Below are 72,089 nucleotides of genomic sequence, written 5' to 3'. Positions count from 1 at the left end.
CGATTTAACATGTTCACAAAACCGCCGATGTTTCTCTTGCACTTCAGCTATCGCCTTTTCAGCAGCCTCTGCATTCTTTGCTAGAAGGTATTTCTCAATCTGAACAAACCACTCCCCCAATGTCATATTCTCCAATCTGTGTCTTCCTTTGCTCTCCCCCACATGGCCTCTCTCACCACTGGTACCAGTAGCTTCCCTCTTGTCATTCTTTGACCCAGGTGACACTTTTTCCCTCAATTCCTGATCTAATTCAGTTTCCCCTCCCTTGCTCAAATTCTTCACCTCCTCTTCTTCCACACCACCATTGTCAGCAGGAGCATGCTGAGCATTGACCCTCCCCTCTATTGCCCTCTCTGTCAATGTCGCATCCTCCTCCACATCCACCATCTTCTCATCCTCCACGGATGCCTTTGAGTTTCCATCCAACTTGTCATCCTCTTCAGAACAATCATTCACAGCCAACACCCTCAATGGACTCCCCACTCGTTCTCTGCCATCAGCCATATCCTTTTCTTCTTGCTCATTTTCATCGTTCTCAACAATTGCATCCTCAGCCTGCTTCTTTGTACTTGCCCTCGTAGCCCTTCCGCGGCCTCGGCCTCGGCCTCCTCTGCCCCTCTTTGCTCGTCCTCTCCCAGCCGCCGGCACCACCTCACCCTTGCCCTCGGCAGCTGTCCCTTCCTGATCTCTGGCCACAGCTACGTCACCCTCCTCTTCCTCCTCCTCGGGAGTAACACCCGTACCATTCCTTGCGCTTGCCCTTGGAACCCGTCCTCGCCCCCTTCCGGTCCTCACCACTTCCCCCTCGTCGTTTTCGCACCCCAACACCTCACCTCTTCTTGCAGCAGCTCTCGCTGACCTAGTGTTTTGCGGGTGTGGCGGAAGGACGAACGTCACTGCAGCCTTCCTTGACCTGCCACGGCTCGGTATTGCCGCTTCCTCCTCTTCATCTTCCGCTTCCGTCTCCACTCCAGCGGGCTCAACGGCCTTCTTCAGCCCGCCTCGGCGAGACGGGAGTGCGGCTTCCTCCTCCACTTCATTCCCAGCTTCGGGGGCTTCCGCCGCACCGGCCTTCTTCCGCCCGCCTCGGCGCGTCGGGAGTGCAGCTTCCTCCTCCACTTCATTCCCAGCTTCGAAGGCTTCCGCCGCACCAGCCTTCTTCCGCCCGCCTCGGCGAGTCGGGAGTGCAGCTTCCTCCTCCACTTCATTCCCAGCTTCAGGGGCTTCCGCCGCACCGGCCTTCCTCCGTCCGGCCCTGCGAGAAACCGCGGGGCCCTGTTCCTCCGCCTCCGCCGCCGCCGCCGCCGCCAAGTTGCGCGCGGAACGCCTAGTCGCGGCGGGGCCCGGTCCCGGGCCTGCATCGGTCGATATCGAGACGGCGAGCACGGTGGTCTCCCCGATCTTGATGAGGTCCCCGTCGGAGAGCGGAGCGGGGATAGTGGCCACGAGAGGCGTAACGTTGAGGAGGGTGCCGTTGGAGGAGCCTAGATCGGTGACGGCCCACCGGGCCGCAGGCGGCGGGAGGAACTCGACGGAGAGATGCCTCTGCGACGCGCCCGCGTCGCCCACGGAGAGGTGGTTGCCCTTGGCAACGCGGCCGACACGGAGCGGCGCGGCGCCGGCGCGGCGCTGCAGGGTCTTCCCCTCGCAGGGGCCCTTCTTCACTAGGAGCGTGAGCACAGGCGGCGGATCCGCCATCGAGGGGGCTCGGGGGTCGGAGCTCGGTGAAGAGGGAAGCGAAAAGGATTTCAAATTTTTGGGCAGAGTTGGGGGGGAGACTGCCGGCCGCATCTGTGGAGTCGGGGGCTCGGGGTAGTCTTCTTGTACGTCTCGCGTCCGCGCGGTACGGCCGTGCGGCAGCCGAACCGCTTCGATTTTTTTTGTTATCGGCCGAGCCGAGAGCCTGGGTGTAAATAAATAATATGAATGTTGGTTATAAAAAAAAATATGAATGTTTATTGACTGAATATCTGATTAAAGGAATTTAAATTCACAACCTTTATATTTTATCTAAACACATTTGACATTATTTATAGTCAAATTCGTTCAAAAAAAAATACTAAAGTACTTATGTTCGTAAGAAAAAAAGTCTACTTTGCCTCCCTAAATTATCACAAAAGTCAGTTTTTCTTCTTGAACTAGAAAAATCAGACATAACTCCTCCGCATCTTTTCAAACCGGACATATGACCTCTCTGTCTGTTTCTCTAGGTGGTTTTCTCTTTTTCTTTTATATTTATTTCTGCCAAATCTTTGAAAATCATAGTAAATTATAGAAAAATTATAAAATAGAAAATATAATTTTTTGGACTCCACATGAGTAGATCAACATAGTAAACATATGATATGGTATGTTTTAGTATAAATTTTTTTTTTCTCTAGCTTTAGATCTATGCTTTTCTATGATTAATTCATAGTTGTAGTTTTTGTGGTCCTATTGTGGTGAAATTTTTATGGCGAACTAATCATTGTATATTTGAGATGAAGTAAAAAATTTCATACTCGTTGGATCATGTATGACTGAGTTATAGATTTATTCAGGTTTATGCTTATTAACTAGTTAAAAGTGTGTAAACATAGAAAATGTGTTCTCTATGTAATATTACTATTGTTATATCGTATGAACACTTAACATAATCATGTCGTTATCGAATAAATTACATAGAGAACATACATTTTCTATTTTTACACACTTTCAATTGTTTTAAACTATTTAATAAACATAAACCTGAATAAGTCTATAACTCAGTCATGCATGTTCCAATGAGCATGAAATTTTTACTACATCTCAAGCATATAATGGTTAGTCCACCATAAAAATTTCACCACGAATAGGACCATAGAAACTGCAACTATGAATTAATCACAGAAAAGCATATATCTAAAGCTAGAGCAAAAATTTTGTACTAAAGCATACCATGTCATATGTTTAGTGTGTAGATGTAAACATGTGGAGTCCAACAAAATTGGAATTTACATTTTATGATTTTTATATAATTTACTATGATTTTTTAAAATATTTAGGCAAAATAAATATAAATATATAAAAGAAAAAAGAAAAACCACCTAGAGAAACAGGGAGGTTATATGTGCGGTTTGAAAAGATAAGGAGGAGTTATGTCCGATTTTTTAGACTTTTATGATAGTTGAGGGAGATAAAGTAGACTTTTTCCTATATGTAATGTTTTGTTCTTATATCTAGTCCGTTTATGGACGTCCGAGCCGGAGAGTCGTTGATTCGGCATTGAAAAAGTCTATTTTATCTCCCTGAACTATCCTTAAAGTTTAGTTTTCCCCCATGAACATGGAAACCATATAAACCATCTCCCTCAACTTTTGAAACCGTTCATTTTACCTCCATAGTCCGGTCATAGGTGTTTTTTAAAGGTGGTTTTGTCTTTTTCTTTTTATTTGTTTTAGCTAAATTTTTGAAAAAAACATAGTAAATCACAGACAAACCATAAAATATAAAATCTAATTTTTTTAGACTCCACATGAGTAGATCTACACAGTGAATATATAATATGGTATGTTTAGTATAAAGTTTTTGTTGTATTTTTAGATCTATGTTTTTTCTATAATTAATTCAAAGCTGTTATTTCTATGGTCGAATTGTAGTAAAATTTTTATGGTGGACTAATTATTATATTATCGAACTATAGTAAAAATTTCATACTCATTAGATAATGTATAACTGAGTTATAGATTTATTTAGTTTTATGCTTGTTAAATAGTTTTAAAATAGTTAAAAGTGTGAAAAAACATAAAAGAGTATGAAATTTTTACTATTGTTAAATGATACAATAATCAGGCCATAAAAAATTCATCACAATTGGACAATAGAAACTGCAGCTATGAATTAATTATAGAGAAGCATAGATCTAAAGCTACAATAAAAACTTTGTACTAAAGCATATCATATTATATATTTACCGTGTAGATATACTCATGTGGAGTCCAAATAGATTTTTTATTTTATGATTTTTCTACCAAAATAAATAAAAAAGAAAAAACAAAACCGCCTTTGAAAACCAACGATAACCGAGTCAGGGAGGTAAGATGAATGGTTTTAAAAATTAAGACAGGTGGTTTATCTGGTGTCGGGTTCATAAACACAGGGTCCCTAATGGACATGCTTCCTAGCAAAAGCTCGGTCTAGCAGACGACGTTGTGAATGACACGCAACCCTTGGGCCAACCTAGATACCTAATGACAGGCTGGAAGAGCGATCTAGTCTCCGACCAGAAGGCCTGGCCAAGGAGGGACGACGCTCGCTTCCGACTTCGACCCGCCTCTCTAACCGGAAGGCCTGGCCAAGGATAGGGTGACGTTCGCTTCCGACTCCGACCCGCTTCTCTGATCGTAAGGCCTGACCAAGGAGGAACGACGCTCGCTTCCGACTCTGATCTGCCTCTCCGACCGAAAGGCCTGGTCGAAGATAGGACGATGCTAGCTTTCGACTCTAACCCGCTTCTCCGACCGTGAGTACACCGAATCTCTGCTTACAGCTCTTCTCCGACCGGCGTGGTCGGAGCCGACTGGGAGACAACCAAACGGGGACACCCGCTCGGTAAGGACCCAAAGAATCAGGCGGAGCAAGTAAGGCAGGGCGCTTAAGTCAACTGCAATACCGAGGACCGTACCCTGCACACCTGTAGGACAGTATTGTTAGGTCATGTCAGAATGGTGCTCTGCAACCTTCCAAACGTGTCAGAGCACAAACAGTGTTATGGGCATCGATATTTGTCCTACAGTATGGTAGGTGCCGACATTGGCCATACCAGAAGAATACGGTGGAGCCTACCACATGTATCGGGGCATCAACAATATTATGGGCGTCGATAAACCACTTTGTACCCGACGATGTGGGCAACAAGACTAGGTAGCACACATATTCTCTTTCTCTCACACTCTCTTATAAAGCCGTCCCCTTCATCTATAAAAGGGGATGCGCTCTCTCCAAAAGGAGGGAGATTCCAACGAATAACAGACAAGTCACTCCGATTCTCTCTGCTTGGCTCTAGAACTCTAAAGCCAAACAAAGCATACGTTCAAACACCTAGCGCATGTCGGAGCTTCCGTCACTCTTGGCCCTTTAGTTCAGAGTTCGACCGGACCTCTGATACCCCCCATCTTACTCCCTCTCGTCTGTAACCCCACAACAAACTTTGAGCATCTAGGCTCAGGAATAAAGTCACCGACCGACTCCAACTAGACGTAGGGCATGTTGCCTTAACCAGTATAAACCCTGTGTCATTGAGTGCTAGGCCACATCCAATCATAATGTACGACAAAACTACAAATATTTATGTGTTAGTCACTTTTCGCACCGACAGTTGGCGTCGTCTGTGGGGAGGATGTCGTACATTCACGCTTTTGGTCATCGGATGGCCCCCCTTTCCGCCGTCTTTGGCATAGCGGGCTCAAGCGATATGACTCGCTTTGGTTCGTTGGAATTTCCTGCACTCCCACCTATTGGGATGTGGGTTCCTCCTATCTTCGAGCCATCCTAGCCTTTCCTCTTCGAAAGCCTAGACTTCGTCACCGACTGGCTCAGCGTGCTTCACCTCTGTGAGGAGGCACTTGTCCCGATGCCCATCAGAGGAGGAGCGCCTTCGTCGGCACTGGGCCACCAGGCGACCTCAGCGACGAGACACCTGCGCTTCGCTCTGAGCCTACGCTGGGCTCAAACGCCACTATGAGTAACGTACATACTATTCTTTACTCGCTTTTTTATATTTTCCACCGACTGTCTGGAGGGACCCCGTTGTCTCTACCGCAACTGTCATGCCATCTGTTCCCCTATGGCCTTGCGTCCCCCATGGACGCATATGCACGGGGGCTTTGAAAGATGCTGGCGCCGCCCCCTCTCATATCCAAATTCATGGGGGATGGTGGGCTATGCTCCCGCCTCTTTTCATGACCTCATGGATGACGATGTTGAGAGCGACGGCTCCAGCATCGGTGATGTTGTGGCACCTAGCCACTCTTTGTCCTAGGAGTGCGCTATGGCAGACGTCCTAGGACAACCGCCGGTGGTAGCGAAGTCTCTACAGACCCACACCCCTTTGGACCCTCACACGTAGGCCCTCGTGTGTGTGTAGGAGCACGGCGATGAGCTATGACAAAGGCAGCAGAAATCAACTGCTACCTACGCCGGTGCGCTCGGCGCAGCACGCTGCGTCGCGCACGCGTAACCTGGCGAGCGGCGTCTGGGGTCGCGCTCGCTAGGTCCAGCACGACATCATTGATGGGGGGAATGATCCCCCACAATTCGCTTGGGCTAGCAAAAACATCATTGTTGTGGCGATGCTTCTACGTGGCATTCCAGAGCCTGTTGACCCCTAGGAGCGGGCAATCCACTAGAACCTCCAAGCGCTGGTGGAAACCACCGTCGTTTAACAGGCGGAGCGCTCTACGTCGTGACACCGACTCGTGGCCTCTCTCCCCACCGGGGGAGCGGGGACGCACCAGATGAATCGCTCCATTCGCTCACCACAACATTCGTAGGGCATGGAACAGGAGGCCACAGCTACACAACCTGACCCAGCACCCGCTCCACATTGACCCCCTATGCATGAGCGGCTCAAGCCGAACCGAGATGCTCGTAGCGTCATCAACAACCGGCGTCAAGCCTGGCATGATGATGACGTCCATTAAGGGGTAGTAAGAGCAGGCGACATAGGCCCTAGCTGGACCATCAAGGGGAGTAGTGAAACACACCCCAGGCATGGTCATCGACCCGACGACCGAAGTCCCAGCCCAAATGGCTCGAGACCCAGAAGCTCCTGCACTACTTCACCGACCATGAAGTCTTGGTCGTCACTTCATACCCGCTCGAAGACATCATCTGGAACCGTGATGCTGCGAGATGAATCTCTAAGTGGGCACTCGAGCTAATGGGCCATGTCATCAAGTATATCCTCCATACCGCTATTAAGTCTCAGACTCTCATGGACTTTGTCGCTGAATGGACAGAGGTCTAGCTCCTGACCCCAGACGTCACCTATGAGTACTGGACGATGTACTTCTATGGGTCCGTAATGGCACCCGGCTCAGGTGCTGGAGTGGTTCTGATCTCTCCGGACGAGAGTAGGCTCTGCTATACAATCTACCTCCACTTTTTGGCCTCAAACAACACCATAGAATATAAGGCCCTCATCAACGGACTGTGCATCACCATCAAGCTCGGTGCTACACGGCTCTACGTCCACGGTGACTCGGAGCTAGTCATCGACCAGGTCATGAAGGAGTCCTCTTGTAAAAGCCCCCTCATGACAGCATACTACTAGGACGTGCACAAGCTCAAGGACAAATTCTAGGGGATCGAGCTACACCATGTCCCACGAAAAGGACAACGATGCCGTCGACTCTCTCAAAATTGGCTGCTAGGCCGGTTCCATCTCTGGACAGGGTGTTCATCAACGACCTTCATGAACCGTTAGCCAGCATCCTAGAAGGTCTGATCTAGACACACCTCAATGCCAACCCAATGCTCGAGGCTCCAACCCTAGTGCCCCCATGATGACGCCACCCACCGATGTCGTTGTGGTAGCACTCGATCAAGCTGACTGGTGAGCGCCGCTACTCGCCTACCTCCTTGAGGAGGTTCTCCCACCCGAAAGGACTAAAGCACGATGGATTGCTTGACGCACCAAGACATTCGTAGCGATCGGTAACGAACTCTACAAACAAAGTCCATCGGGAGTACTCATGAAGTGTGTCCCTATCGACCAAGGCAAGCAGCTCCTTCTTGAGGTCCATGCTAGAATCTATGGACATCACACGATCCCGAGGTCGCTGGTCAGAAAAGCCTTTCGCCAAGGTTTTTACTGGCCCACCGTGCTATGAGATGCAGAGGAGGTCGTCCACAGGTGTGAGGGATGCTAGTTCTATGTTCGGTAAACTCATTTGCCAGCATAGGAGCTCCAAACCATCCCTACTACCTGGGCGTTCATGGTTTGGGGACTCAACATGGTATGCCCCTCAAAAAGGGCTCAAGCGGCTTCACTCACCTACCCATAGCAGATGACAAATTCACCAAGTGGATAGAGGCAAAGCCCATCACCAACATTCATTTAGAAGATAATGGGAACGGGGATTCGATCTTTCGTCAGGAGTGATAACTATCATTGTGGCAGAGAATAACACACCGATCTGCCTTCAGATCGAAAGATCAAACCCTACAATCTTAGCACCACAACTCCTCTGGTTATCAACCGAGACATGGATCCAGTTGACCTCACCAAGAAGGCTAATCTCTGCCTATGCAACAAAGAACACAAGCAAGAATAAGAAAGAAAGCAACCAAATTGCAGATGATTGATTAATCTCATGAAGTTGGGGTCTCATAAACTGATGAATGGCAAAACTGTTCTTGATAGATTAATCCAAGCAAATCCCAAAACCTAATGATGGTGGCGGCGTATGATTATAAAGGTCTTAGGGTCGTCACCTACCCTAGACACGCCCCCTAATGGGCCCAAACATGATACACGGTCCATCGGACCAAAAGACGGTGTCACAGCACCCTGGCAGATTTTGGACGCTAAATTGTTTCGACGATTCCCATTGATTTTGGTGGCCTTTTGATGTGAGACTACTTGGATTGGCTTCCTTATCAAATTAGCTTTCCAACCACATGTGGATCGTTGAAAATGAAGTCTAAATGCGTCCTGGGTGACCAGTTTAAGGTAGACTGGTCCTGGAGGCCGAGGCAGACTCGAATTCATGTTGGACTGGGCCTCTGGTTTCTGTTGGATGTCCACTTGTTTTGAAGATTCCTGTTGACTCTAATTGAATTTTAAGGTGGGACCAGTGCCATTGGAAGCTCCATGAAATTATCTTTCCATCCATATAAAGAACGCTCAAAATGGACACCGTATGTGACTTGGGCGTCATTTTTTGTACGTGCTGCTCCTAGACCCCGAGACGGGCTCGAACTTGAGTTGCTTTGGGCCTCCACCTCAGGGACTCGAACCGAATTAGCCTCGGGCCTCCTTCTTGACTTGGACACCATTGCTGGCCTCCTAACCCTCCATACCATGCACCAAATATGGTCGTATGCATGGGTGTCATGTCCTCATCATCCTCCCCTTCTTGACGAAAAGCCATCCTCGGCATCAATTGTGCTTGAAACTGATCCTACACAACATAAAGGAGAATAGGGTTGCGAGAACAAAGGAAACTAAAATAATTGTGAGAAGGAATATGACCATGTTTCCAAGTTTCTAGCATGTCATCTCGTATAAAAATTTCAGCAAGCATGTAGACTCCATGATCCGAATGCACAAGATGTATGCCAACACTATCCTACAAATGATTAGAACTAACCAAAGATAATGCAGGAATAGATGGTCTAGCAGACATAGGTAGCAACCAACAATGCTCCCCTTCTTAGAAGTAAACTTGTTTCTTTGAGGAATATGAGAAAATGTTTGTATTGTTATGGCTGTCCTCTAAATGATCATAATCTTGTACAATAAAAGGAGAATTCATATTACTATGAACATATACTTGATGTATCATATATTATCCTTTATTGTTATATTTGCCAATAACATGATATGTGTGTTTAGAAAACCAAGGCAAATCAGCATATTTAAAAAGGCTCTCCTCCAAACAATCTAGGTTATACAAAACATCCAATTCAATGTAACCCAAAGTATGTAAAGAAGACAATAGTTTGAGCTCATCAGTTTTAGTAGCAATATGAATAACATGTGTATTTTTAGCACAAGTGACTAGTTCCAAAACATGTAAAACTGAAGCATCATCAATCAATTCATCTTTATCACAAGGAACATCAAGCAAATTATCATGGGACAAAGATAAATCAAGAGAGGGTTCCACTAACAATTGCTCTATGATAGCATGGTTTGTGGAAAAATTTAGTACATTAAGACAATTTTCACCTTCTGTGAGTGTAGCACCATAGGCATTACCTGTGTTCCCAGCAGGAGTAATAGGTGCATTGTGAAGTGATGGTTCTAAATTTGCATATGAGGTTGTGAGCTCCTCATTTTCTTTCGTATCATCCTCTCGCTTATGTACATTATCCTGCAGAAGGTTAGTCATAGCAAGAGGAATAACAACAGACTCTTTCTCTAAATGGTGCACCTTAGCATATGAAGTCAAATCAGGAGGTGGATTAACAAAGGTTTCTCGCATAAAGAGTTTCATATCATTCCAAGTTTGAGGTTTATCAGAAGGATCTAAAGACTCCCACCAAGATAAAGCAGAATATCGCAAAGCACTAGCTGCATTTTTTACCTTCCTCCTTGGACATATAAAGCGAGTAGCAAATATGTTATCTATGGCAATTTCCCACTCCATGTACTCATCAGCACCTATACCATCATAAGTCGGTGGATACAAACAACCTATCATTGTTAGAAGACAACAAAAATAAAAGGTCCTAATATGGCTGGAGGGGGGGGTGAATAGCCTATTTAAAATCTATAAATTAACTAGAGCAATTTAATTAGTATGACAAATAGCGAAATGCAAACTTGCTCTAGCTCTACAAGGGTTACAAGCTACCTATCCAATAATTCTAGTTGCAATGATTACTATGCATACAACTTGCAAAGTTACTACTCATTAAGAGCTCTCAATCTTGCTACTCTAAAGAGCTCCACTAGATGAACTTAAAATAACAAAGCAAGCTCTCAATTCTAATTACACTAAAGAGCTTGCCACAACTAGTTTGCAAGAATATAACTGAGTGAGTAGGGTGATTATACCGCCGTGTAGGGGAGTAAACCAATCACAAGATGAATACTAAATCAATCACCGGGAGAATACCAAAGGGCAAGAGACAATCAATTTTTCTCCCGAGGTTCACGTACTTGCCAGCACGCTAGTCCCCATTATGTCGACCAACACTTGGTGGTTCGGCGGCTGAGAGGTGTTGCACGAACCTCGTCCACACAATCGGACACCGCAAGAACCTACCCACAAGTGAGGTAACTCAATGACATGAGCAATCCACTAGAGTTACCTTTCGGCTCTCCGCCGGAAAAGGCACAAGACCCCTCACAATCACCACGATCGGAGCCAGAGACAATCACCAACCTTCGCTCAACGATCCTCGCTGCTCCAAGCCATCTAGGTGGTGGCAACCACCAAGACTAACAAGTGAATCCCACAGCGGAACACGAATGCCAAATGCCACTAGATGCAATCACTCAAGCAATGCACTTAGATTCTCTCCCAATCTCACAATGATGACGAAACAATGGTGGAGATGAGTGGGAGGGCTTTGGCTAAGCTCACAAGGTTGCTATGTCAATGCAAATGGCCAAGAGAGTGAGCTTGAGCCGGCCATGGGGCTTAAATAGAAGCCCCCATAAAATAGAGCCATTGTACCCCTTCACTGGGCACAACACAGGGTGACCGGATGCTCTGGTCAGATCGACCGGACGTAGGACCCCAGCGTTCGGTCGCTCGATGCTTTCCATGTGTCATCGGCTTCAAACGCCGATCACCCGATCTCAACGGTCAAGTGATGACCGGACGCGTTAGTTAGAAAGTGACCGGACACATGACTCTAGTGTTCGGTCGTTTCCAGTAAGGCTCCAAACGTGAAATTTTACGACGGGACACGTCCGGTCATGCTTGACCGGACTCACCTGGTGTCCGGTCACTCAATGTTTCCTCTGTGTGCCTCACGTCAGCATACGTCAGCACTGACCGGACGCACCCTGCTAACGTCCAATCACTCTTCGCGCCAGCGTCCGGTCATAAGACCGAGATGCGTGCTCACTACTGCTACTGACTGGACTTGGAACCCAGTGTTCGGTCACTACACCACCTACGTCCGGGTACTCTATGAACCTCTATCTTTTCTGTCTAGAGAACCGGTGGCACCAGCGGAGTGTCCGCACTCTATGGGTGGACACTCCGCCGGTGAAGTTTCTAACCCTTGCTCAAATGTGCCAACCACCAAGTGTATCACCTTGTGCACATGTGTTAGCATATTTTCATAAGCATTTTTAAGGGTGTTAGCACTCCACAAGATCCTAAATGCATATGCAACAAGTTAGAGCATCTAGTGGTACTTTGATAACCGCATTTCAATACGAGTTTCACCCCTCTTAATAGTACGGCTATCTAACCTAAATGTGATCACACTCGCTAAGTGTCTTGATCACTGAAACAAAATGGCTCCTACTATTTTATACCTTTGCCTTGAGCCTTTTGTTTTTCTCTTTCTTCTTTTCAAGTTCAAGCATTTGATCATCACCATGCCATCATCATCGTCATGATCTTTGCCATTGCTTCATCACTTGGAGTAGTGCTACCTATCTCATAATCACTTTGATAAACTAGGTTAGCACTTAAGGTTTCATCAATTAACCAAAACCAAACTAGAGCTTTCAATCTTCCTCTTTTTGGTAATTGATGACAACCCTTTCACAAAGATATGAGTTGAAATTTAATTGAATCCATATTGCTTGCCCAAGCATATTTACCATGTGTAAAGGATATGGACAAGTTTCATGAATCCCAAATGGTAGCAATTGCTCCCCCTACATATGTGCTAAGAGTTTGGATTGTAGCTTGCACATATGCTTAGATAGGAAATATAGGGGATAATTTCTACCATACGATACTAAGGTATAAGAGATGGACCTTTGAAGCGTGATACCAATCGGAGTGCACCAATATACCATCCTTAGCACCATTAGTAACTATACATACACAAAAACTAGAATACCCCATGAGATCAACATTACAAGTAAGGGTCTAGTTTCTATAAAATGAACATAAGTCTAGTTACTTTAGCCTATGCATGCTAGTTTCTCATTTCATTATTCAAGCCTATAACTAGCATACACCACACAAGCATGGATATTGAAATTTAAAACTTATGCCATGCAAGCAAATATATGAAATGTACATTCAAATACAACATACAAGTTTATGAGCTTGCTCCCCCTACTTGTGTGCATTATTTATTAATCCCCTTACAATGTTATTTCATTTGTTTTCATTTGTTTGCTCCTCCTATCTTACTATCTTTATGAATTTCTCTCCCCCTTTATCAACGATTAGCACAAAAGGTGAGCTCAAATTATAGATAGGTTGAGGTGAAACCATATGAAATAAGGATCATTTTCCTAATTTGGTTCAATCTAGATCACTTGCAAAAGCTATTTAACTCGGTTTGATCGAAGGACAAGCTTCTTCACACCTTCCAATAAGGGTTATCTTGTACCATGTTGAGTTAAACATTTGTAGCTTATTTTCTAGATCAAACACTAGGTTTATAAGCCCACAAACATGTCATATGCTACCACTAGATCATTTCAAACATACAAGCAATAGTGGTACCATACAAGCATCAAATTCATTTGATTTTAATGAATGAGCCTAGGACATGATAGGAATGACTAGATGCACTAAACAAGTCCTTAGCAATGGATGGATGACATGTCAATCAACTTTACCTTGCTTTGCTCGAAGGAGAGGCATGTCATATAATGGGGGTGCATCAACACATATTTGAGAAATCAAGTATGTTCAATTCATTCCTTAGCTTGTAAAATCTCTTCTCATCAAGTGGCTTGGTGAAGATATCGGCAAGTTGATCTTCAGTTCCCACACTCTCAATACAAATGTCCCCTTTTTGTTAGTGATCTCTTATGAAATGATGACGGACATCAATATGCTTTGTTCTTAAATATTGAACCGGGTTATTGGTGAGCTTTACGGCACTCTTATTGCCACATAGCAATGGCACTTGCTTGAATTTAATTCCAAAGTCACTCAAAGTAGCCTTCATCCAAAGTAATTGAGCACAACAACTACCGGCCGAAATGTACTCTGCTTTTGTAACACCCTAAAATTGGAATTCTTTTTAAATAGTAAATTTGATTTAAATATGCAGTTATATGTGCATTTCAAATTTAGGAAATAATATTTCTTTTATAAAATTAAAAGAAAATGCAAGAATAGAAACATGTTGATGCATTCATGCTATTGCATATTTATTTCTGTGACGGGTGTTTTGTTCAAATGCTAAAAGATTCTAAAAACCTTTTGAAAATGAGTTTGAAAATTTTATTTATAAAAAGAAAAAGGAAATTTCCTTCCATTCCCTCCCTTCCTCACATTCGGCCCGCTGGCCCCTCTCCTTTTTCTTCCCGCGGCCCAGCACCAGCCCTAGCCCAGCTCGCCTCCCCCTTTTTCCCGCTCGGTCCAGCTACGCGCCAGCCCAGCCGCGCGCTCCGTGCTGGCCCAGCAACTGCCGCGCCCAGCCCAGCAGCCGCGCGCCTCGGCGTCGCCCGCACCAGGCAACTGCCGCGCCCAGCCGCTGACGCCCGGGCCCCACCTGTCGGAGCCGCCCCCTTCCTCCCGCGCGTCCCGCAACCGCAGCGGCGGTCATGCAGCAACCGCCCGCGCTCCACTCGCGCATCGTGGGCGCGCCCCCCCGCTCCCCGGCCGCTACAAAAAGGCAGCCGAGCCCCCCCTCGCGCGCTCCCTGCTGCCCCCGCTCCATTTTCGCCTTATTCCCAGCCGCAACTGCCGCACAGAGGAGCTCTGAGGGTTGCCGTTCGTCGTCCGCGTCGCCGTCGTCCCCGAGCCGTCCCCGCCTCCATCCTTCCCCGCTGTGAGCTTCACCGTGGTCCCCTCTCTCTCCCCATGCGTTTCATTTTGCGTTTCGTGGTTTGTAGCGCCCAATCCACGAGTGCCGTGAGCTCCATGCCGTCGGCCATGGCGCCCGCGCCCCGGCTTTCCCCTCCGGCCGTCTTCTCGGCATGGCCGCGAACCCCCTTACCCCCCTGATCTCACGGGTGTCCTCGGTGGTCATTTTGGTGGACCGTAGGCCCCTTACCGCGCGCTCCGGCGAGGCCACTGCCGCCGGCCATGGCGCCTGGCCGCCGGCGACACTGTTCCGGCTGGCCAACCCCCCCCCCCCCATGTCTAATCCTAGCCGCCCATCGCGCGATCAACGGCCTAAAAAAGAAGATACCCCTTCGGGGGTAAATTTGCTAAAGAGCCCCTGGACTTTTCTAAGTCCTAACCTGCCGTCCTTAGCGTATTTCCCCGAATACGCAATCCCGTTTGGAAAGCGTAAACTTCACTGTTTAAATCAAAAGTACGCTTTCAGTATTTACAGAAATGCCATTCGAACTGTTTCGCTTATAAAATTGTCGTTTTAACTCCGAATTGATCCATTCAAATCACGTTAGCTTCGTAATTTCATAAGCTACATGTTGAAGCTACTGTTAGTCAAGTTTGGAACTTTTTAATTTCATGATTAGAATTAATTAAATATAGGGCTATAGGAAAACCCGTTTTAATCATAACTTTCGTATTTTAGCTCCGTTTTTCGTGAACTTCGCGTTGACGTGATCGTAGCGAAACGTAGATAAGTTTTACAAACATTTTATCTTGATTTCAATACTATTGGTGTACTATTCTAATGATAGGAATGTTTGCTTTGCATGAATGCTTTTGGAATGTTGTATGTTGCCGTGTTGGTCGCGTTCAGGCGGTGAGGAAAACGTTGGAGACCAAGAACTCTTCGACGACCAGCAGGACCAGCATGAGTTTGTGAACCAAGGCAAGTATAACATGGGCCTTCCTTGATGTCCTATTTCACTTTAATCAATTACTCATTTGCATGTGTCTAATTTTGATACCCATAAGGACATCCTAGTGATTGTTATCATGTTCCTTGTCTCCTATGGGTTAAATGCATATGGGTAGATGGCTAGTGCTCTAACTGAACATGATATACATATTGATGAATGATACTATGGAACAAAGTGAGTAACATGAATTATAACAACTGTTCCATAGGGCGAAAGAGCAAATGACCTTTGTTCATGTTGCTCCCGGCCCTCCATAAGGACTTATCTATCGGCAAAAGCTGGGACTGACAGTGCAACCAGGAGAGTCATATGACTCTGACTTTAGCTCAGTAATAGGATCTTTCCTAACTAGTTAGAGGTTACCTTTTTGGCGCAAATGGGGCTTGCCACTTTGGGTATAGGGCTGCCTCTGTTCCTATGAGTATAGCCGCGATGGATTTGTGCCATAGGAAAGGGGGGTCCCTACATCTGCCTGCCAAGGAAACCTAGCAGCCCTAACTTGTTAGGGAAACCTATGAAATGGCTTCATAGTGTACCCTGCCCGCTCACCTTGGTAGTGACATGGGAGTAATTAACCCGGGCACATAGGGATCACGACTCGCGGTGAATGTGCACCACCTCTGCAGAGGGTAACAAACTGTTATAACAGCCGTGCTCACGGTTACGAGCGGCCTAGAAAACTCACAGAATAACTGGTTAATTGTTGATGAACATTTAAAGTTGTTCAATGATGATATATGGTACACTTGACCCCGATATTTGTTCTTATGGGTTTAAATGGGAGCTTAAGCATAACTTGATAATACTTGAGAATAAAAGTTTGACCTATTAAAAAATGCTAACTGCAGTAAACCAGAGTCTATCCTTTTTGAGCTTCATAACCCCATGTTAGCTTGCTAAGTACGGAATGTACTTACACTTGTTTATTTTCTTTACTTAGATAAAAATCCCGGATGGGTAACAGATGACAACGGGTATGAGGATTTCCTAGAGGATTATTAGGCTTGTGGTCAACCAGTTGACCTTCCCTGTGATGATGGCCACGAGAGTTCATTCTATTTTTATTATTCCGCTGTGATGTATGAGACTAAGTTCTATTATAACTCTGATGTATGAGACACTGTGATGATACTATTGTAATTTGTCAGCTTGTGTGTGTGATTGATTCCTGGGCACACACGAGTTTAGTGCATTCAATTTTATCCTTAAAATTGGGTGTGACAAATTGGTATTAGAGCCATGTTGACTGTAGGACGCAAGCCTAGTTAGAAAATGGTCGTTTTAGCAGCTTTGCTCCTCTGGTTTCTTGCTTACTGACTTATTCTTGTTATTTTATTAAAACATTTATGCTTTTCATACCTTAATCTATTATTTAAAATTGTTGATTCTAATTTCTATCTCACTTTAAATCTATAGATGTCTCATAATCCGAAGACTGCTCGACTCAGCACCACCGGTTATCGTGCCATGTTCACCCCGCGTGCCCCACCGGCGGAGAGGGAGATTGTGATCATCTCCGACGACGAGGAGATGGCTACACCGATGTCTACACCTACTCCTACACCAGTCGCTGTGCCCGTCTACCCTGTGGTAGCTACACCTAAGGAGTCGACGACTACTTCCCCTACACCTGCACCCTCCCCAGCTGCCCCCGTGGAGGATGATGAGATTGGCTAGAAGTGCAAGTACTACTTCAAGCCAGCTCCAGAGATAGCCTACTACCACACTCTCCTCACCCACGTGCTGGACGACTACTTCCCCAACTTGCACGCTTCCATCAGCTACCACTGCGCCGAGTACAAGCACCCACTGGAGGCTACCTTCTGGAAGGTAGAGCTGGTGGTCACTGCATGGAATGATATCATCAATGGACATGAGGTGGAGACTGTCCACAGTGCCCCTGCCAGGAGAGCCCATGCTTTGGATGGCATGGAGGATGCAGCACAGAATGCCTACATCCACTACCATGGTCGTCGCTTTGAGGCCATGAGGGAGGATCATTTCAGGTTTCTTCCTCGAAATGATCATGAGGGTGTTTGGCAGGTTTTGGCTCCACCAGAGAATGACCCAACTCTGGAGGCAACGGTGCAGCATGTCCACGCTATGCAGGGAGTGGATGATGAGGTCAAAGGAGAACTGCGTGCATCTCAGAGGGCGCAGAGACGTCTTCAGAAACAAGTGGATGAACTTCGAGTACAGCTGGGACAGCCTTCCATCTACAAGAAGAAGCGCCGTTCCTTCACCATGATTGACACCGCTCCATAGGTGTTAGGTGCCTTGATCTAGATTATCACGTTGTTAGTTCGTATCCTTATTTAGTCTTGTTGGTCTTGTGAACTTGGTTGATTAGATGTTTGATTTGTGAACTTGGTTGATTTGGTATTTTGCTTGGTTGCTGGAAGTTTGTGGGCATGTCCACAACTTCCTTAGATTGGAACTTTAAATTTAGAATGAAATCTTAATGTAGAAGTATCGTTTTATCTTATCTCTGCTGTACTGATTTCTGGAGCAGCCTGTGTTCTTTATCTGGTAAATCTAAATCTGGGATGATAAAAATTCTGAAATTTTTGTGGAGATAACTAGACCTCTGTATCTTTCAAGTGTCTTTGGAATCACGTCAATAGCTATTCAGGTTTGGGAGATCTAATTGGCACAAGTTGATGTTCCTGCGCTGTCTGGAACTCAGAACAGTTTCGGTTTAGCTCTATTTTTGACTATGTGTGAGTTCGAATCTGTAAAAGTGGTCTAAATGAAAGTTGTAGCTGATGTCCTAAGCTTTCTAACGAATCTTGGTGCACCTCTGTTGGATCTCTGAAACTCGAGTTATAACAGTTTTACTGAACTGCTGAATTTGAGTCTTGCCCAGAAAATTTTCAGCATTGTTTCTTATCTCTTGTAAGCTCTCTATAATTGGAAAAATCTCTAAATTTTGCACATTTGTTGGAAAACAGATGGCCGCAAGAGGAGGAAGAGGCAGAGGCCGTGGTCGTGGGCGTGATGCTCTTATGAATCCACCACCGCCACCTGTGACCATGGAGCAGATTTTGGGAATGCAAGCGTAGCTGATGCAAGCTATGATGCAGCGCTTGGACAATGAACCTGCAAGAGGTCCACCGCCTGTCCAGGTTAGAGATAAGCGTGGAGAGTTTATGAAAGGTCGTCCACCAGTGTTCACACATGCCATAGACCCTATGGAGGCCGATGACTGGTTGCGTGCTGTGGAAAAACAACTGAACATAGCACAATGCAACGACCTGGAGAAAGTGTTGTATGCTTCCGGGCAACTCCAAGGAGCTGCTCAGGATTGGTGGGAATCATTCCAGTTTGGACGTCCCAACAATGCTCCTGATATCACTTGGCAGGAATTTAAGGACAGTTTCCAATCATACCATATTCCTGATGGACTAGTGAAACTGAAGCAGGAAGAATTCAGATCTCTCAAGCAAGGATCAATGACTGTGGCGGAATATCGGGACAAGTTCGCACAACTATCTCGCTACGCTCCTAATGATGTGGCAAATGACAAGGATAAGCAACGCTGTTTCCTCAAGGGACTCTATGATGGACTGCAGCTCCAGCTGATGTCTAATACTTATCCTAACTTCCAGTCTTTGGTGAATCGCGCAATCATGATTGATGATAAGCGCAAGGAGATGGAAGCTAAGAAGAGAAGGCTCCAAGGGCAAGCTTCTGGAAGCAACACTCGCCCACGTGCTTATCCCCAGCAAGGTTTCTAGCAGAGGAATCAAGGACCAACTCATCAGGGAAACCGTGGTCAGTATCCTCAGCGGAACCAGTTCCAACAACGCCCTTAGTATCAGCAACAGTTTGGAAATCAGCGTCCCCCGCAACAGACTAGCAATCCTGCAACACGCCAGGGAGTGACTAACAATGCTCCTGTGAAGAGTGGCGCACCCAACAATCCCAATGCCTGTTACCGATGTGGAGAAGTAGGTCACTATGCTCATCAGTGTCCTAAGAAGCAGAACCAGCAAGCACCTCAGAACCAGGCCAACAATCAGAAGTTCAACGCCCGACCACCTCTCACAGCGAAGGTGAACTATGTGTCATCTAATGCAGCTCAGGAGACGCCTGAGGTCATGTTGGGTACGTTCAATGTCAACTCTATTTCTGCTACCGTACTTTTTGATTCTGGTGCTTCGCATTCTTTTATCTCCCAAGCTTTTGTTAGAATGCATAGCATACCTTTGTGTGCCATGAAAAACCCAATACTAGTGAATTCCCCGGGAGGTAGTATGCCCGCTTCTTATTGGAGCCCCTCAACTAGCATTTCCTTAAGGGGGGTAGACTTCAAGGTGAAGCCTATTGTGTTGAGAACAGCGGGAATTGACCTTATCCTAGGAATGGATTGGATGAAACAACATCGGGCAGTGATACAGTGTCAGGAGAAATCTGTGGTTGTGACATCACTCAATAGGGATAGAATCTGTGTAGAAGTAGTAGTGCAAGCTCAACCTGCAGCCACAGTGAATCAGCTAGATGGTGAAATCAATGAACAAGATCGTGTCGTGGAGGAATTTCTGGATGTCTTCCCCGATGACTTGCCAGGTATGCCACCTGACCGAGACATTGAATTCATTATTGAATTATTACCTGGAACTGCACCAATAGCTAAACGTCCATATAGAATGGGAGTTAATGAATTAGAAGAGCTTAAGAAACAACTAAAAGAGTTGCAAGAAAAAGGTTTCATACGCCCCAGTTCTTCTCCGTGGGGGCACCTGTGATCTTTGTGGATAAGAAGGATGGTAGTCAACGGATGTGTGTGGATTACCGCTCACTTAATGAGGTTACCATCAAGAATAAATACCCTTTGCCTAGGATAGATGATTTGTTTGATCAGTTGAGAGGAGCTCATGTGTTCTCCAAGATTGATCTCCGATCTGGTTATCATCAGCTTAAGATTCAGAACTCGGATATACCCAAGACAGCATTCACTACACGGTATGGATTATATGAGTACACCGTTATGTCTTTTGGATTGACCAATGCACCGGCATTCTTCATGTATTTGATGAATAAGGTGTTCATGGAGTTTTTGGATAAATTTGTGGTAGTATTCATAGATGACATACTAATATTCTCCAAGACTGAAGAAGAACATGCGGAACACATAAGGATGGTCTTGCAAAAGCTTAGAGAACATAAGTTGTACGCTAAGCGGAGCAAGTGCGAGTTTTGGTTAAAGGAAGTCTCTTTTCTAGGTCATGTTGTCTCCAATGGTGGAATAACAGTGGATCCAGGCAAAGTGCAAGATGTACTGAATTGGAAACCACCAACTACTGTAAGTGAGATTCGTAGCTTTTTGGGACTGGCTGGTTATTACCGAAGGTTCATTGAAGGTTTTTCCAAGCTAACCAAGCCTATGACAGCTTTGTTGGAAAAGAATGCTAAGTATGTATGGTTGGATAAATGCCAGGCAAACTTTGAAGAGCTAAAGAAGAGATTGACTACAACTCCAGTATTAATTTTGCCCGATTTAAACAAGAACTTCTCTATATATTGTGATGCATCCCGTTTGGGTCTTGGATGTGTGCTTATGCAAGAAGGAAGAGTGGTTGCATATGCATCCAGACAACTAAGGAAGCATGAGTTGAATTATCCTACTCATGACTTGGAATTGGCAGCTATGGTTCATGCTTTGAAGATCTGGAGACATTATCTGATTGGACATAAGAGTGATATCTATACTGATCATAAGAGTTTGAAGTATATCTTCACCCAATCAGATCTGAATTTAAGACAACGTCGTTGGTTGGAATTGATCAAAGACTATGATTTGGAAGTGCATTATCACCCGGGAAAGGCAAACGTCGTAGCTGATGCACTTAGCAGAAAGAGCTATGCCAATGGAATTCAGACAACATCTATGTCAGCAGAGTTTGTGTGCTGAAATGGAGTATCTCAACTTGAGCCTGGTCACTAATACAATGGAATTGGTAATAGAGCCTACACTGGAGCAGGAGATACGCAAAGGTCAATTGGAGGATGAAAAACTTAAAGAGATAGCAGAGAATGTAGTGCTTGGAAAGGCACCCGGATTCAGAATGGATGAGAATGGAACTCTTTGGTTCGGGAAACGGATATGTGTACCGGAAGTGAAAGCTATCCGTGATGCAATTCTGCAAGAGGCCCATGAGTCTGCTTATTCTATACATCCCGGAAGTACCAAGATATACTTGGATCTCAAAGAAAAGTATTGGTGGTATGGTTTGAAGAGAGATGTGGTAGAATATGTGGCTTTGTGTGACACTTGTCAAAGAGTGAAAGCTGAGCATCAAAGACCTGCAGGGTTACTACAACCAATGAAGATCCCTGAATGGAAATGGGAAGAAGTTGGCATGGATTTTATTGTAGGATTACCCCGCACTCAAAGAGGTTATGATTCAATATGGGTAATAGTGGATCGACTCACTAAGGTCGCTCACTTTTTACCAGTCAAGACTACATATAATGGTGCAAGATTAGCAGAGTTATACATGGAACGAATAGTGTGCTTACATGGTGTTCCCAAGAAAATTGTGTCGGATAGAGGCACCCAATTTACATCGCAATTCTGGCATAAAGTACATAGATCTTTGGGAACAAAGTTGAATTTCAGTTCTGCTTACCACCCGCAAACTGATGGACAGACTGAAAGGATCAACCAGATTTTGGAAGATATGTTGAGAGCCTGTGCACTTCAGTATGGTGATAGTTGGGATAAGAGCCTGCCTTACGCAGAGTTCTCATACAACAACAGTTATCAAAAGAGCCTCAAGATGGCACCTTTCGAGGCATTGTATGGACGTAAGTGTAGAACGCCTTTGTTCTAGAATCAGACTGGAGAAACCCAAGTGTTTGGTCCCGATGTCCTTAGAGACGCGGAAGAACAAGTAAGAATGATTAGAGACAATTTGAGAGTAGCTCAGTCTCGACAGAAGAGTTACGCTGATACTCGCAGAAGAGAGCTGACTTTCAAGATTGATGATTATGTGTACCTAAAAGTGTCACCAATGAGAAGTGTGAGAAGATTTAATATGAAGGGAAAGTTAGCACCAAGGTATATAGGACCTTTTAAGATCCTAGAGAGACGTGGAGAAGTAGCCTATCAGATGGAACTGCCTAAGAGCTTGTCCGGTGTGCATGATGTGTTCCATGTTTCCCAGTTGAAAAAGTGTCTGAGGGTACCAGAAGAACAAATTCCTTTGGAAGAACTTGTTGTCAAGGAAGATCTTACTTATGAGGAGTATCCGATAAAGATCTTGGAAACTGCCGAAAGAGTTATGAGAAGCTGAACAGTAAAGATGTGCAAGGTGCAGTGGAATCGTTATACAGAGGATGAGGCTACTTGGAAAAGAGAAGAGGATCTGAGAAAGACTTATCCCCAACTGTTTGAGTAAGCAATCACCCGAATCTCAAGGACGAGATTCATCTTAAGGGGGGTAGAATTGTAACACCCTAAAATTGGAATTCTTTTTAAATAGTAAATTTGATTTAAATATGCAGTTATATGTGCATTTCAAATTTAGGAAATAATATTTCTTTTATAAAATTAAAAGAAAATGCAAGAATAGAAACATGTTGATGCATTCATGCTATTGCATATTTATTTCTGTGACGGGTGTTTTGTTCAAATGCTAAAAGATTCTAAAAACCTTTTGAAAATGAGTTTGAAAATTTTATTTATAAAAAGAAAAAGGAAATTTCCTTCCATTCCCTCCCTTCCTCACATTCGGCCCGCTGGCCCCTCTCCTTTTTCTTCCCGCGGCCCAGCACCAGCCCCAGCCTAGCTCGCCTCCCCCTTTTTCCCGCTCGGCCCAGCTACGCGCCAGCCCAGCCGCGCGCTCTGCGCCGGCCCAGCAACTACCACGCCCAGCCCAGCAGCCGCGCGCCTCGACGTCGCCCGCACTAGGCAACTGCCGTGCCCAGCCGCTGACGCCCGGGCCCCACCTGTCGGAGCCGCCCCCTTTCTCCCGCGCGTCCCGCAATCGCAGCGGCAGTCATGCAGCAACCGCCTGCGCTCCACTCGCGCATCGTGGGCGCGCCCCCCCGCTCCCCGGCCGCTACAAAAAGGTAGCCGAGCCCCCCCTCGCGCGCTCCCTGCTGCCCCCGCTCCATTTTCGCCTCATTCCCGACCGCAACTGCCGCACGGAGGAGCTCCGAGGGTTGCCGTTCGCCGTCCGCGTCGCCGTCGTCCCCGAGCCGTCCCCGCCTCCATCCTTCCCCGCTGTGAGCTTCACCGTGGTCCCCTCTATCTCCCCATGCGTTTCATTTTGCGTTTCGTGGTTTGTAGCGCCCAATCCGCGAGCGCCGTGAGCTCCATGCCGCCGGCCATGGCGCCCGTGCCCCGGCTTTCCCCTCCGGCCGTCTTCTCGGCATGGCCGCGAACCCCCTTACCCCCCCGATCTCACGGGTGTCCTCGGTGGTCATTTTGGTGGACCGTAGGCCCCTTACCACGCGCTCCGACGAGGCCACTGCCGCCGGCCATGGCGCCTGGCCGCCGGCGACCCTGTTCCGGCCGGCCAACCCCCCCACGTCTAATCCTAGCCACCCATCGCGCGATCAACGGCCTGAAAAAGAAGATACCCCTTCGGGGGTAAATTTGCTAAAGAGCCCCTGGACTTTTCTAAGTCCTAACCCGCCGTCCTTAGCGTATTTCCCCGAATACGCAATCCCGTTTGGAAAGCGTAAACTTCACTGTTCAAATCAAAAGTACGCTTTCAGTATTTACAGAAATGCCATTCGAACTGTTTCGCTTATAAAATTGTCGTTTTAACTCCGAATTGATCCATTCAAATCGCGTTAGCTTCGTAATTTCATAAGCTACATGTTGGAGCTACTGTTAGTCAAGTTTGGAACTTTTTAATTTCATGATTAGAATTAATTAAATATAGGGCTATAGGAAAACCCGTTTTAATCATAACTTTCGCATTTTAGCTCCGTTTTTTGTGAACTTCGCGTTGACGTGATCGTAGCGAAACGTAGATAAGTTTTACAAACATTTTATCTTGATTTCAATACTCTTGGTGTACTATTCTAATGATAGGAATGTTTGCTTTGCATGAATGCTTTTGGAATGTTGTATGTTGCCGTGTTGGTCGCGTTCAGGCGGTGAGGAAAACGTTGGAGACCAAGAACTCTTCGACGACCAGCAGGACCAGCACGAGTTTGTGAACCAAGGCAAGTATAACATGGGCCTTCCTTGATGTCCTATTTCACTTTAATCAATTACTCATTTGCATGTGTCTAATTTTGATACCCGTAAGGACATCCTAGTGATTGTTATCCTGTTCCTTGTCTCCTATGGGTTAAATGCATATGGGTAGATGGCTAGTGCTCTAACTGAACATGATATACATATTGATGAATGATACTATGGAACAAAGTGAGTAACATGAATTATAACAACTGTTCCATAGGGCGAAAGAGCAAATGACCTTTGTTCATGTTGCTCCTGGCCCTCCATAAGGACTTATCTATCGGCAAAAGCTGGGACTGACAGTGCAACCGGGAGAGTCACATGGCTCTGACTTTAGCTCAGTAATAGGATCTTTCCTAACTAGTTAGAGGTTACCTTTTTGGCGCAAATGGGGCTTGCCACTTTGGGTATAGGGCTGCCTCTGTTCCTATGAGTATAGCCACGATGGATTTGTGCCATAGGAAAGGGGGGTCCCTATATCTGCCTACCAAGGAAACCTAGCGGCCCTAACTTGTTAGGAAAACCTATGAAATGGCTTCATAGTGTACCCTGCCCGCTCACCTTGGTAGTGACATGGGAGTAATTAACCCGGGCACATGGGGATCACGACTCGTGGTGAATATGCACCACCTCTGCAGAGGGTAACAAACTGTTATAACAGCCATGCTCACGGTTACGAGCGGCCCGGAAAACTCACAGAATAACTGGTTAATTGTTGATGAACATTTAAAGTTGTTCAATGATGATATATGGTACACTTGACCCCGATATTTGTTCTTATGGGTTTAAATGGGAGCTTAAGCATAACTTGATAATACTTGAGAATAAAAGTTTGACCTATTAAAAAATGCTAACTGCAGTAAACCAGAGTCTATCCTTTTTGAGCTTCATAACCCCATGTTAGCTTGCTAAGTACGGAATGTACTTACACTTGTTTATTTTCTTTACTTGGATAAAAATCCCGGATGGGTAACAGATGACAACAGGTATGAGGATTTCCCGGAGGATTATTAGGCTTGTGGTCAACCAGTTGACCTTCCCTGTGATGACGGCCACGAGAGTTCATTCTATTTTTATTATTCCGCTGTGATGTATGAGACTAAGTTCTATTATAACTCTGATGTATGAGACACTGTGATGATACTATTGTAATTTGTCAGCTTGTGTGTGTGATTGATTCCTAGGCACACACGAGTTTAGTGCATTCAATTTTATCCTTAAAATTGGGTGTGACAGCTTTGGTGGTTGAAAGTGCTACACTATTTTGCTTCTTTAATGACCAAGACACAAGTGATCTTTCTAATAGTTGACATGTGCCCGATATGCTCTTTCTCTCAACTTTACATCCCGCATAATCGGAGTCCGAATATCCAATCAACTCAAATCTTGCTCCTTTGGGATACCACAATCCAACATTTTGTGTATGCTTCAAGTACCTCAATATTCTCTTTGTTGCTTTCAAATGACTTTCTCTTGTTAGGGCTTGGAATCTAGCACACATGCATACACTAAACATCACATCCAGCCTTGATGCGGTCATATAAAGTAGGCTTCTAATCATAGACCGATACATCTTTTGATCCATCATGTTGCCACTAGCATCACTATCTAAGCTTCCACTTGTCCCCATTAGTGTACTAATAGCTTTACTATTATCCATTCCAAATTTCTTGAGTGTGTCCTTGATATACTTGCCTTGACTCACAAATGTGTTATTCTTCATTTGCTTGATTTAAAGACCAAGAAAGTAACTAAGCTCTCCAATCATAGATATCTCAAACTCACTTGCCATCATCTTGCTAAATTCCTCACAAAAATCTTGATTTGTTGACCCAAATATGATATCTTTGACATAGATTTGCATTACAAACAAGTCATTTCTAAGCTTCTTGGTGAAGAGAGTGGTGTCAACCTTTCCCATCTTGAATCCCTTAGAGAGTAGGAAATCTCTCAATCTCTCATACCATGCTCTTGGTGCTTGTTTTAATCCATACAAAGCATTTCTCAACTTATAAACATGGTTGCGTTTCTTTTCATCTTCAAAACTAGGAGATTGCTCAATATACACAAGCTTATTGATGTACCCATTGAGAAATGCACTCTTCACATCCATTTGGTACAACTTGATGTTGTGGGCACAAGCATAGTAACAAGATCCTAATTGCTTCTAATCTTGCAACCGGGGTATATGTTTCTCCAAAGTCAAGACCTTCAACTTGAGTGTAACCTTGAGCCACTAATCTTGCTTTGTTCCTTATTACTATCCCATCTTGATCTTGCTTGTTCCAAAAGACCCACTTGGTTCCAATCACATTATGATCTTTAGGCCTCTCAACTAACTCCTATACTTGGTTTCTTGTGAAGTTGTTTAGCTCTTCATGCATAGCATTGACCCAATCAACATCCTTCAAAGCTTCATCTATCTTCTTAGGTTCAATGGATGACACAAATGAGAAATATTCACAAAATGAAGCCAATCTTGATCTAGTTTGCACATCTCTTAAAATATCACCAATGATAGTGTTCAAAGGATGATCTCTTCCAACGTTGGTTGGTTGAAGCACTTGTACTTGATTGCTTGCATTTGATTGATCACTTGGTTGAGATGATGAACTAGCCACTTGTTGTTGATCTTGCACTTTGTCATCACTAGTTCTTGCTTGAACTTGATCATGAGAACCACTAGCTTGCACATTTGAGTTAGAGAGCACTTGATTCTTATCATCTTCAACATCAATCACCTCTCTAGGCCTTATATCTCTAATGTCCATGTTCTTCATTGCATTGACCAATTGAGTGCCTCTTACATCATCTAGATTTTCATCTTTCTCTTGGGAACCACTTGTTTCATCAAACTCCACATCATCAACCTCCTCAAGAGTACCACTAGCCAAATTCCAAACTCTATAAGCCTTGCTAGTAGTGGAGTAACCAAGCAAGAAACCTTCATCACATTTCTTTTCAAACTTGCTCAATCTAGTGCATTTCTTCAATATGTAGCATTTACAACTAAAAATCCAAAAGTATGCTATGTTGGGCTTTCTTCCATTCAAAAGCTCATAAGGTGTCTTTTCCATCATGGGGTGACAATAGAGTCGGTTGCTATAATAACAAGCCGTGTTGATTGCTTTGGCCCAAAATGAATGACTCACATTGTACTCAATATTGATCTTGCCATGTCAATCAAAGTTCTATTCTTCCTTTCAACTAAGTCATTTGATTGAGGAGTGTACTTGGCCGAGAATTGATGTCTAATTCTAAATTCATCACACAACTCATCAATTCTAGTGTTCTTGAATTCACTACCATTGTCACTTCTAACTTTCTTGATGGTTGTTTCAAACTCATTGTGAATGCCCTTGACAAATGATTTGAATGTTGCAAACACATCACTCTTGTCAACAAGAAAGAATACCCATATGTATCTAGTGAAATCATCCACAATCACAAATCCATATTTGTTTCCACCAATGCTTGTATATGTGGTTGGTCCAAACAAGTCCATGTGCATCAACTCAAATGCCTTAGATGTGCTCATCATGCTCTTCTTAGGATGTGTGTTACCAACTTGTTTTCCGGCTTGACATGCACTACATAGCTTATCCTTTTCAAATGTGACATCTTTCAAGCCTCTAACTAAGTCATGCTTAATCAACTTGTTCAATTGTTTCATTTCAACATGACCAAGCCTTCTATGCCACAACTAACCCATGCTAGACTTAGTGATCAAATATGTTGTCAATTGAGCTTCTCTAGCATTGAAATCAACCAAGTATAGATTTTCATATCTAAATCCTTTAAATAATAAGTTAGAGCCATCTACACTTATAATCTCTATATCATCCACACCAAATATGCACTTGAAACCAAGATCACACAATTAAGCTACCGACAAAAGGTTGAAGTTCAAGCTCTCTACAAGTAGCACATTAGAAATGCTCAAGTCATTGGATATTGCAATCTTACCAAGCCCTTTAACCTTGCCTTTGTCATTGTCACCAAATGTGATACTATCAATCCCATTGCTCCTATTTTCATTGATTGAATTGAACATTCTTGGATCATCGGTCATGTGTTGTGTGCACCCACTATCAAGCATTCAATGCCTTCCTCTGGCTTTATAATTGACCTACAAAAGAAGATCAATTCTTTTTAGATACCCAAACTTGTTTGGGTCCTTGAAGGTTAGTTACCGTCTTTGGTACCCAAATGACCTTCTTTGGGCCTACAATTGGTGTACCAATGAATTTAGCCTCCACACCATTGACACCCTTAACAAGCATGTAACAAAAATCAAATTTAATTGAGAATACAATAGGTAGCTTATTCTTGTTAATCTTGCAATATTGCTCTATATGTCCAACTTGCTTGCATCTATTACAAAACTGACCATTGTCCTTCACAAAGTTAACTTTGGGAGTGGCAAAGGCCACCTTGTCTTTCTTGGAGGTATAGCATAATCCCTCTTTGTTGAGAGAAAACCTTTGGCTACCCAAGCACTTTAGCAAGCGAGCATCTCCACCATAGGCATTGCCTAAGGCACAAGTGAGCTCATTCACCTTCTTCTTGAGAGTCTCATTTTCCACCATTAATGAGGCATCACAAGTGAGACCATCACTCAAAGATAAAGTAGAAGTAGTAGTGCTATAAGAAGTGTTAGTGGGAGCAACTATAATGGGCTTATAAAAAGATTCATTAATAAGATCACATGTTAGTCCCACATCACATGATACAATCACTTGCTCCTTCTTGGCTTCCTCTTTGACTTGCTCGATGAGAGAGGAGTGAGCTTTCTCAAGCTTAAAGTGAGCTTTGCCAAGCTTCTCATGGGCTTCCATTAGCCTCTCATGAGTGGCATTGAGCTCATCAAGGGATTGCTCAAGAAATTTGACTTTCTTGTTCAATTCCTTGCACTCCTTTCTCTTCATCTTAAAGCAAGTATGCACTTGCCCACACATATCCATGAGCTCCTCCTTGGAGTACTCCTCATCATCATCATCACTCCTACAAGCATCACTTTTATATTCATCATCATCACTCACATCATATTTTACCTTGGTAGGTTTTGCCATGAGGCATGTCGAAGGAGTGTCGAAGATGGAGGGCTTGTTGTTGATGGCGATGCTTGCTAGTGCTTTCTTGATAGATTTCTTGCCATCATCACTAGAGTCATCACTACCCAAAGAGCCATCACTATCCCAAGTGACCACATAGCCTTCACCCTTCTTCTTTTGGAAGGTCATTCTCTTCTCCTTCTTCTCCTTCTTTTCTTTCTTATCCTTCTTGTGCTTCTTCTTCTCATCCTCATCATTGTCACTATTATAGAGACAATTTGCTACAATATGATTGGGGCTCTTACAATTGTAGCATCTTCTCACATATTCTTTGCTTTTTGTATGATCTCTTATCTTTCTTGCATCATAGCCCTTCTTCTTCATGAATTTTCCCATCTTGCGTATAAAGAGGGCCATAGCTTTATCATCAATATCACTAAGATCATCATCATCACTTGATTTTTTCTTGGACTTGCCCTTGTTCTTGGATGATGATGAGCTTGCCTTGAATGCTATACTCTTCTTCTTCTGTCTTGTCATCCTTGTCATCCCCCTCCCTTTCCACATGGTATGTCTCTTGGGTCATGACATCACCTAGTACTTGGTTAGGGGTAATCTCCTTCAATCCTCCTCTTATGATAAGCAATCTCAACATCTCAAATCTTGGAGGTAAGCACATTAAGAACCGATGAGAGACATCACCATCCTTGATCTTCTCTCCCAAGGCCTTCAAGTCATTGACAATCACTTGCAACCGATGGAACATCTCTAGAATGCTCTCATCATCCTTCATCTTGAAGCTTGTCAACTTATCCTTAAGGATGTACAACTTGGCGCTCTTCACCGCCGGTGTGCCCTCATATGTTTCCTTCAATCTCCTCCACACCTCATTAGCTCTTTCACAATCCTTGATTTGCTCAAACAACTTGGAATCAATGGCATTGTATATGGTGTTGAGAGCCATTGTATTGCATTGCTTGTTGGTCTTATCTTGGTTGGTGGGATTATCGGAATCAATGATAGCATAGTCATTCTTGGTCACCTCCCATACTTGATCATTGATTGAACCAAGATACATCCTCATCTTTCTCTTCCAATAATCATAGCATGTGCCATCAAAGAACGGTGGTTTGCCTCCTACATGGTTGAACACAACTTGAGCCATAATTTGACACTGAGGTGGTTAAGCCTTTAATCAAACGGTGACCACGGCTCTGATACCACTTGAAAGGTCCTAATATGGCTAGAGGGGGGTGAATAGCCTATTTAAAAATCTACAAATCAACTAGAGCAATTTGATTAGTATAACAAATAACAAAATATAAACTTGCTCTAGCTCTACAAGGGTTGCACGCCACCTATTTAACAATTCTAGTTGCTATGATCTCTAGAGACACAATTTGCTATGTCACTACTCACTAAGAGCTCTCACGCTTGCTACACTAAAGAGCTCCACTAGATGAACTTAAAACAACAAAGCAAGCTCTCAATTCTAATTACACTAAAGAGCTTGCTACAACTAGTTTGCAAGAATATAAATAAGTGAGTAGGGTGATTATACCACCGTATAGAGGAATGAACCAATCACAAGATGAATACTAAATCAATCACCGGGAGAATATCAAAGGGCAAGAGACAACCAATTTTTTCTCCCGAGGTTCTTGTGCTTGCCGGCACGCTAGTCCTCGTTGTATCGACCAACACTTGGTGGTTTGGTGGCTAAGAGGTGTTGCACAAACCTCGTTCACACAATTGAACACCGCAAGAACCTACCCACAAGTGAGGTAACTCAATGACACGAGCAATCCACTAGAGTTATCTTTCGGCGCTCTGCTGAGGAAGGCACAATCACCACGATCAAAGCCGGAGACAATCACCAACCTCCGCTCAATGATCCTCGCTGCTCCAAGCCATCTAGGTGGTGGTAACCACCAAGAGTAACAAGTAAATCCTATAGCGAAACACGAATACCAAGTGCCTCTAGATACAATCACTCAAGCAATGCACTTGGATTCTCTCCCAATCTCACAAAGATGATAAATCAATGATGGAGATGAGTGGGAGGGCTTTGGCTAAGCTCACAAGGTTGCTATGTCAATGCAAATGACCAAGAGAGTGATCTTGAGCCGACCATAGGGCTTAAATACAAGCCCCCACAAAATAGAGCCATTGGCTCCTTAGATCGACCGGACGCTGGACCCCAGCGTCCGGTCACGCGATGTGTGCCACATGTCCCCTACTTCAAACCCTGATCGCCCAATCTTAATGGTCATCAGTACATTTAAGTTGTGACAGGACACGCTACTTGAAAGTGATTGGACGTAGGACCTTAGTGTCCGGTCATTTCCAGTAAGCTTCCATCCATGAAAAATCACGACCGGACACGCCTGGTCATGCCCGACCGGACTCACCCAGCATCCGGTCACTTGGTGTCTCCTTTGTGCGCTGCCATGCTAGCAGTACTGGATGCACCCCGTCAGTGTCTGGTCACTAAGTGACCTAGCGTCCGGTCAAAGACCAACGCCAGCGTCTCCACGCTTCCACTGACCGGACGGCCGGTTCTACCGAGACCAGCGTTCGGTCACTTGCAGTGACCTCCATCTTTTCTGTATAGAGCACCGGTGAAGTTCCTAACCCTTGCTCAAATGTGCCAACCACCAAGTGTATCACCTTATGCACGTGTGTTAGCATATTTTTCACAAATGTTTTCAAGGGTGTTAGCACTCCACTAGATCCTAAATGCATATGCAAAGAGTTAGAGCATCTAGTGGCACTTTGATAACCACATTTCAATACAAGTTTCACTCCTCTTAATAGTACGGCAATCGATCCTAAATGTGATCACACTCACTAAGTGTCTTGATCACCGAAACAAAATAGCTCCTACAACTTATATCTTTGCCTTGAGCTTTTTGTTTTTTTCTTTCTTCTTTTCAAGTCCAAGCACTTGATCATCACCATCATCATATCATAATCTTCATTTGCTTCACCACTTGGAATAGTACTACCTATCTCATAATCACTTTGATAAACTAGGTTAGCACTTAGGGTTTTATCAATTAACCAAAACCAAACTAGAGCTTTCACCAAAAAAACCTCCACTCCTCCTGCATGGGAGGCAGGGCAATGCTTAGCCCCATCAGTATCTGGCCACTATCGAAAAAGTATAGGTCGGTCACACTCAAAAAACCTAACTGTGAAATAAAAGAAACCTGGGTACATACCTAGACGTAAGGGGCAAGGCCCTGAAGCCCTGACCCACTGGCAATGGGCCCACCGGATGAGGACCGCTCATGGGTCACGACCCGTGCCCCCTCACATCAACTGAGGGGGGAGTTGGCCCAACCAGTTCTTGATCGGCCCACGGGCCACCGTGACCGCCAGCTTGTAATGCGCCTGCCAGGGCAGCTGGCGGGCATCCCCCCATTGTGGGTCATGCACCGGCACTAGCCCTAAAGATGAGAGGGTGCGAGCTTGCTCCTCAGACTGACCGTCCTACCCCACCATGCTTGAAGCAGGGGAGGACGATGCCGACGATGACTCCGAAGGCTGCGGCGACCGTGTTTGCTTCGCCCATCGCTCGGAGGCGGCATCCGAGCTCATGGCGTGCTTCCTTGACACGAGAACATCGCCGCGCCTCTCCGTGTCCCACCCACCACGGATAGAAGTGGCCATAGGCTCACGATGCTCCACCCACCATGGACCTCCTAGCCTCCTTCATTCTCGGAGGAGCTCATGTCATCATCCATCTCCATGGGATCCTTCGACTCGAGCTCCGCCTCTACGTCACTCCTATTTTTGCTGGCCTACACTTGTCGAGTGATCTCCTTCTCCTTCTGGTGCCGACACCGAGCCTTCTCAGCTCTCTTCTTCTTCTTGCCATCCACTACCTCCTTCAAGGCAGCTTGCCGAGCCACACCCTCCGGCCCCTTTGGAAGATGCAGCCGGGATTTATAACCAGCAAGTCCCTGCAAAATAGATGACTTGAAGTCAAATTATAGGAGAGCAAGATCGAAAGGGACACAGAATAAGGAAAGGAGAAGTACCAGAGTTGACAGCTTCGCGGCGTGAAGGGGTCCGTGCTTTCTATCGAGGGTCTCTTGGGCCCTTAATTGCAGCACCTAGTCAAGCCGACTCTAGATCACATCCTTCGCCAACTCCTCCGACGACGCACGATCAGGATCTGTTGGGCCTAGGTAGTTCCACATCGGCCGCCTCCTTTCCGCCAGCGTGGCAACCCAATGGCAGAAGAAGGTGTGGAACACCCGCAACCCATCGAGGCCATGTTGCACCAGCTTTTGGAGCTCTACCTCGATGATCCCCATCTTATTCTACTGGCTAGAGGGGCCCCATGATTAGCTCTCCCGTCTCTCTGGCCTTCTACCGGTGAACGGCGGGAATGGCGCCTCTGCCGGGTTCCTAATGTAGAACCACTCCGTATGCCACCCCGATTGGAGTCATAGGGGGTATACATGGGGTAGGAGCCCATCAAACTTGGCTTCTTCTATAGGCAAAGCCCCCAACCGGTATGGTCCTAGGCAGCTTCCCCTCCGACAAGGCTCGCCTAGTGAAGATCCACCAGAAGAAGTCCACATACGGCTCCATCCCGAGGAAGGCCTTTTAGACAATGATGAAGTCGGCGATGTGTAGCACTCCAGTTGGATTGAGGTGTTGCAGCTCCAAGCCCTACTCATTGATGAGCCCGTGCAGGAACTAGTGCGTGGGGTATCCTAGCTCGCGCTCATGGAAGGCGAGGAAGGAGACAACCTCACCAGCCTGAGGTCACAGAAAAGCCTCCCCCGTAGGGGCCCTCTAGTGCGCCACCTCCTTCGGTGGAAGCAGCCCCTTCCCGGTGAAGGCGGCCAACATTGTCTCATCTATGTTCGATGGCCTCCAGCTCGACATTGCGCTCCAGATTCATGAACAGATATGTGAGTCCTCCCTCGCTTTACCCTCTCTCACTTAGGAACTACCGTGGCACAGGAATGCACTTGGCGAGGAGGAAGGAGGAGAGGCAGCAGTTGGAGAATAGGCGAAGGAATAGGACGAAAACCCTCTCCCTTCCCCAATTTAAGGAGGAGACACAATTGTTGGAGGAAGGCGAAGGATTGGGGCAAAAAACCCTATCTGTACCCCTATTCAATGCAGATGGGAATGCAATGGGATGCATCCTGACTGATGGGATACGCCCTGCTCGACGAGACGATGCCTAGTTAGACAGGACGTGGCCTAGGCATAGCCCACCACTACCGCACGCTGGGCATAGGAAACAAGGTGCAACCGCATGCAGGTGGCCCTCCGCCTTCCCAGGCAGGACTTGGAAGGCCCCAACAATAGGATCTCCGCCAAGGAGAAACCAACGGGCTTCCTGACTCGATCGGACGGCTCAGGCGAATGCCGAGAGATATGTAAGGAGCAGAGGGACGCCCCATGTGGGCCATGCCAACTCCATCATGAATGATGAACACGGATCCCATTCGGACATGTCCGATAAAAACTCCTCAAGCCTATCACTCGAGTCATCAAGGTAACTCTATCAACCCCTCTTATTTTATTGATCCATGATCATTCATTCATCCATTCTCATACATGCATTCACATATTCATTCATACAGTCATTCTTTCATCCCATACATCCGAAGCATCGCATATGCAATTAATGCATCACAACGCTCTGTGTTAAGTCACGAAGCGGCAGTTGCCTCATTCAACATGAGCAACGACCGACTGAGGTTCGAAGGCCGGCCCACGAAGGGCTCGAGGCTGCTTCGCGTCAAATAGAGCCAGGGAGAAAACACATATTAGCCCTAGCGGCCCTCGCTGATCTACTCAGAAGCAGATAGGGTCATCTCAACCTTCTTGTTCGATGCTAACCTCGAGCCATGCCCATAGAATCTCCATCGAGGGGAGGCCAGCGAGCCACCTGAGTTAGTCTCTAGAATAACCCGGACATCTACTAGGACGCGGATTAAGGAGCAGTGGAATGCCATATGAGGGCTATGCCGACCCTGTCACAAATGACGGACCCGGATTCCACTCGAACATGCCCGTTAGCGAGCTCACCGAGCGCATCGCTCGAGCCATCGAGGCAAGCAACGTTAGCTTAGCCCCTCCGGTTGTGGAAATCATGGACGAGGTAACGCACGGAGCTAGACCCACCCCTACCAAGCCCAACGGGGCTCAGGGGCTCAGGTCGCCTGACACTGACTTGGGAAATTAACCGATCACGTAGGTCGTGGGCGAGACAAACATGGGCAAACACCTCAAATGATAGTCTATGGCCCTAGGAAAGAGTACCAAGATGCTCAGCCTCCAACTGACTCGCCAGTCGGACATAGGCTCGGGGGCTACACCTGCGGGTGCGCTCGCGCGCACCCGCTGTCAAAACAAAAAATTCCCCCACTAGCAAAACGAAAAACCCCCTAGACGATTCTACCCGAATCGCTCGGGGGCTCGGGGGCTATACTTGCGGGTGCGCTCATGCTCACCCGTTGTCAAAAACAAAAAATCCCCCAGACGATTCTACCTGAATCGCCCGAGGGCTCCTGTCGGGTTTATAAACCCAGGGTCCCTAATGAACCTAGTTCCCAGCAAAAGCTCGGCCCAGCAGACAACGTTGCGAACAATGCGCAACTCCTGGACCAGCCCAGATACCTAATGACAGGTCAGAAGAGCGATTCAGTCTTCGACCAGAAGGCCTGGCCAAGGAGGAACGACGCTCGCTTCCGACTCCGACCCGCCTCTCCAACCAAAAGGCCTGGTTAAGGAGGGACGACGCTCGCTTCCGACTCTGACCCGCCTCTCTGACCAAAAGGTCTAGCCAAGGATAGGGCGACGCTCGCTTCCAACTCCGACCTACTTCTCCAATCGGAAGGCCTAGCCAAAGAGGGACGATGCTCGCTTCCGACTCTGACCTGCCACTCCGACTGGAAGGCCTAGGCGACACTCGCTTTCGACTCTGACCCGCTTCTCCGACCGGGAGTACACCGAATCTCTGCTTACAGCTCTTCTCCGATCGGCGTGGTCGGAGCCGACTGGGAGACAACCGAACGGGGATGCCAGCTCAGTAAGGACCCAAAGAATCAGGCGGAGCAAGTAAGGCAAGGCTCTCAAGTGAACCGTAATGCCGAGGACCGTACCCTGCACACCTGCAGGACAGTATTGTCAGGTCATGTCAGAAGGGTGCTCTGCAACCTTCCAGACGTGTCAGAGCATGAATAGTATTATGGGCGTCGATATTTGTCCTGGCCATACCAGAAGAATATGATGGAGCCTACCACATGCATTGGGGCGTCAACAGTATTGTGGACGCCGACAAACCACCTTGTACCCGATGACGTGGGCAACAAGACTAGGTAGCACACACATTCTCTTTCTCTCACACTTTCTCTTGTAAAGCCGTCCTCTTCATCTATAAAACGGGATGCGCTCTCTCTAAAAGGAGGGGGATTCCAATGAACAACAGACAGGTCACTCCGATTCTCTCTGCTTGGCTCTAGAACTCTAAAGCCAAACAAAGCATTCGTTCGAACACTTAGCGCACGTCGAAGCTCCTGTCACTCTTCTGGACCTCTGATACCCCCATCTGACTCCCTCTCGTTTATAACCCCACAGCAAACTTCGAGCACCTGGACTCAAGAATAAAGTCACCGACCGACTCAAATTGGACGTAGGGCACGTTGCCTGAACCAGTATAAACCCTGTGTCATTGAGTGCTAGGCCATATTCGATCATAACGTACGACAAAACTACAAATATTTACGTGTTGATCACTTTTCGCACCGACACATGGTTTTCGAGTTCTGAGAGGAAAATTAAACTTAGTATAGTGGTAAAATGGAGCATCCGACAGCAGCATCCTGAAACAAAGCCTGACCTGTTCACTCGCCGCCAGCCCACCACTCTAACGAGATTCAAAAAAAGAAAATGAAAGCCCACCACTCTAACGAGGAGATCCGCTGGCCCGCCAGCCCACCACTCTAACAAGGAGATACTCTGGCCCCGGTGGCCCGGTTGAGGTCAATGACGAGCTAGTGGAACAACACGCTCCTCGCGGATAGGCGTCTCTGTCAGTAGCAGTTGCTAATTATTCCCTCAATTCCAAATTATAAATTATTTTGGCTTTTCTAGATGCTATGTCTAAGTACATAGCAAAATTTGTTGTCTTAAAAAAGCCAAAATAACTTGTACTGTAATTTAGAATGGAGGGAGTAAGTTCAGCCCGTTCCACTGGTATTTACAGCCGTTGCCGGCTGCTTGTAATGTACAGGGAAAGCACACAGCAAGAACATCCACAGCCTGCAGCGGCAGCAGCTGTAAATATTAGCCAAACAGGTATTTCCAACAATATCAAGGTGCAAAACTTTTGCAGTGTATAATGACAGTAATACCAGAACGGTGTCTGTCACCCAGATAATTTGACAGAACCTGATGTATACAGTAACTCCCTTGGTTGAGAGGGAGGGGGTGTTACATGAACTCATTCATTTGCAAGCATCTGGTACAAGTGTAGCGCCGTCTATAACTAGTGAGAAAAGGTTCTCGAAGCTGCTCTATGTTTTCTCACCAAAACTAGCATTCTGAGACTGAGACCCCCAATGAATTGTATAGTCGAGAACTCATTCTCGAAGATGCTCTGCCATCAATTATTGTAGATATCACCCACAGAAAGATTTGTACAATGTCATCTTCATCCATGAACATTTGCCAAAAATCAGTCTCAATACTAAACAGAAGACAAGCTTTTCGCTGTGTATTGTATGCATCTCATATGCTGAAGCCTAAAATCAATTGTCTCTTGACTCTTTTGGAAGTATCTCACGTCTCCACAACCTTAAAGGGAACCTTCGACCTGCAAACAAGCAAACTCAGATTCTGCTGTCTAAAACAGCAGCCGCTGTAGTATTTGTATAGGGAACATACCTCGTGGGCTTCTCGAGAAGAATTTCAACACCTCATCAATCAAAATTACCTAACAATTAGATGAAATTAGTCTGCCAAATAGTTAATTGGAGAAAATATTTGTTTTGGAAGATCCAGAATGATGTTAAGAGGAAAAGATACAAGAACGCAAAAAATGGCCATGTCATAAAACAATGATATAAGCAAAACACATACTCCCTCTGGTCACAGAAACATGTCATTCAGGACAACATTTGGTCAAACCATAAAAACTACAAACATCAATAACTTTTAAATTATTTAGTTTGGAACCATGTAAGTTATATGTGTGCATTTGCATTCAAATTTACTTGCAACATCTCATAAAAAAAGGATTTTAAGAATAAAATCTAGAAGAAATTACTGGTAAAAAGATACACATTGAAGACCGTCCAAAGTCAAATGTGACAAGTATTTTTGACCAGAGGGAGTATCACCACAATTAATGGCATAACAAGTCAAGGTTGAGAGAGTACTAACAGGGAAGGATAGATAAAGAACAATTTTCCATTCAATCCACGACAACGGAGAGACCTGCATAAATAGAGTTTATTCGATTTATTTTTAACATAAATAAGATCAAAGGACCACTGAAGAACAAAGAAAGATTACTTACGGAGAAAAGGGCTGATAGTGGTTCAATGTACAGGACTGCTACATGAAGAAGCATTGTCAGAATAATGGACCCAACAAGCCACAGGTTACTCCATGGATGAATGACACTGCATGAGTGAAGCTACATTAGTACAGAGGTATTTTCGCACATGCCACAGCCTTTTCAGAGACACCTGTTATTCTCAAGCTCACAGAATGGGAGGGCCAAGACAAAACAAGCAGAAGGCCATGCACCACAGGACATAAAAATCTAGTTTTTGAAGAATGTCTGCTTCCAATATCATAATTCAAATCTCAAAAAGTGAGGTACATTTTTTTGGTTCTGTGTGAAGATAAAATGGCAATTCCTACGTTTCAGTGTTCATGGGCGATGTAGAAAACATAGTATTCGAGGACAATGGTTGTGCGAATACCTTAGATTGGATACATATGAATCTTTCACAAGTGAAAAGACAAGACAAGACAAGATGAGCGTGTTCGAGAAAAAAAAAGACAAGATGAACAATGCAAAAACACAAATAATGGATGCAAGGTGGCAATCTCTTACGCTACAGCCAAACCCAGGTGACATTTCAGGATCTTCAAATTTTTGGTATTAATATATTTACTATTTTATAATGAATATATTGTCCCCCTAAAATGGTACTACTGTAATAGTATGGTATTGCCGGTTTAAATATAACACCACATAAATTAGTTGCCATAGTGGCATTTTGGAAGCTTTCAGTGCCCAAAGCATCAACATATTTGTTACTGCAAGCAGCACGTTCTACAGCCTTACAGGTTACACCAATAATAGAAACCATAGAACATAGTGCCAGTAATGAAGAACAAAGAGCTCTTACAGCAGAGATTGGTTTTCACTTAGGTTATTCAAGGCATTAAACATCTCGACAACAACAAGCACAGTCATTGAAACAGTTGATGGATGACGATCCTCAAATATACTGCAAGAATATGAAGTTTGCCTTGTAGAACATGAATCAAAATTGACCTGCAAGGGTAAAAGAAAAGTTTGGAGTGTATAGAATAAGTAATGTATATTAGGGTCCTAGAAGAATCATCAGAAATATAAACTAGACCATAAACTCATTTAGCAACCATGTAGAGCAAATGATACATACAAAGATCAACCAACATCAGTCTAGACTGAATCATAATTGACCTATGAAACCATGCAAATTAACTGTCGTTCTGTGGTACTGTTCCAGTGTGAGCCTATCCCAGTTGTTAACTGGGATTTCCCTTGTGAGTAATTTCTTTTATTTTAAAATAAGATACCTGGGTAAAGCCAATTCGCTAAACAACCATCAACTGAGACATCATAGCCTATACGATCCCAAAGCCCGGGATTTTATTTTTTATAAGCTCATCACAGGGCTATGTTTATGATCCAATCATGAATCAGACTCTACCTTTGCTCTCATAATCTCATATATGCTTATTAATAGACCATGAAAACTCATTTTCCAAGGTGCTGATTGCTCAATTGACTCCAATAAAATAGTTTGGAGCTATCAATATTAGTGACTCGCACACTACAAAGTTTCTATTGTAACAAGAAAATTTTTCCATATCAAGTTTTATAGTACCCGTTGGGCCGTAACCCTCTTAGCGACGCGCCATGTCGGAACCCGCGTATGGTGTTAAATGAGCAAGGGCCGGGTCGTCACCCCCGTGACGCGCCGTGTCGCGATCTGGACACGGTGTCAAGTGAGCAAGGATCGGGCCGTCGCATCCTTAGTGGCACGCCACATCGGCACCCGGGTGTGGTGCAAAATGAGCAAGGGTCTTCACACCTACTTCGGCGGGTGCGAAGGGTAAGGAAGCTAGTCGAGCCAACTAGGATCCGTTTAGGTAGCTGGAATGTAGGGTCCCTTACAGGTAAGTTAAGAGAGTTAGTGAACACAGCAGTCAGGAGGCGTGTAAATATCTTATGCATCCAAGAGACTAAATGGAAGGGGCAGAAGGCGAAGGAGGTGGACAATACCGGCTTCAAGCTCTACTACACAGGGATAACTTCAAATAAAAATGGAGTAGGAGTTTTTGATTGATAAGAGCCTCAAGGATGGTGTGGTGGAGGTGAGAAGGCAAGGGGATAGGATCATCTTAGTTAAACTTGTCATTAGTGATATGATCTTAAATGTAATTACTAATTAGTGCGTATGCTCCCCAAGTAGGCCATGATGAGAGTGCTAAGCGGCTTTTCTGGGAAGACTTAGATTGCTTGGTTAGAGCTGTCCCTAGTAGCGAGAAGCTCTTTATAGGAGGTGATCTTAATGACCATGTAGGTACATCAAGTGCAGGTTTCGAGGCGGTTCATGGGGGTTTTGGATATGGTAGTAGGAACCAGGAGGAAGAGGAAGTCTTAGACTTTGTCATAGCTTTTGATCTGATGATAGCTAACACTTTCTTTCGTAAGAGAGTCCCATTTAGTGACATTTAGTAGCGGCCAGTACTCTAGTCAAATCGACTTTGTCCTTACAAGAAGAAGGGATAAACGAACATGTGTGCACTGTAAGGTGATACCTGAAGAATGTGTGGTCGCTCAACACAAGCTGGTGGTGGCTGACTTCCGCTCAACACAAGTTGGTGGTGGCTGACTTCTACTTTCTGGTGCAAGCTCATGGGATCAAACAAGCTAGGGTTGCTAGAACAAAGTGGTGGAAATTAGAAGGGGAGGCATCAAAGGTCTTTAAGGAAAAGGTCATTGAAGTGGGCCCTTGGAATGATGAAGGCGATGCAAACAGCATATGGGAGAAGATGGCAACATGCGTTCGGAAGGTTGCTTTAGAGGTGCTTGGAGTGACCAAAGGGAGCGGATGCGACTCGAAAGACACTTGGTGGTGGAATGAAGATGTGCCAAAGGCTATTAAGGAAAAGTAGTGCTATAAGCGCTTGTATCATGACAGGTGTGCAAACAACATAGAGAAGTACAAGGTGGCAAAGAAGACAGCAAAACGAGCGGTGAGTGAGGCAAAGGCCCTATGAGGATCTTTACCGACGTTTGAGTACGAAGGAAGGAGGGAACAACATTTATAGGATGGCTAGGGCTTGCGATAGGAAGATAAGGGACTTCAACCAAGTCAAGTGCATAAAGGATGAGAGGGAGCAGCTCTTGGTGAAGGAGGATGAGATCAGACATAGATGGCAATAGTATTTTGATAAATTGTTCAATGGTGAGAACGAGAACACCACCGTTCAGCTGGACGACTCGTTTGATGACACTAACAGGCGCTTTATGCGGAGGATTCAAGAATCGGAGGTCAGAGAAGCCTTGAAAAGGATAAAAGAGGGCAAAGCGATGGGCCCTGATGGTATCACAATCAAGGTGTGGAGATGTATCGGGGATATAGCTACAATATGGCTAACCAAGATGTTCAACAATATCTTTCGATCGAACAAGATGCCTGAGGAGTGGAGAAGAAACATATTGGTACCAATCTACAAGAACAAGGGAGATATCCAAAGTTATACTAATTATCGGGGAATTAAGTTGACGAGCCACACTATGAAGTTATGGGAGAGAGTCATCGAGCGTTTGCGATGAACGACGCAGATATCAACAAACCAATTTGGTTTCATGCCCGGAAGGCAACCACAGAAGCAATCTTCTTAATAGGACAGGTTATAGAGCGGTTTAGAGAGCAGAAGAAGGACCTCCACTTGGTTTTCATTGCCTTGGAGAAGGCTTATGACAAGATACCAAGAAATGTTATGTGGTGGTCTTTGAACAAACATAAAGTCCCATCAAAGTACGTGACCCTCATCAAGGACATGTACAACAATGTTGTGACTAGTGTTCGAACAAACGATGGTAACACAAATTACTTCCCGATTAAAATTGGACTTCATCAAGGGTCAGCCTTAAGCCCATATCTCTTTGCCTTGGTAATGGATGAGGTTACCAGGAACATACAAGGGGATATCCCTTGGTGTATGTTGTTCACTGATGATGTAGTGTTAGTGGACGAAAGCTAGGCGGGAGTAAATAGGAAACTAGAGTTATAGTGACAGACCCTTGAGTCTAAAGGTTTTAGATTGAGTAGAACTAAAACTGAATACATGAGATGCGACTTTGGCGGAGTTGTACAGGAGGAGGGAGATGTGAGTTTCGAAGGTCAAGTAGTGCCTAAGAAGGATACCTTTCGGTATCTGGGATCGATGCTACAGAGGGATGGAGATATTGATGCGGACGTTAGCCATAGAATCAAAGCAGGGTGGATCAAGTAGCGACAAGCTTCTGGCATTCTCTGTGACAAGAGGGTACCACAAAAGCTAAAAGGCAAGTTCTATAGAACGACGATTAGACTGGCTATGTTGTATGGAGCAGAATGTTGGCCTACAAAGATTCGACATTTTCAACAACTGATTGTTGCAGAAATGCGTATGTTGCGATGGATTTGCGGTCACACAAGGACCGAGTTCAGAACGATGATATACGTGATCGCCTAGAGGTAGCACCAATTGAAGAAAAGTTTGTCCAATATCGGTTGAGGTGGTTTGGCCATGTCCAAATGAGACCTCCAGAGGCACCAGTTGCATTGTGGAGTCCTAAGCTAAGCTAATAATACGAGGAGAGGTAGAGGAAGACCGAAATTGACATAGAAGGAGGCAATAAAAAGATACTTGAAAGCTTAGGATATACCTAGAGATCTATGTTTGAATAGGAGTACTTGGGAAGCAGCTATTGAAGTGCCTGAACCGTGACTTAGGGCTCTTCGTGGGTTTCAACTCTAGCCTACCCCAACTTGCTTGGGACTGAAAGGCTATGTTGTTGTTGTAAGTTTTATAGTAGAGCTCTCCCCTATCGTTGTCCTGTAGATAAAGAAACAACTACATTCCACTCACTCAGACATAGTTGCACAATATTCTGTCAAATTGTCAATGAGAAAAGTAGTGCACAAACAGCAGACACAGATTGTCATGCGAAATTAATACTCCCTCCCCCAATCCAAATTATAAGTCGTTTTTGGCTTTTTTAGATTCATGGCTTTTGCTATGTAGACTAGGTGCATATTAAAAGCCATGAACTAGAAAAACCAAAGCGACTTATAATTTGTAATGGAGGGGATACTTGGCATGGCACTACATGACTACCATGTTGAAGAATAAACTTTTGTTGGATTGTTGAGGATAACACTCCCAGCAGGTCATGGAACAATAGTTCCAGTAAATACACAAAGGTACCAATGGAAAAAAGGAAAACAATTCCAAATTCTCAACTTACCAATTCAGAATATGGTAATCTAGGACCATTCTCAGAATAAACGAACCACCAAACAAAACCCGCTATAGTAGCAAGACCAACATAAGCTGCATTAGCAAAAACAGAAGACAACAAACAAACATGGGTCAAAAACCACTGCACTTATCAGTAGGAATAATCAAATAATAAGTAGATTGAAGAAATGAACCTCCAATGACCAAATAACGGAAAAAGAGCCATCCACTAACCACAGCTTCATTAACCTGGGATGCAACAGAAAAGGAGCATTGTTTAATATCTGAGATAGCAATTAGAAAATTTAAACCATAGCATTTTACTTGAAATCACTTGTCTAGCAATTCCTAGTCATTAATATAAACTCATGCATGTGGCAATCATCTAGTTTGATATGTAGTCATCAAAAGCAAGTGATTAGCAAATCTACGGTCTCATGGATACAAGGAGTTTGCTTAATGCAACATCCCACAGATTGCTATTTTAGCAGTATTCTTGTAGCCAAAGAATTTCAAGTGCAAATAATAAGGCTCAACAAGTCTGTTATACTGCAGCTCACTTGACTAATTGAGTACCAATAAAACATGCATTAACACATAGTTTCGACAAAAGTTTAAGCAAAAGTTACCAGCATGAAATCATAGATAGCTATTGATACTCCGATAGTCAGGTGCACAACCAAATTTTTAGTTGTTTATTACCTTCCGAGGCTTGACTGTCATGATGTTGCCATCAGGCTTATTGAAACCAATTGCAGTTGCAGGCAATCCATCAGTAACAAGGTTCACCCAGAGTAGCTGGACCTGCAAAGCAATGATGAAAAGGGTAAGCATAATTTACATCCATAAATAAAAAGAAGAAAAAATCACAACCAAAAATGTATGGTGGAGCGGGTCAACATAAGCACAAGGGGGAAAAAACTCTGGCACATGATAAAAATGTGGCATACAACATTTATGAAGATCATTATCACAATAGTTTGTAAACAAAAAATAAGAGATACAAGTATACACTCACAGGTACAAGTGTGTCAGGCATCCCAAGCACTGCCGCCACAAAAATACAAACCACCTCCCCAATATTTGATGAAATCATGTACCGGATAAACTGCTTCGTGTTATTATATATGGCCCTTCCCTCCGCAACAGCCTATGAACAAATTGTAGAATAGGATTCGGATAAATCATCAACTGAAATAATAGCTGATTGTTCTCATTATTTGTATATCATGCAATGAAAAATAATCTTACTGCAACAATCGTGGCAAAGTTGTCATCCGCCAAAACCATGTCTGAAGCACTCTGAGATAGAGAAACATTACAAGTGCATTCAGTGATTAAATGCATGAAACAATCGTTATGAATAATTGGTTATCTAAGAAAGGGCAAGATTGATTATGAAGGAGTATATAATTGGTGGAATATTAGATGTATTGCATTGGGCCTCATGGGCTGATTATATAGGGTATATAGGACTAACACCTCACGTGGGTACACAATGTCGTACTATTCCTATTTACGCTAACAGATTATATGGAGCTTCACTCAGTTGCCATTTGCTGAGAGACACAGCACAAAGGCTATTTAGATAGACTCAGCAAAACATTCATCCCAATTTGAATAAATACAAAAATGTTTTCATTAGCTGGTGCAAATATCTTTCGACAGGAGAGTATACAGGCTCGGCTCCTACGAGCACACGACTGAGGTAGAGACCATTCTCTTTGTGCCAATACCCCAAGAGATTCATCCAAAGCTGTAGTCTACTGTACAAGCTCCTTCCTGGAGTCGGCACAGTCAGGACTGGCTGGTTGAGGAGGCAGTTTTTTATGCCATCTGGGTCTTACTGGCAGTTTTCATCCCCAAAAGAATGGAATGTATTTTTGGTGACTCTTGTAAAAGGTTGGATTCTTCCTGCAAAATTGCGCTATGAATCACCTGATGTATGTCAGGCGCCCTTGAAGGCAGCGCAGCTCCTCGAGGTCGATTTCTAATTAAGTTGGCTAGAGAAAATGGCCCGATTTTTTTGTGTGTCTGAGTCATACTAGTCATGTTAGCGACTTAGGAGCCAGTTTTACACCAAGAGGGGGTGGGGGGTGGGGGGGGGGGGTTAGGAGGGAGGGGTGCTTATTTTACTTCTTATTGATACCTTTGCAACTGCAGTTCCTGATCCCATTGCTATTCCTATATCTGCTTTCTTGAGTGCAGGTGCATCATTGACACCATCTCCAGTCATAGCAACCTTGCACATGAAAATGAAATACAATTTAGTATATGGAAACGGATAATGGTTGCAGTTTGCCATGTCGTTACTGCGATAAATTAATTGGCCATTAAAGTAAATTTGGCATATATCAATTATAATGATAAATAAGAAACAGTGTCTGAGCTACATAAAAAGACCTATGCAATAATTAATAGAAACCCTAATGACAGAAGTGTCCTTAAAGAAATACAAGCCACCGATTTTTGTTAGGTACAATGCTGCGATCCCATCATTGATGACTAAAGAAGAACGACGGGGTGGTTTGATGATAGGTATCGTATATAAATGTTAGCTTACCACTTCATTGTGTGTTTGCAAGGCTTCAACAAGCATCTTCTTATGGGAAGGTTCCACTCTGCACCATCCAGTATAAATTATCAGGTTAGTGTTGAAAGTAAAGAACTGAGAACATCACTATGTGATATCATATTTACATTATTTTAAAACAAAGCTTAACATCAATTATGAGTAACTGCCCCATGTCGTTAATGTGCAGAAACAACCAAATCCAACCCAGTGTTGAGGCTGCTGCTAGGTCTAATTTTTCATATTCAAAGGCGGTTCTGACATGTTATGGTGGGCAGCAAAGTAAGAATTGAAAATCTTTTCCTTAGGAAGTCGAAATTGAGAAACAAAATCCTCTTCACTCGAACATTATGAAATTCTGAATTAAAAATAATTTATTTTCTCACAGCCTGGACAATGGTAAGCAAACTATAATGCACAGTACAAGTAGCCTTCTTGTTCCCATTTTTAACCAGAAATTTTTCAATTACACTATGTTCTCATTCCTTGAAACAAGAAGTACCATAGGCATATGATCACTAACAAGCAACAAGAGAAACCCGATCTATTTCATACCTTGTAGACACCAGGTCACTATTATTTTTGTTTTAGATTATTCTCTTGTGTGGTCATAGCTAATCTTTCACCATTTACACATCCCCTTGTCTAATGCATGTGCAATCAGCAAGCGCCAGATTACATAAGAATTTGGCCATCATGACTGCTCTGGTTTGGTAAAATAGCAAGACCCTTATGTTATTGTGCACTCAGCTTTTATAAAAGAGCAGACCCAGTGCTGGAGGCTCCCACATGAGTGGGGTCTGGGGAAGGGAAAAACCGAGGCAAGCCTTCCCCCCGCAAATCTGCGGAGAGGCTGCTTCGAACCCACGACCTAGTGACTCAGTGAGACAGCTCTCACCACTGCACCAGGCCTGCACTCAGCTTTTATAGCTTTCAAAATTCAAACTCAGTCAAAAGCTAAGCAATGATCTGGAGCAATGTGTCCAAAAGCATTTTTCATCCACCAAAATAATTCCTGACGTTCTACATTGTCCTTTTAGCTTCACAACTCAAGACCTTTCAAAGGAATAGCTGACCTGACTTATCTAGAAGACAATGATAAGAAATTACCTTGAAAACAGAACCATCCTTTGTAATGCATTTGTCCTTTCCAAAGGAGGCAATCCTTCAAATTCTGATGCTGTATAGGAATACCCTGCAAAGTCATTCAAGTGCTCAAAAGCACCAATTTGCCGACACAGAGATTCTGCTGTAGACTAAAAGAGCGCGTATTAATTTTCTCACCAGTAGCAAAAGTACTCAAAAGCCTAGATTTCACCAACCTTGTTATCCCCAGTAACAACTATAACACGGATCCCCGCAGACATACAAGAGTGGATAGCATCCCAAACTTCTTCTCTTGGTGGATCAAGCATTCCAACCTTAACAAGTACCAAAAGAATGGTTTCATCAATGGCTAAATCATTATCATACGCAACAGAAACAAAAGGCAAACCACATTACAACAAGAAGAAAATGTAACAGAAAACAAAGGAAGAGAGGAAGAAGCAGGAGAATGATAAACCATACCAATCCTATAAATGTGAGGTTGGCCTCATCACCATAAGAAATACTTTGTTGACCAGCTGGCATCCGTTTTAATGCTAATGCTAAGCACCTTAGTGTGTCTTTCCCTGCAAAACTAGAGTTTCGAGAGCATTTAGCATATTTATACTATAGCCTAAAACTATAATATATGTTTTTAAAGTATTCAATCTAAACAAAGTTTACAAGTGCATGAAAACAGAACAATCAATCAAAACAGCAAGTTTAACCGAAGGAGAAAATAATCAAGGTCCCTTGCCAATGTGTCAGAAGTATTACTACCTACGTTGATATTTTGTTTTCGCGAACATGCAAGAGAGCTGCGTATCATTATTATTAAAAAGAAACTAACTACACTGATATGAGCTGGATATTTTAATATTATACTATTATAGTAAGATTCCATAAAAGCATGCCTTAAGACAGATAACATATGAAAAAGGCTAACCTTTGAAATCTAGCTTCCAACTCGTTACGAATGTCCATAGTCAGTGGTACTGAAGAACCATCATCATTGCACAATATATGTGTGCATTTGGCCATTATACTTTCAGGTGCACCTTTTGAAAACATAATTTCCTGGTGTTTTCTACTGCAGAGGACGCTCATCATTTTGCGGTCTCGGGAGAACTCTAGAACGGATATCTGAAAAAATCAGAAAATAGAGAATGAATTTTGAAAATATGAATATAAAGAAATCGAATATAAAGAAAAGAGGCTGATTATATGTATAAAAAAAAGATAGCCTCATTCAAGTGATCATGAACTTGTCAACATGGAATATTTCAACCACATGTCTACACTAGTTTACATAAAAGGTTAACAGGATGAGTAGATCAAGATAACGTTTATGCAGATACAGTTGAAACCTTCCAGAATATGGGAGGAACAACTGTTGACGCTGCTGGGACTTTAGAGGCCCTTGCATACAGTATCAGCCATATTCCTGAGTGAGGATCTAAATAGTACCGTTACCACTTACCTGACAAAGGTTGATTAGACATAATGTGGAAAATAATAAAGCATTTGACAACAATGAACAATGAGAGCAGTGTCAGTAACACCATATGGTCTACTGTACTAATCCCATCAGTTGTCTATGTATTTGAGGAACTGTGCTTGCTTGGTAGGGACTAGTGACCAAGGTGCAGAGTGACGAGCAATTAAGATGCCAAATGTATTCATCAAACCTGAAGTTCTCAGGCAGCATTTGAAAACCATGAAGTTATAGCGATCTGACTAGAAAGTCATTCAAAACTTGTTTCATTTTGCCTATTTACTAAAGGAGACATTTTCTGACTTTTTAAATATACTAGAAAGAATTAGTTCATGGTCAAAAGATATTCCCATAGGAAAATACAATGATGATCTTTAAGGGAATCACAGATACAGCAAGTTTGTAGTACAGAAGAAATATAGCAATTTTTTTCTTCTTAATATAAAGATACGCAGCTCTCCTGTGTGTTCGAGAAAAGAACAAAAAAAATATAGCAATTCAAACAAGATGAGGGTAATAACCTTTCTAAATTGATTTTCCCAATAACGGTTGCAGTATGATGCACGCTCGTGCTTAGTTAGCATGTTGAGGGCTGAAGGCATTGAGTCAAAACCAGGAAGACCAACCTAAGAGTAATGTACAAAATGAACATTAAAATTAAAATTTAAATCAAGTTCATAAATCCCGTGAAAGCAAAAGTGCACAGATGTTTATCTATATGCAGTAACTGACCTTCTCCACCAGCACACGCAGAGCAACTTCAGTGGACTCTCCAATTTTTTCATAAGATTTTTTATCAGGATTGTATTGTAGAGTGGACTCGTTGCAAAGAGCTGAACACATAGCAAGATGGAGGAGACATGGCGATTGAGGGGGAAACTCTAACTGCAACAGATGAAAGTCTTTAATTAGTTCTAAAACCCTAAATCCAAAAGAGACTTGCAACTATACATGTGTAATAACATAGGTGGTGTAACAAATGGCGATAGCGCGGGAGTGTTTCACATACTGTCCAAAAAAATCAAGTACACATCCAAAAGGGCATGTAATGGAATCAGTCCATCTGCTCTGTGCTGAGAAAGTAAAGTTTACGGATTGAGAAAAAGCTTTGTACTAAACTCAGCGTCTCGCACTGGCAAGTAGTCGGGTAGAAGGCTTTGTCAATTGTCAGCATGAAATACACTACCAATCATACTCTGTTCTGTTTCCCTAATGAAAATCATTCCTTGATGAAACTGGACTTCTCTGAACAAACTGCTAAAATCTCCAGGAGGGGTGTGATGGGCCATTTCAGGTGCTAGGCGTTACCTTCTATAAAATGCAAGCATTTTTCTCTCCCTAAATTGAAGAGAACATAACTTATATTCAATAATGCAGGTTTTGAGATTTTTTGCACTATAGAAATCCCAGAAATTGTTGGAACCTAAAGAATATGGTATTTACCTGCAACCCGCCAGCATCATAAATAAATCCATCAGGAGCAAATGTTGTTCCACTAATGGAGTACTCATCAGTCATTGGTCTCTGGTGCACAGACCGCACAACGCACACCTGTGATGTTAAAAAAAAAAACATTTTAAGCCATGCGATAAATTTGAATATATCAACCTGCCATGAAAATAAATTTTAATTAAAAGATCCTGTTGTATTTCAGCTACATATCATACTGAGAACCTGTATATGCAACAAGGATAACATAATGGAAACGGCTAAATAAAAGAGAAACACATCACCTTTGACACAGACATCATGTTTGTTGTAAGAGTACCAGTTTTGTCACTGCAAATAACTGTTGTGCATCCTAATGTCTCTACAGAGGGAAGTGACCTAACTATGGCATTCAAGCGAGCCATTCTCTTGGTACCAAGAGCTAAGCACCTAGAAGAAAACAAACAAATGATTTATGAGGTTTATTTCAATGTGGAATGGAATAGAGTACAACACCACATGTAAGCAAACATGATCTTGGGACAACCGAGAAATTGTTTCACAGGAAACTCACGTTGTTACCACAGCTGGGAGACCTTCTGGAATAGCCGCGACAGCAAGAGCAACAGCTACCTATCAAACGAAAAACAACAGAGTACGTGCTTTGAGAAACAATATTAGGAGCAAAATGCAAATGAGTAAGGATGAGTCACATAACCATACACCCACAGTTGCGGCAGTAATTTACAAAATCAACTAAAATGGTGTACTATAGTGATGAATTATTTATTAGCAACTCTGGTGATAAGTTGTTGAAGATGCATAACATGTAGTGCATTTAATGGTCACAAAAATATAAAGGTGTGAAGAAGATTTTTGACAGGGTCAGTTGACTTGGTAATAAACTGGAGAAGCATAAGTTGTACCTACACAATGAAGTAAAAAACAAACAAAGAAACATGATGAGAAGACATCCTCCAGGATTTATTAAGAGGGGAGAACCAAACCCTTTTGGGAGGTACTCACACAATCTTAAGAGTACCCAGGTTTGCGGGCAGTTGGGCGTCCTCACAGCTGGAGGCACTACCAAGTACCAAAATGTAATTATCTTATAATAAAACCATACCCACACATCTTAGACCCGACCAGGGGGGAGAGGCATCTCCCTGATTATGCCCTTAAGAAGTCTGTGCCAGCCTTCGAACCTGGACTGGTGACAGGGGTTTCATCAACCCCCAGACTTCAATGGTCTAACCAGTGTAACTCAGGAAAAGTTGGCATACTGCACACATCTTGCAATCACTAATATATACTAAGGCCTGTCAACCCCAACTTCAAGAGCTAAGGTTTGTCAGAGTGAGTTTTTACCTAAAAAAGTCACTATGCATGCCACCAGAGAACATTATAATGAAAAGAAACACATAATAAATATGAACAAACAACACAAGAAAACTCAGTCCATTTGTGAAAAGAATTATAGAATCTAAACAGCTGTCTTTCATGGAAGAGAACTATAGTCAAGTTAGACAATGCAACCAACTAGACTGCAAATGTGGTCCCAATTCCCAAAGAATGGATCAACATGGTCAAATAATGTATCCTGGCAGCAGACACACACATACACACACTTTTATAGCATAACTTCAAGTGTTCAACCTAATAAATAAGATATTACACCGATCGAATGTTACAGAAATGTGAGTTGAAACATAGGTGCAACAGCATACCTTAAAATAGTGGATGGCACCCCTAACAAAGCCACCATGAGAAGGGTCACGAAAATGTCCAATATTCACAACCCAAACAAGTATGCAGATCCCTGCTATCACCTGAAAATAACATTGTATTATGGAGAAGCTTGAAAAGGCATTTGAACTGCACAATTTGTCTGGAATAAATGCAGGGGCCCACGTTCAACAGAATAAATATTTCATTTCTCTCTGTGACACTATAATATTTATCAACAATATGATTGTGTAATGACACTGCAGCTTCTAATGATAAGTCAAACATTAAGATCCAGGAAAGAATATTAAACTAATGCTGCTCGGATTGTATAATGTCATCAGTCTCTCGATAGTTGATACATAAAATGTTTCAATGATCACTTCAGTGCTAAATTTCAATGCCATAGTATTTCTTAGTTTTGGAAGGAAAAAACAATAACTCACAACTTGTTAAAAGGACCATGATCACCTTTGCCAAAAAAGTGCCAAATTCATCAAGCTTTTTCTTCAAAGGTGTTGCTTCCTGTAATATTGTGAGAATTTTAACTGTGAGCAGAATAATCATTATATAAATCAGGGGGTTAGGCTACAATTAATCAAAGTACAAATAGGCATACTAGTTGCAACATAAAAGAGAGGTAAAGTTAGAATGAAGTTAAATCGCATAGTTCAATTCTCACTGAAGGTGTAAATGATAAGAAATATAAGTGCTCAAGTACTTACATCCTCTGTTCTTAGCATAGCATCACGTATACTTCCCATTGCAGTATTAGAACCAACCCCAATAACGATTGCTCTTGCTCTACCAGCTACAACAACAGTTCCCTGGGAAACAACAACAGCACAAACATAGACTTCTCAGAGGAGGCAACAAAAGTTGGAAGAGTAAAAAGATAATATAGGTGTTTTAGAATGTGCATATTCAAAGATCATTTCAGCACAAGTACCAGGAACTCAAGAAAAAACTAGGGTTAATTTGATCTATGCCGTCACAATCGTCATGTTTCTGAGTTCTACCATTATTATTAATCTATATGGAATCATGCCACCACAAGATTTCATGTACCTGAAATATGCCACTTTATAAGTTTAGGGCAATGTTGGGCCCATTACAAGCAATTATAGTCTCATATGGACCAAAATGCCTCTGCTACTCCCATCTTCCTCCACTCACTGACGTGCGACCCCATGTGTCACCCCCTCACTACCACCTGAGCCCCCACTACCTGCTCCTCCTCTCATGATCAGTGTCTGCCTCCTGTCCCTCCTCCCATGTCCAGCCTCCAGCTGCCGGAGCTCGGGATAACCCGTGCCACCTCCACCGCCTCCTCTCGCACGATGAAGAAGGCAAACAGCCCCTCGAAGATGCCTCCAGCTCTGGGCTTCAACTCGTGCGCAGTCGAAACAGCAGAACCAGCAAGTGGGAGCGTGACGTGTGGGGCGGCACCAGGTTGACGTGCAGGCACAGCTCAGCAAAGCTACGGAGCCAGCGGCGCAGCGAGGCTGGCATATGGTGGCAGTGAGGTCAGCAAGCAAGGTGGCGTAGAGCATGGGCCGGTGACCGGCGAGTGTGGGCACGGCAAGGCTCCAGACCCGACACACAGTGAGGCCAGAAAGCGGGACAGCGCAACGCGCGGGACCGCTGGCCATCAAGCGTGGACACTAGGCTCCGGAGCCGGCGAGCACAGGAGCAGGGGTAGTGCAGCAAGGTCGGTGTGTGGTGCAAGCAAGGCTTCATTGGCTGCTGCTCGAAGCTCGTCCAATCTAGTTGTGCGCAAGGGGCCACACCCACCTCCAATGTTAACTTTAACAGTGGCTTCAGTGGCGGAGGATCATTGAGACCAAAGGGGGCCATGGCCACCCCTGATTTTGATTGTTTCTTAAGAGTAATAGTGCTTATTGAGCAGTAAATGTTGAAAATCTATGTGGATTAGCACTAATGGCCTCTCCTGACTTTAAGGTGAAGCTCCGCCACTGTGTGGCTTGGCGGTTCCGCAAGTCGGCAAGGACTGCGGTGACGCGGTGGGGATATGGGAGCGGGTGTGTGACATCATCAAGTTCGGGGGGCCTGGCGCTGCACGGAGGAGTCCATGGAAAAATGCCGGACTAGCCGAGAGTATATGGATAAGCTCCGTCCCTAGCGGCCACATGCTCATCCACGAGGCAGCCGCTCCGCATCGTACTGCCTCCATGAGGAGAGAGAGAGAGAGAGAGATTTTGTGATCATGGCCAGATTCAAGGGTGGCACGAGGAAGAAGAGAGCGAGGGTGGCGTGAGGAAGAAGAGGGCAAGTGAGACTGGTATTTTCATCCATACGAAAATAACATAGCCCAAAAGATAGTCAAACTGCATCCCAGACGTACAGCGTGGCATTGATCCAATTTTCTACATATTGTAATGGCATGGTTCCAAAAGATGAATAGTAGTGGTAGAACCAAGAATCGTGACAATTATAATGGCATGGATCAAAATTAAACCAAAAAACTAATATTGTGTATATAAAGTCTCTCAACTACTGCTGCTTCACTACAGGTTCAGAACCGATCATGCTCATGCAAAGACTCCCCCCCCCCCCCCCCCCCCCCCCCCACCACCACCACCAACAACAACAAATCAAATAAATGGGAATGAATCGAAGGCAATCTAACTTGTTTGCTTTTATCCATAATATATGGATCTTTCTAAATTTTCCAATGAAGATGCTAACAAGAAGAAATACAACAGAATATGTCACTGACTGTGAAGAGCGGGCCAAGACATGCAGATATAAGAGAGTTTCACCAAACAGGATAAATTAAATGATAAAGAATTGGAAACTTCTATGTGGTGTTAGTTATCATATTACATGCATGATTTTATGATCATAATGAAGTTCCAGTTCCATTGAATTAAGCTCATTAAATGACACTGCTAGTATGGTTCGCTTACCGAAAAGAGAATGTTTGTTTTGTCCTGATAGACAGCATTTATTGCTGGAGTTGACTCAAGCTCTTTTGCCACTGAACAGCTTTCTCCTAGTCAAACCACAAATCCACAACAGTAGTAAAAAGCTATATTTTCAGTAACTGGTATATTATTGTGCAGCTTATAATTCATACAGATTGCTCTACAACCACATGTTCATCAAGGAAAAGGGACAGCTACACCTGCTCACCAGGAGCTCCAGAAGATCAATTAATGACTCTATGCCATATGGCAAATAGCCATGTTTTTTTTATAATGAAGCTATTGCTAAACTGGAAATGTTCAAGAAAAATGTTTAAAGTGGTGGGTAATTTAGTCAAAGTATTTTTCCCCTAAATCTTACCATAAAATGTCTATCGGAGCAAATGGTTGATACTACTTTTTAAAACCAAACAGTGAAAGAATATTTTATGAATGCTAAAATAGAATGGCCTTATTCACAAGTATTGTTATGCTATTAAACTATAAAGCTTCAGAATTCATTTTAGGATGAATGAGTGGATGGCACAAGAAAACAAAAGGAGTACCTGTAAGAATTGCTTGATCAACACGCAATTGGTGACTTAACATTTCAACCATTCTCATGTCAGCCGGAACTTTGCAACCAACTTATCCACAAAAGGGAAAGCAAGCACCAACCAAACAACATCAGGAAAATGCTAATCATAGTACTAAAAGAAAAATCATCAGATGAGCAATTGACAGTACCTGCTACTTCAACTATATCTCCAGGGACAAGTTCTGTTGCTGGAAGTATAGAAAAGCAACCTACAGGATTAACATTGATAAATGTGCTAATCAGCTAAACATCTAACAAAACATACAAGACAAATAATTTTAGACTGGATTTTAGAAGAATTGTCTCAAATCATTTGTTGTTTATGTAGTATGAACTAGCTAGTATAGCAGAGCATTGTTTTGACTGATGGTGATGCTATGTCTGGAACTGTGATTGTAAAGGAAAATACTCTGTATAGTCTATATGCAGTGATTAGCTTTAGAGGGTTGCTACCACTTTACACTCCTGTTGTCGAAGATAATGGTACATCCTCTAGTGCATGTATATCTTTGGTTCCTGGCTAATAATAGGCTGCTACTAGAGATAAATTAGCTATTAGACGAAAGTAGAAGATATGTCCTGTCTTTTCTGTGGCAGGAGACAACTACAAGGCAAGTTCAATTGAATGGCATGTCGAGAGTTGTGTTGTGTCAATGGTGAAGTGCTTGCTCTTGAGAGCACTGTGTTTTGATGTTGGCAAGTGTGACCAAGAATAAGCTGAACATGGATGACATAAATGCTGTGGGAACCTTTTCTCTAAAAATAACATGACTGATAGTTTAGTTTAGAAAAAACTGGGTTCTGGGAACAAATGTTTTACAACATTTGTTGGTCAAGACTCTTAAAACTTAGGTGCCATTTGAATCCCGGTGGATTCTAAAAATATGGATTAAAAAAGTCTAGTGTGTTCATTGGATTCTGTGTCTGTATGTTAAAATCCAATAGAATCTAGCCTGTTTGGATGGGATTCTAGGATTCTGAGATTTTTTTATCCAGATCCATAAAATCCCCTTGAAATCAAACGGGGCCTTAGTTTTGATGGCACAAGCAGAGCAATATGGTAATTGGCCCCTGGACTTATCCAATCAAAATATGATTTTGAGACCAAGTGGATAGATAGTGTTGACAAAGCATACAAGAATTAGCAAATGAAATTCAATAATCAATCGCTAAAACTTCTTAGTTCTTACCATTGCGCAACACCGTTGCAATATCAGCTTGATAAGCACGAAGCTCCTACAGATTTGGTAAAAATAAGTCATCATGGATGGTGGAAAAAGTTCCCATTGCAAGCTAAATTAGAGTTAAAGAATACTACGAAAGGTGATTAACAAATTGTAGCATGTGGTATTGAGATATAGCATGCATACAAGAATCAGTTATGCGGCAATAAGCATAGGACATTAATAATTAGGACCAAACTGTTCTGCCTATAGCTCCCAGTGCCAAAAAAACTATAAAAAACACACCCAGGTGGCCAAAAAAAGGAAGTAGGTTCTAGACCACCTCATAGTTCCACCTATATTTAATATAGCTCTGTTTCTGCTGATATTGATCATTCTCATTTGTACAAACTATCTTGTAACATGTGCCAGGAAATAAACAATCATACAGCAGGAACGATATCCTCAGAGCTAAACACAACATTAGGGGAACTGTTTAGAAGTGAGAACCTCAAGAGCTTTTTCAGCATTCGTTTCTGTAATCACACCCACAGCTGCATTTGCTGCTAGTATCATAAAGATAACCTGCAGTGCAAACATCAAAGTGCCAGGTCATTTGTTGGCTGCAGGTCATTTTCAACCAATGGGATGTATCCAATTTACCGAAGGTTCCAAAAATGCTGATAATCCAGTTTCACCATTCATTCGGGCCAAAAGGAACGAGATCACAGCAGCTGCTATCAATATTTTGACGAGTAAATCATCAAACTGCTTCAGAACTAACTTCCAAAATGGAGTACCTGGGTATGATTTTCCATATCAAAAAAATATGAACAGTAAAGCGCATATGAAATTGGAAATTGCTAGTTCAAAGCACAATCAGAAAAAAGAAAAAGAATAAAAAAAATGTAGGGTGTACAAAAATAAGGGTGGGTAGTTGGAATGTAGGGTCGCTTACAGGTAAGTTAAGAGAATTAGTTGATACCGCGACTAGAAGGCGTGTAAATATATTATGCGTTCAAGAGACTAAATGGAAGGGTCAGAAGACGAAGGAGGTGGACAATACAGGTTTCAAGCTTTGGTACACAGGGACAGTCGCGAATAGAAATGGAGTAGGAGTTTTGATTGATAAGAGCCTCAAGAATAGTGTGGTGGGAGTGAGAAGGCAAGGAGATAGGATTATCTTAGTCAAGCTTGTCATTGGTGATATGGTCTTGAACGTAATTAGTACGTATGCCCCCCAAGTAGGCCTCGACGAGAGTGCTAAGAGACAGTTCTAGGAAGACTTAGATGACCTGATTAGAGATGTACCTAGTAGTGAGAAGCTTTTTATAGGAGATCTTAATGGGCATGTAGGTACTACAAGCGCAGGTTTCGAGGCAGTTCATGGAGGTTTTGGGTATGGTAGTAGGAATCGGGAGGGGGAGGAAGTTCTGGACTTGGCGGTAGCTTTTGACCTGATGATAGCCAACACTTTCTTTAGAAAGAGAGAATCTCATCTAATGACCTTCAGTAGCGGACAACACTCTAGCCAGATTGACTTTGTCCTCGCAAGAAGAAAGGACAAACGAGCTTGCTTGGGTTGCAAGGTGATACCAGAGGAGTGTGTTGTTTCTCAACATAAGCTTTTGGTGGCAGACTTTCGTTTTCAGGTGTGTGCCTTCAGGGATAAACAAGCTAAGATAGAAAGAACAAAGTGGTGAAAACTGAAAGAGAAGACGTCAGAGGTATTCAGGGAAAGGGGTATCAAAGAGGGCTCTTGGAAGGAAGAAGAGGACATAAACAACATGTGGGAGAAGATGACAACCAACATTCGAAAGGTGGCCTCAGAGGTATGTGGAGTAACCAAAGGAAGTGGAGGCGAGGCTAAAGATACTTGGTGGTGGAACGAGGAAGTCCAAAGGGCTATTAAGGAGAAGAAAGAATGCTATAGACGTTTGTACCATGACAGGAGTGTGGACAACATAGAGAAGTACAAGGTGGCAAAGAAGACTGCAAAGCGAGCTGTAAGTGTGGCAAATGGTAGAGCGTACGAGGATCTTTACCAACATTTGAGTACGAAGGAAGGAGAGAATGACATTTATAGGATGGCTAGGGTTCGTGAAAGAAAGACAAGGGACTTCAACTAAGTTAAGTGCATTAAGGATGAAAGGGAGCATCTCTTGGTGAAGGGGGGTGAGATCCGACATCGATGGCAAGAGTATTTTGACAAATTGTTCAATGGTGATAATACGGACACAACCTTTCAGTTGGATAACTCTTTTGATGACACCAATAGGCGCTTTGTGCGGAGAATCCAAGAATCTGAGGTCAGAGAGGCGTTGAAAAGGATGAAAGGAGGTAAGACGATGGGATCGGATGGTATCCCAATCAAAGTGTGGAGATGCCTTGGGGACATAGCTATAGTATGGTTAACCAAGCTGTTTAACCATATTTTTCGATCGAACAAGATGCCTGACGAGTGGAGAAGAAGTATATTGGTACCGATCTACAAGAATAAAGGGGATATTCAAAATTGTACTAATTACTGGGGAATTAAGTTGATGAGCCATACTATGAAGCTATGGGAGAGAGTTATCGAGCATCGTTTGAGAGCAATAACACGGGTCTCTATGAACCAATTTGGTTTCATGCCCGGAAGGTCAACCATGGAAGCTATTTTCTTAATAAGACAAGTTATGGAACGGTATAGGGAGAAGAAAGACCTACACATGGTTTTTATTGACTTGGAGAAGGCTTATGATAAAATACCAAGGAATATTATGTGGTGGGCTTTGGACAAACATAAACTCCCAACGAAGTACGTCGGGCTCATTAAGGACATGTAGAATAATGTTGTGACTAGTGTTCGAACAAGTGATGAAAACACGAATGACTTCCCGATTAGAATAGGACTACATCAAGGGTCAGCTTTGAACCCTTATCTGTTTGCCTTAGTGATGGATGAGGTCACAAGGGACATATAAGGGGACATCCCTTGGTGTATGCTTTTCACGGACAATGTAGTGCTAGTTGATGAAAGTCGGACAGGAGTAAATCAGAAACTGGAGTTATGGCGGGAGACTTTGGAGTCCAAAGGTTTTAGACTCAATAGAACTAAAACTGAGTATATGAGATGTGACTTCGGCACTACTACTCGGGAGGAGGAAGATATTAGTTTGGAAGGTCAAGTAGTGCCTAAGAATGATACCTTTCGATATTTAGGATCAATGCTACAGAGAGATGGGGATATTGATAAAGATGTTAGCTATAGAATCAAAGCAGGGTGAATGAAGTGACGCCAAGCATCTAGTGTCCTATGTGACAAAAGGGTACCACAGAAGCTAAAAGGCAAGTTTTATAAGACGGCGATTAGACCTGCTATGTTGTATGGTGCAGAATGTTGGCTTACGAAAAGACGACATGTTCATCAGGTTAGTGTCGCGGAAATGCGTATGTTGTGTTGGATTTACGGTCATACAAGAAGGGATCGAGTTCGAAACGATGATATACGTGATAGATTAGGGGTAGCACCAATTGAAGAAAAGCTTGTCCAACACCGGTTGAGATGGTTTGGACATGTCCAACGGAGACCTCCAGAGGCACCGGTGCGTAGTGGAATCCTAAGCCAGGGTAGTAACGTGAAGAGAGGCAGAGGAAGACCGAAGTTGACTTGGGTAGAGACAATAAAAGGAGACTTGAAAGGATGGAATATACCCAAAGACTTAGCCTTAGATAGGAGTGCTTAGAAAACAGCTATTCACATGCCTGAACCTTGATTGCTTCTGCTGGGTTTCAACTCTAGCCTACCCCAACTTGTTTGGGACTTAAAGGCTTTGTTGTTGTTGTACAAAAATAAGGGTGGCCTCAAAAGTTTGTCTTAATTAAATGAAGTTATAAAAGACGCATATCCCAGAAATAACATATGTGCCTCATACATATAAGAGCATGTGATTATCAAATGAGAAAAGATGACAAAGCAGGAAGGTAATTATACTTGTAAGTAGAATGCAGCTAACGTGTAATGAAAGGTATATTTGTAAATAGAATGCAAAGAAAAAAAGCAATAGCACCACATTAGCTGAATAAGTTTCATATGTAATTGCTCAGTGTTGTTTGCATTGGGGATACAAAAACAGCAACAAAGTTCTATTGTTGTTGTTGTATCCCAACAGCAAGCAGCACAAACAAATAACAGGAAGAAACTTGTTTAAGTAACTTCGTAGAGCTATGATGTATCTTCCTACAAAGAGTACACAAGCGCACATCAATTAATTAGAGTTAACTTCATTCTCTCAAAGATGATAGAAAATGGTACGTCTGGATTCTTGGTAGAGAAGCTCATTAACATTATATTCCAATGGTAACAAAAAATATGGGACTACTGACTGGGACTTGGGAGTAAAACTGTCAGGTGGGTTCAAAAAGGTATTATGTATTGTACTGCAACTGCAAGACACACAAAACAAAAGTGGGTGCTATAGCTTACTTTCTTCTTGGGGAAGCACTGGAGATAGTCCATGCATGAAAACAACAAAGACAAATCAGATAGTCATCAGCAAAAATGTAAGAATCCAAACTTAGAATAATGCTGCAATGCAAAAGGTAATTGTCCATGAACACGCTAACTTCCAAAACACACTCCAATTGAAACTTTGAACTGATAAATAGCTGGGGACTCCAACTAGATTAAAAGCATGTAAGGCTGTAGTTATGTTAGATCAGCATAAAAAACATGGCCCAAGACCAAAAAAAATTGACGCATTTCATAATGTTGTCCTAACAGTAGCAGCTTTATTTGATTCATATAACACAACTGTTAATGCTTATGAACTGTGACACTACCTCCACCTTTTTTTCTGTCAACTTATCCAAACATCAGGTGAGGTGAGAAATGGTAGAGTGATTTTATCACAAATAGCCTCCCCTCAGCAAGGTCCAGTGAACTAGCTTCCATATCTAGAAATTATCTGAGTTTAGATGACGTTAACCACTAGTCACTACAGCACTAAACAGTGATGAGCCCCGGATTCTACAAAAAACAAGAGAGTATATAACTGGTTTGCTTTGCATTAACGACCAAACTCTCATATGGACGAACATGGTGAGCATGAATTTCATAGGTCCACTGGTTCATGAAAAGCAATTTATCAACAACAGACACTCTTTCACCTGAAAAAACAGTCTGCATGCAGTATAAACTAAAAGCACTCTCCCAGTTCAGTTCCAAACTCCAATGCATAGCATAGCATTTCATCTTTAGTAATAGATATGACTTAACTAAAACGGTAAAAGCATTAACATAGTTACTCGAGCACTGTACATCTACTGCTATACTGACAATGTTCAAGTTTTTATGTTTGACGCTGTAACCAGCCAAACCATATATAGAAAAGACAAATAGCCTCACCGTTTTTGCCGTATAGCCTCGCATTCTGCTCCACCTGCGTTCGGAACCAAAAATGAATAAGCGCAACCCCACCCCCACCACATTATTACCAGTACGCAAACTGAAATTCACATAGCGAAACGCTTCAGTTCAGTACCTGCGAGTCAGAGAGGCCCTTGGTTTGATCCACGCCAAACGCCTCGAGCACCTGCGAGAAGCGGGGAGGCCAGATCCGTGAGAGGCGGCGGCGGCGGGGGGTGGAGGTCAAACGAACGCACGACGGGATTGAAGTCGGGAGGCACTCGTTACCTCGGCGACGGACTTGGCGTAGGCGTCCTCCATGGGCGGCCGGCGCCGCCGCGGCCTCTGGGGCGCCGGGGAGTGAAGGCTGTGCTAGAGAGGAAGGTAGCGCGCGAGCCGGAGAAGGGAGAAGAGGTGCGGCTACAACTACAAAGCGATCGCGTCTGCGCCGTTTGGCTGTGGTGTTTGGTAACGGTCACGCCCGTACAGGATCCCGGAGAACGCCGCCCATCGGCTGGGACTGGGGTTTTTTTTGCTGATCGGGGGCGGCACGCGTGGCGTCGGTCGCGTCTGTGTTCGCTAACCTTTTTGTGCGGAGCGGACGCAGCAGGTGCGGCGCGACCGCGGGTGCAGCGTGTGGCACGTGAGAAGTGGAGTGAGAAGCAAGCGAGAAGCGAACCCGTCCGAGTCCAATGCTTGCGCTCGGAAAAGCTCAAGTTTAGCAGGGTACGAACTGAAACATACTAGTACACCAAATGTGTAGAATTTTACTTTATTATTGCTAAGACGACACAAGTTCATGCGTAAAATACGTTCTAATTTGATCTCATCGTCCTAAAGCGCAACAACATTCTTTATCCAGATCTTGTTTTATATATCTACAAATAGTGACACCAGAAAAAAGGACAGCCGGGGGGCGATAGATGAACTCGTGACAGTACTTGAATGTGTTAAATCATAGCCACTGAGAGTTATAACAAGTGAACCTTACTTAACAGTTTAGATAAGATGTGAGGTTGTACACCCAACCACCTAAGATTGAGTTCTCTTCGAGTCAAATTTTGATGTATATTTGTTTATTGAAAACCCGCTGGGTTCCTTTTATGTTGATTTTATATTTTAAGTCATTAAAGACTATGAGAGAGTTAATCACGACTGTAAATGTTAGAAGACCCTCCAAACCGAGGAGGACAACGACCTAATATCATTAGCTCCGCGGCCTTAAGTGGTAGTGGGTTTTTCTATGTATATCAAATCTGTTCTTGCAAAAAAAATCATCTAAATTTGATAATAATTTAGCAACCTTGACTCATAGACATAGCGAGATACATGATCGTGTATATGTCCTTAATGTCAGAAACTCAGAAGGTACCAGCAATGTTTAGTTCCATGCATCATATTCTCACTCTACCTCTCACTCTTTCTCATCAACTATGCATCGCATATGTGAACTTTGTGCTCCTGTTGGGGGAGGTACCCTCGGCACCGCTCCCCCCTAGCCCTCGACTCAGCGTTGGCCTTCCTAGCTTCCCTCGTCACGGACAGTAACCTCCGCGGCGAGGGTTTCTCTGCTCATTTGTGTCCTGTTTGCATGACCAGGCGGGGCCCGGAGGTCGACCAAGCCTCAAGATGACAGAAGGAAAGGAGCCAAGCGTCAAGGGCGGGCAGACCTCCGCCATGGATATGCGAGGGTGAAAGCTCTAGTTTGGTTTTGATAAATTGATGAAACCCTAAGTGCTAACATAGTTTATTAAAGTGATTATGAGATAGGTAGCACATTCCAAGTGGTGAAGCAAATGAAGATCATGACATGATGATGGTGATGCCATGGTGATGATCAAGTGCTTGAACTTGAAAAAGAAAAAAGAGAAAAACAAAAAGCTCAAGGCAAAGGTATAAGTGGTAGGAGCTATTTCGTTTCGGTGATCAAGACACTTAGCGAGTGTGATCACATTTAGGTTTGATAGCCGTACTAGTAAGAGGGGTGAAACTCGTATCGAAATACGGTTATCAAAGTGCCACTAGATGCTCTAACTCATTGCATATACATTTAGGATCTAGTGGAGTGCTAACATCCTTGAAAATATTTGTGAAAATATGCTAACACACATGCACAAAGGTGATACACATTGTGTTTAACACTTTGGAGCAAGGGTTCGAAACTTCATCGGCGCCCTGTACAGAAAAGACAGGGTTTCACAGAGTACACCGAACGCTGGTCACACAGTGACCGGACTCTGACCCTACGTCCGGTCAAAAGCAGCTGTGAGCGCGCGGTCTCGGTCTCGTGACCAGACGCTGGCACGAAGAGTGACCGGACGCTCAGAGCCTGCATCCGGTCAGCACTGACGTACGCTGACGTGGTAGCATGAGGAATAGTAGTGACGCAAGGCAGTTGGATAATGACCGGACTCAGGTGTTGCGTTCGGTCATACAGGAGCGGGCGCGTCCGGTCGTTAAATAGAGGTTTAGGGAGCTCTCTAGAAATGCCGGACTCTGGCTTGTCTGCGTCCGGTCGCTTATAATCGGACACGTCCCGGTCGCGACTGGAACCTTACTGGAAGTGACCGGACGCTGGGGTCCTATGTCCGGGCCTATACTATAGAGCATCCTATCACAACTTAAGTGCACTGATGACCGTTGAGATTGAGCGATCAGCATTTGAAGCAGGGGCCACGTGGCGTGCATCGCGCGACCGGACGCTAGGGTCCTGCGTCCGGTCGATTTGACCAACGCGTTCGGCCACCCCGATTTTTAGTGGACTGTGGAGCCAATGGCTCTATTTCGTGGGGACTTTTATTTAAGCCCCATGGTCAGCTCAAGCTCACTCCTTTAGCCATTTGTATTGATATAGCAACCTTATGAGCTTATCCAAAGCTCTTCCACTCATCTCCATCATTGATTCATCATCTTTGTGAGATTGGGAGTGAATCCAAGTGCATTGCTTGAGTGTTTGTATCTAGAGGCACTTGGTGTTTGTGTTTCGCTGCGCGATTCGCTTGTTACTCTTGGTGGTTGCTGCCACCTAGATGGCTTGAAGCAGCGAGGATCATCGAGCGGAGGTTGGTGATTGTCTCTGGCTCCAATCATGATGATTGCGAGGGGTTCTTGACCTTTCTCCGGCGGAGAGCCAAAAGGTACTCTAGTAAATTGCTCGTGGCTTGTGTGATCCTCGTCTTGTATTGGTTGTGCGGCACCCTATTGAGGGTTTGGCCTGTGATGCCAATTAAAGCGTGAACCTCCAAGTGAGTGAATCGCCACAACGAGGACTAGCTTGCCGACAAGCAAGTGAACCTTGGTAAAAAATTATTGTGTCATCATTTGATTCCGAGGTGATTAGTCTTTATTGGCATTCATTATTGTGATTGATTGGTTCATTCCTCGACTTGGCAGTATAACCATCTTGCTCTCTCTCTTTATATTACTGTAACTAGTTGTCAAGCTCTTTAGTGTAGCTAGTCGTGAGAGCTTGTTAGTTTGGTTAGTGTGGCACTTTAGTTAGCCTTTGAGAGCACACTAACTTAGTGTAATGACATAGCCATTATGTGGATAGAGATTATATAAATTAGAATTATGGTAGGTGGCTTGTATTTTTAGTAGGCTAGCGCAACACTCGCTTCACCTTATATTTGTCTAGCCGTTTTGTTAAGTGTTGTTGTAGAAATTTTTATAGGCTATTCACCCCCCTCTAGCCATTAGGACCTTTCAGAGGGGCCCGGCGCCCGACGCGGGAGGGGACCACCAAAATAGAGAAGATGAAATCGTTAGGGCGGATGAGTGAAAGGACCTAGGATGCCAACTAGAGGAGGGTGAATAGACGTTTTTGAAAATTAACACCTTTAAATACGGAAACAATTAGAAAAAGGGAGTTTCTAAAATAAAAACTCCAAATTAAGAGTAATACCACCCCTCACAAGTTAGCCATAGAGTAAACAAGGTATAAATAATATATCTAGAAGCTACAACCCTACAACACAAAGTTAGAACATAGAATAAATATTTTTAGTACTGAGCTTTAATACCGGACGTGTCCGGTATGAATACCGAACGTGTCCGATATACACGATTTCTACAAATCAGCCCTGAACTTGCTCCTTTTGATTACTATCTTCAAATTAAACTGCAGACACCTACTAGAGATGATAATATACACAGAGAGCCTGCCCAAGAGCTGGAGTAACACAAATATCAAATGAAATATGAATTGAGACACGATATTTGTTTTACCAAAGTTCAGACTCGTTTAAGTCCTACTCTCCGTTGAGGGGGCTGCGGGCAACCCAGCGAAGGTCAGCTCTAGAGGGTACTACGAAGGTCACTCTAGCTGGAGTCTTTTCCAACTCCTTTTCCTCCTTCCACTAGTTGATTCCGAGGTGGTGGAATCGACCGTTACAAACTTTCCGAGGCACACCACAATCTCTCAGGTGCTCTCTGGTGACGTCTAGCTATCTAGGACCGAAGAGTCCAAGAGTAACAAATGTGAATCACAAAATAGACAATATGCACAAGTGCTTAGGTGGTGGCTATCTCTCTTTTTCAAATTTTCTCTTAACCCATAAATGGATTTTGCTATTTGGATCACACACTCACTAAGAGAGGGTTTAGAAGAGTTGGCAAGGCTAAAAAATATGTATAGACACCAGCAGAATTAGTAGCCTCCAAAGGTGGAGGCTTGGGGGTATTTATAGCCCTCTTGAAAAAACTAACTGTTTTATAGCCGTTGCCATACCGGACACATGCATACCGGACACGTCCTATATGACTTATACTGCCCCAACGGTAACTAAGTTACAGTGATGATGTGAGGCGTCGGAACTCCTGATGAATGTCAGAACTCCCATATGTTTTAGTATGTGCAATTGACATTTGAGGTCATTTTATGAATTCTAATCATAAGCACATATTCAGGGGGAGCCTCTCATAAATCATTGAACCCAAAAGCTTAAATGTTTATATTCTTTTATAAGTTTTAATCAAGTTGTCATCAATCACCAAAAAGGGGGAGATTAAAAGAGCATCTAGCCCTTGAGTGGGTTTTGGATGATTGAATGACAATGTGATTAAAGGTCTAACCCGTTTGCTAAGTGTGGACAGGTAATAGGTTATCTCACAGATACTTAATGAAAGCCAAAATGATGTGTTGTTGTATAAACAATCTAGTTCAAGCACAAGACAACAATGCAAATAGAATTCATGCAAATGCTTATTTATTATGGGATTTCCATATACTGTGTGAAAGTAAGCTCATAAGAATTAATTAATGAGACATGAGGGATTGTATATGGAATGGTCTTATATTTGAAGCTTGCTAAATTGAAATAAAAAAGATAACAATACAAATGAATGGTTGATTCAACACAAGATGTGACTTGATGGCTTGAGTTGGTGAAGATAGCAAGGAAAGGCTTCAAGGTACTAAGCAAGGGTGAAAGGCAAGTGATGGCTTGGCGGTCGAAGAATCTAGCTAGGGTGAAGAAGGAAGTACTTGCATTTAGTTGAGGTACTAATCAAGCTACGATGGTCATATTGATGTGGAGGATCAAATCTATATTGGACAAAGTGTTTGAAGTGACTTGATGCATTTGGAGTTATTCATATTTGATGAATAGAATTAAGTCATGTGCTCAAGATGGCTATGCTCAAGTAATAAGATCAATATCAATATGTTGACACCCTTACTTGATGAAGATTGAAAGAGGCGGCATTAATTCAAAAGAGGTCAACTCAAGCGGTATAAATTCGTTTTCCTTTAATCTTGAGTTTAATAGGTATGCCATACTATTAAGGGGGATGCATCTTGTTGATAGATAATGTTTCATAAGTGCTTAAGCCAACCCATGTGAGTTTTGAGTATTTGAGAGACAAAAGAGCTAATTGATTTCTTGCTGGTCCGGCAATACTAGACATGTCCGGTATTTGCCCAGCAATGGTAAAATTATTATTCTCGGGTTGGTTCATCTAGAGTTCCGACGTGAGTCGGGAGTTCCGACGGTCGGGAGTTCCGACGGTCGGGAGTTCTGACATTCATCGGGAGTTCCGACGCCTCACATTGTCACTGTAACTTAGTTACCGTTGGGGCAGTATAAGTCATACCGGACGTGTCCGGTATGCACGTGTCCGGTATGGCAACGGCTAGTTTTTTTTCAAGGAGGCTATAAATACCCCCAAGCCTCTACCTTTGGAGGCTACAGATTTTGCTAGTTTCTATACACATTTTTTAGCCTTACCAACTCTGTTAAACCCTCTCTTAGTGAGTGTGTGATCCAAATTGCAAAATCCATTTATGGGTTAAGAGATAATTTGAAAAAGAGAGAGCCACTACTTGAGCACTTGTGCATATTGTCTATTTCATGATTCGTATTTGTTACTCTTGGACTCTTCAGTCCTAGATGGCTAAGCATCATCGGAGAGCACCCGAGAGATTGTGGTGTGCTTCGAAAAGTTTGTAACGGTCAATTCTGTCGCCTTGGAATCAACTAGTGGAAGGAGGAAAAGGAGTTGGAAAAGACTCTAGCTAGAGTGACCTTCATGGTACCCTCTAGGGTTGACCTTCGCTGGGTCGCCCACAGCCCCCTCAACGGAGAGTAGGACTCGAACGAGTCTGAACTTTGGTAAAACAAATATCGTGTCTCAATTCACATTTCATTTGATATTTATGTTGCTCCAGCCCTTGTACAGGCTCTCTGTGTATATTGTCATCTCTAGTAGGTGCCTGCAATTTGGTTTGAAGATAGTAATCGAAAGGAGCAAGTTTGGGGCTGATCTGCAGCAATCGTGTATACCGGACACGTCCGGTATTAAATCTTAGTACTGAAAATATTTATTCCCTGTTCTAACTTTATGTTGTAGGGTTGTAGCTTCTAGATATATTATTTATACATTGTTTACACTGTGGCTAACTTATGAGGGGTGGTATTACTCTTAATTTGGAGTTTCCATTTTGGAAACTCCCTTTTCTAATTGTTTCCGCATTTAAAGATGTTAATTTTCAGAAACGCTTATTCACCCCCCTCTAGTCGGTATCCTAGGTCCTTTCAATGAGCCCGAGAGTGGTTGACCGTGTGAGCAAAGTTACCGCCATGCCCTTGGCTAATGTACTACACTTTCCACCTAGGGTCTGCCCCTAATGTAATTCCACTGTGCCCACAGGTATGATCTATAAATACCCGAGAGGCTCCTATAAGAACGGACACATTTTTTTGGATGAATTAACGGGCACTTAATCCACATTTATTCATTGCCTCACTTACTATTACCTTCGCTTGTCCCTATGAGATAGCTCAATCCCTTCACTGTGAAAAAAACTCAGTCTCTCCCCCTGTGTTACTCGGCGAGGGCGATAGACTAGGAGTTACCCCATAGTTGGTGCTGTTCGGGGGGACCCCAGTCCGCCACTTCCCAAAATAATGGCGACAACAAGAAGAAACACCTAGAGAAACCCACCCCCACCACGAGGGTCAGATGTGGCGATAGGAACCTCCGTAGGCGGGGGCAACGGAACCCAAACACCACTACCCACCGCTCAACCGACGGGGGTCCATCATGGCTTGAGCGAGCCCCTAATGGTTGGAATTAAAGCCAACCCCCAACCCAGCCCACCCAGAATGGAAGAGGCAGGTTACGTGCCATAGGACAGTGATGAAGACGCAGAGGCAAGAGGCCTCGAGGCCCTAAACTGGATGCATGAAGAGCTCTAGGAAAAAAGACGTCGATTCAAAGGCCACAAAAGGCAGGCACGCCTGCAAGTGATAAGGCAGAAAGCAGATGAAGTCAGAGAGCAACTCAGACAAATGGATGAATCTCTAGCCACTATTGAAGCTAACCCAAACTACCTGTCTAAGTAGCACAACCTACCACCCCTGTTACAACCAAACCCACCTCCACTACATCCAAACCCTCCACCTCCACCACCACCACCTCCGTCACCACCTCCTCGCTTACACCAAATCTACCCAGAATACATCCCTCCACCTATACAACTCCACCGAAGAAACCAACCCCCACCGATGTCCTACAACCCAAAATCCCCCTAACCCAAATACTACAAACCAAAAGCTGGTCATTCAAATACAAACCACAAAACCTACCAAGGTACGATTGAAGTGTAGACCCCTGCTAATTCGTAATGAGTTACGAAGCTACAATAGCGGCGGCTAGAGGGGATGAATACACCATGACGAAATCCTTCATGATTATAGCACGCGACATCGCCCAAAGTTGGTACAACAACCTTTCTCTAGGATCAATTGATTCCTAGGGTAGTCTCCGTGAAAAACTATGCAACCACTTCAAAGGCATTAGCTCCTCAGCAACCAACCCCATGGAGTTGTTCGCTTGCACTCAAGCCGAGTGGGAACCTCTCTGAGACTTCTAGTGAAGGTTCGTACAACTCAGGGCTAGGATACCAAACATAACAGATGATACAGTAATCCTCGCAACAGTCAATAGAGTAAGGCCAGGACCATGCTCCTTGAGGCTCGCAAGAAAGCCACCAAAAACCATCGCTGAACTGCATGAAGTTATGGAGAAATACATTAGATTAGACACAGTCTTCTACTCAAAGATAGAAGCCCTCTGACCCTAAACACGCCCACCTATAAGGCCACCACAGCGCAATCAGTACCCTCATAATGAGCCAATCAATGTGAATACAATAGAGTCTACACCTCCGCAACGCCAAAGGCAGCTGAAAGCATCTAGGCCCCTAGTTGGGTTTCGGTGATTAATAACAATGCGTGATTACTATGACTAACGTGTGTTTTGTAGAGATAATTAAGTTAGGTCATAATAATGGAGATCGATTGGGCTATCATGGTGGTCATGCCCCTATGATGGAAATCATTTTAGTTTTCAAATGATGGACGGCAAGGTTAAGGATGGACTAGTTCTAAGTGTCGATTGGAGTTGAAGAGACACTTAGAGTAGTTTAGAACTTTGCTTTTCCTTTGGCCATACTATTAAGGGGGGTATGGATAGGTAGCTTGACCTAGGTGAGTCTAGTGAGTTAGGTATGGTGCACACTTGCTAAACCTAGCACTAGGTAGCTCCTAAAAAGCACTTAGATCCAT

At 43.7% G+C, this 72,089-nt stretch overlaps 2 protein-coding genes across 2 annotated transcripts in view; both read right to left on the bottom strand.

The window, feature by feature from the left end:
• The window catches only part of LOC136476153 (uncharacterized), a 3,348-nt gene extending 1,571 nt beyond the window's left edge, over positions 1 to 1,777 (bottom strand). The window contains exon 1 of the mRNA XM_066473877.1: positions 1 to 1,777. This exon is cut by the window's left edge and continues 39 nt beyond it. Coding sequence (XP_066329974.1) covers positions 1 to 1,698 — 1,698 coding nt within the window. The 5' untranslated portion in view covers positions 1,699 to 1,777.
• A 36,389-nt stretch (positions 1,778 to 38,166) lies between these two features.
• Positions 38,167 to 63,512, bottom strand: LOC136456022 (calcium-transporting ATPase 3, endoplasmic reticulum-type-like). Its single transcript, XM_066455810.1, has 34 exons — positions 63,310 to 63,512; positions 63,158 to 63,208; positions 63,022 to 63,055; positions 62,101 to 62,118; positions 58,296 to 58,432; positions 58,143 to 58,217; positions 57,660 to 57,705; positions 56,619 to 56,678; positions 56,438 to 56,518; positions 55,875 to 55,960; positions 53,670 to 53,771; positions 53,416 to 53,469; positions 52,947 to 53,048; positions 51,794 to 51,852; positions 51,525 to 51,669; positions 51,235 to 51,342; positions 50,524 to 50,676; positions 50,313 to 50,417; positions 49,243 to 49,439; positions 48,780 to 48,891; positions 48,533 to 48,631; positions 48,321 to 48,466; positions 47,202 to 47,259; positions 46,788 to 46,880; positions 45,890 to 45,940; positions 45,657 to 45,788; positions 45,341 to 45,442; positions 44,833 to 44,887; positions 44,646 to 44,731; positions 40,261 to 40,409; positions 39,417 to 39,522; positions 39,281 to 39,334; positions 38,783 to 38,831; positions 38,167 to 38,711 (listed from the first exon to the last, which is right to left on the bottom strand). The coding sequence occupies exons 1-34, from the start codon at positions 63,340 to 63,342 to the stop codon at positions 38,647 to 38,649; spliced, it is 3,003 nt and encodes a 1,000-aa protein (XP_066311907.1). The 5' UTR covers positions 63,343 to 63,512; the 3' UTR covers positions 38,167 to 38,646.
• Positions 63,513 to 72,089: the final 8,577 nt, after the last annotated feature.

Source organism: Miscanthus floridulus, chromosome 1, assembly GCF_019320115.1.
Source record: "Miscanthus floridulus cultivar M001 chromosome 1, ASM1932011v1, whole genome shotgun sequence".
NCBI classification, from domain to species: Eukaryota; Viridiplantae; Streptophyta; class Magnoliopsida; order Poales; family Poaceae; genus Miscanthus; species Miscanthus floridulus.
Note: the sequence above shows the minus strand (reverse complement) of the source record. Positions and strands in the feature narration are given on the sequence as shown.

Bases quoted from the DNA above. Each gene is read 5' to 3' on its own strand.
- LOC136456022 (XM_066455810.1), bottom strand. From the start codon at position 63,342: ATGGAGGACGCCTACGCCAAGTCCGTCGCCGAG. The intron at 48,892-49,242 runs GTTAGCCTTTTT...TCGAAACTCTAG, and splicing joins TTGGAAGCTAGATTTCAAAG to TTTTGCAGGGAAAGACACAC. The intron at 40,410-44,645 runs GTAAGTTGAGAA...TTACCCTTGCAG, and splicing joins GATTACCATATTCTGAATTG to GTCAATTTTGATTCATGTTC.